We start from the raw sequence: 70,914 nt of genomic DNA, 5'->3' as shown, positions 1-70,914 counted from the left end.
TTTTTCTAAAGTAAATAATTTCTGGTGGTCTTCTTTTTCCTATTGTTCTGAGTAATGGATTATTATTGGTGTATGGAGCAATCCTAGTTCTAGGGGATGCCCTTGGCCATAGTCCCTTGTTCCCATGGAACTTTCAGGATAATGTGTGGCTAATGGAGGTATATTTAAGGGTATTAGTCCAGATGGTCTGGATATCCTTGTTGATTCTGCTAGATTCATAAGATTTATTTATGGGAGTTGTTTTCTAGCAATTATATTTTGATCATCATCAAAATATAGCTCCTAATCTCATTCTAATCTATGCAATATTTTTTCATTATGTTCAAATTCTAATAGTTCTTCTGTATTTTAATAGGATGTTAATCTGGTTGGGGTATACATGTATTCGTGTAAAATATCGAAAAAATGGCGAATAATGATAATGGAATTTTTCGAAATTTTTAGAAATTTTTCGAAATTTTTTGAAATTTTTCTGGAATTTTTCGGAGATCGTATGGACGAGTTTACGGGGGTAAAATCGGGCCTCGGGAAAGCCTGTTTAGGCTACCCCATTTAAGCAAGGAAATGCTTGATTTTTCTTATTATTTCTTTTTCTTTTTCTTTCTTTTTTCTTCGCCGTTTCCTCCCGTGCCCTAACCTCCTCGCGCTCTTCCTTCTCTTCTCACACGGCGGTTTTTCCCCTTTGCCTCTTCCTCCTAGCCACTGCCCTAGCGCCGGCGCCGCCGTTTCTCTTCTCCTCTGTACGCCACTGTTGATCCATCGTCGTCGGCCCGAGCGCCACTCGGGAGTCGCCTTCCAGAACAACGCCGGTGTGGCGCTGTCTTCCCCGTGCGCTAGCACCGGCCGCCTCGTTGTGCCCTAAGCAATGTCTCCTCCTTTGTGTCGAATCCTAGCGCCGATCGCTGCCTCTTTCGGATGTGGCTAGCCTAGATCCCTCCGGCCGAGTGCCTCCTCTTCACCGGAATCTCAGACTAGGAGGTCCAGCATCATCTTTCTTCTCTCCATCGGAGCATTGGGTACCTTCTTGAAGTTGTGCCCTAATTCCGATTAGTCGTTGCCAATCACCCGATCTTCCCCACTGTCAGTTATTGCTTCGTCTCTAGTGTTTGCTGTTGACGGTAGAGAGGAGGTTGTGGGCACAAGATTAAGGTAAGTGATCTAAATCTGGTATTAAATTTGGGCAGTTGATTCATTCGTAGAGTTGATTCTGGATTGTTGATTGGAAGACAGTGAACTAGTTGGTTCCGACTGCCATGGCGCCAGTAGCTTGTTGCTGACTCTACTAGATCCATTGCACTTGCTAGCTGCGGAAGAGGAAGAGGTGAGGGTATTTAGCATTGAGAAATTTATAGATGGTTTGAATGCTTAGTTTTGTTGATGCACCTTTAGTAGTAGTTGAATGGATTATTAGAATTGGTATAGGTTAGCTTAATTTAATTTGATGCTTAATGGTAAGACTTGGACTGATCCGAGTATACTTTATGGATGTATAGGTGATTCTTGGTAGCTGTCGATGGAGGTTTATAAGGCTGTAAGCTTTCTATCTCGGCTATATTCTAAGGTAAGAAGTATGATATCAGATTTGTAGTGATGCGAGTTTAATTTATAGTTGGAAGTTATGGTTGTTGTCTGCCAGCCTTTGTAGCTTGGCCAACATTGTTCACTGGCGATCCACAGCACCGGTCATTCTGTTTTGGGCAGGGAAACCCTTTTGACCGTGAGCCATCAGCGACCATCTTGGATTTGGGACTCTGATTCGAGACGAGCATCTTGACGTTGGATTTGACTGGATTGGACCTTCCTATTGGAGGCGGGTACCTCTTGACTTATCTTTTATGATATTGTCATTTGGATATGCATAGTATTTTATAGTTACAAGCAATGATCATGTTTGCCTTTGGAATGTCACTATTTGTTACCCGTAACATGTTCTGTTGGGTGTTTGTTATGTATCCATGTTTACGTTTCGTGATTATTGTCATGAGTATCTTAGTTCCTAGAGTAAGTGATATACCATGCTTTACTGAGTTTAGGACTAGACTCTGGATTTTTATTATCAGACATGTGTATCTATATTTTTATATCATACCTGATCTGTGTACCTAGACCTTTTGTTTTGATCCATGTACATTATTGGTACATATTTTATGGAGGCGGATATGTTCAGGACCTAGGTGGTTATACCATAGAGGACTTGTATACCCTAGATCTGTAGATTTGACTTACTTGTACTAGGGTACACATTTATATATATATGTGGATTTGGTTCAGGATATTGTCATGCTTAGTTTCATGCACCATTCGCATGATTGCATGCTACGTGATAAGCTGCTCCATTATTGTAGAGCATATCGCCAGTTGCATCACTGTTCGGTGCTCCGTTGGTCCGCTCATGGGTAGCGTGACGCAGCGTGGTAGCACGTTAGTTTTGCTCTGTGCGATGCTCCGTTGGTCCGCTCATGGGTAGTGTGACGCAGCGTGGTAGCACATCAGGGATCCCTCCCTATCATGGTGTACCGGAAGATGAGGGCATTGCGCTCCCCCATTTATGATTTGGGGTAGGAGTATGTGTGTACTCCGACAGCATCCCGTCCATTCGGTCACTCATCAGGAGCAGTGACGTCAGAGTGCACGGTTGTCACAGCCCTACCCACTTAGTCTCACCATTGTGTGTGAGATGACTGACTGGCGTCAGGGGTTACATGTCATTGACATCATATGCATTTATTGCATTTATTTGCTTGTGTTTGCTGCACTTATATGCTGCATTTTGGTGGATGCATTTGTTTGACATGCATACAGGAGGCATATTGTGTATCTGGTTTGACGACCTTTTTGTTCTGGATAGGAGTTCCTGGTGAGTACAGCTTCCTCAGTTACCTTTCAGTTTTGCATATTTCCTTTATATGATTAGGAAGTTGTATTCCATGTTTATTGATGTTAGATATTTCTTACTAGGCATGTCTATTGGTATTCGCTGAGTTGTTGAACTCACCCCCGTGGACACTATCTTTTTCAGGTACGAGGTTGTTTGTGATGTCGCTTGGAGTATCTTGTCTGTTGGTCCCCACGTCACCTCAGAAGATCGATCAGTTTCATTTATGTTTTGTTTGTTTTATGTGTCAGTGTGTTTAGTTTGTGCTCCGATTTTGTTTATGGAGTTTTGAAGTTGTTATGTGATATTTTGTATTATTGTTGGTTGTGTAAGCCTAGCCGGCTAGCAGTTTTATGTTTGGTTTGTATTTGGTTTCTGTTATTTCCCGCTGTGTTGGTTTTGATTTCAGCCGAGTGAGCTGATAAAAATATATATAACTGCGTGGTTGTTTATTATATTTGTCCAACCGTGTAGGCTGAGATTATTAACTGCGTGGTTGTGTATATATTCCAGCCGCATGTGGCTGATGTATATTATGTCTGTAGAAATGCTTCAGATTGTCAGCCGTACAAGGGAGGTGCTGCCGAAATTTCTTCGGACAGGGACTCCCCCGGGGCATGACAATTCGTCTAAGTCATCATAAAAACCTTGAAATTCTTGATTATAGATTTCTTCAGGTAGACTTTCAATGTTCATTAAATTAAAGTTTTCTCTTTCTTCTTCTTTTTTCCTCTTGAGAAGTAGAGGATTGATAGTCATTAAATCTCACTATTATTTTTCATACCTATTTTTGTACATAATAGATTCTTTTGGTCTTAGCGTTCTTTATTGTGTATTGAGATCTAGATTGGAGTCTAAATCTAGATTGAAGAGATCTAGATTGGAGTCTAAATCTAGATTGAAGAGATCTAGATTGGAGTCTAAATCTAGATTGAAGTCTAAATCTAGATCTCAATACACAACAAAGAACGCTAAGACCAAAAGAATCTATTATGTACAAAAATAGGTATAGAAAAACAATAGTCAGATTTAATGACTATCAATCCTCTACTTCTCAAGAGGAAAAAGAAGAAGAAGGAGAAAATTTTAATTTAATGAACATTGAATGTCTACCTGAAGAAATCTATAATCAAGAATTTCAATGTTTTTATGATGACTTAGACAAATACATATATACCCCAACCGGATTAACATCCTATAAAAATATAGAAAAACTGTTAGAATTTGAACACAACGAAAAAAATATTGCATAGATTAGAACGGGATTGGGAGCTATATTTTGATGATGATCAGAATATAATTGCTAGAAAACAACTCCCACAAATAATTCTTATGAATCCAGCATAATCAACAAGAATATCCAGACCATTTGGACCAATACCCTTAAATATACCTCCATTAACCACACATTATCCTGAAAGTTCCATGGGAACAAGGGACTATGGCCAAGGGCATCCCCCTAGAACTAGGATTGCTCCATACACCAACAATAATCCATTACTTAGAACAATAGGAAAAAAAAGATCACCAGAAATCACTTACTTTGGAAAAAACTCTGTACTATTAAATATAGCAGAATGTGATGATCCCCAAATGTATGACACATATCTAGAACAATGGATTGTCTCAGTCCAAAGGGGCTATTAAGCCAAACATGAACTTGACATTGAATCAAGCGAAGCTATGATGCGGATAGGAGAAAATTACTTAGGAGATGTAACAAGGGCAGCATGGAAAGCATATAAACAAAAATTTTCAGAATATATTGTTGGATCGAGAAGAGCTAGAGGGGGGGGGTGAATAGTGCTCGTGGCTTTCACTTGACGTAATCGAAAAACTCGACGAGTAACGCAGCGGAATAAAACAAAATACACACACATAGAAGGACCCAAGTGTTTTACTTGGTTTGGAGCTTTGGATGACTCCTACTCTAAGGCCCACGCTCGATGAGCGTTTACTTTGGGCAATCATTATAATATCACGAAAGAATACAATTATGAAATAAGTACAACTGTAAAATAAACAATACCGACAACTGAATTAAGAAATTAAAGCTCCGGGTCATTGGGGACTTGTAACAGCACTTCTGGGTCACCTTGTTAGCAGCACATAGGAGTCAGAACACTTGAAATTGATGATGCAAGCTTGCTGGTCGAGACCCCTTATAAAGGCTATTGGAGGCACCTCAAAGCCCCTTGAGGGTGCCTCCATTCGCCGAGTCAACCGTGCGTGGATAAGCTGCGAAGAAGTCTTTGTCTATCCTGTTGAGGGCGCCTCCATAAGCCTTGAAGGCACCTCAAGCTACTATGAGGGTGCCTCTAGCTCTGCTGCGCGCAAACTTTGCTCCTTTGCATCCGAGGCGCCTCAAACTCTATAAGGGTGCCTCGGGTACTGTTCATCCGAGGCTAATCTTACTCCTTTGTCCCTGCAAAACATGGTAGTCCATAAACCAACCAAATATCCTGCAAAACAAAGTTAGCACACACAATAAACATAATAATATGAAAGTATGACAGTCACGGACTATCCGGTTCTGACTTCAGATTTTCGACCGGAAACCCTAGGTCGAATCGACGCTTACTGTTCCCTCTTCCGAAGAGCGCGTCCTCACCTACTCCACTCAGGAGAGCATACCTTCTGCTAATCCGATCCTCTAGACTGACTAGACTTTCTACCTAGGGTTACCACCCCTTTGGACTTAGGGTTACTATCCCCTAGGATTTTTTGCCACCTAGGGTTACCTTCCCCTAGGACCTAAGGTTACCCCCTCCCCTCCCCCCTTAGGATTTTCCTCCACCTAGGGTTACCACCTCCTAGGACCTAAGGTTATCACCCCTTAGGGGTTTCCTCCACCTAGGGTTACCACTCCCTAGGACCTAAGGTTACCGCCTCTTAGGATTTTCCACCACCTAGGGTTACCACCCCCTAGGACCTAGGGTTACCACCCCTAGGATTTTTCACCTGCCTAATCGCAGCTAGGAGTTTTGCCTAAGAACACTTAGGACTTTCCTGCAAAACTCATTCAAGCATGTTAGATAACAATTAGCCTTAACTTTGAATCCTTTTGCCATTATCAAAACTTGGGTTCGATCGTCGAATACTTCCTGCACCAACAAATATTGCTAGAATAGCAGCTCAAGGAAATAATATCCTAAATTTTTGTACTTACACCGCCTGTTAACAGCTAAAGATGCTAATACAGGCCTAGACCTAAGACAAATAGAAGCAATGAGAGACTTAGAGCAATTACAACTTCTAAGTTGGAACTGGATCAAACCATTTTATAATGATTTTTTCGCCCTGACCGCAATCTCAGGAAATTATTGTAACCCTGAATTAAGAGAAAGATTATTTAGTAAATTACCATTGGATTTAGGCAAAGAAATCCATAAAGCATGGGCAGACATGAAAGTACCCCCACAATACGATAACATAGGAATAAGAACACAACACATTATAGCAGTATTGAAAGAAAAAAGTACATATATACAAATACAAAAACAACTTAAAAATCAACATTATGGTTTTTGTAGCCAAATTTATACTCCACAACAATATGGAGCCATTCCTCATAAACAAAATAAAAGAAAAGGAAAACGTCCCCCTAGACCTTTTATACAAACACGACATAGGGGAAAACCAAAGAAAATATATTTTGTTCAAAAAAGTAATGAAAAGAAACCTTACTTAAACAAAGACAAACATGTAAAAAAATATAAACCTAAGAAAACATATGCAAACACCATTACATGTTTCACCTGCCACGAACCAGACCATCTTTCTTCAGCCTGTCCTACAAAGAAAAACCTTTACACAAGAGAAGCCCAATTAATAAATAGTACAAACATGGATTTAGTAAAAATCCAACCAGATGTTTCAGACACATCTTCAATATACTCAATAGTATCCATTGAAGACATAGAAGAAGTCTCATCTTCCTCAGATTATACATTAATAAATTCCTTCTTACAGCCACCAAGACAAATTGATAAATATAATTTCCCGATACATATATTACAAGAAGATTTAAATGACTTAGAAGAACAATGGAAAGATATATATCAACCATTTGATATGATGCTCTGACAGGTATTATCACCTACTTTAGATACATACCCCGACTGTCTACATCAGTGGACTTTAAAATCAGGAACCACTAATGTACCTTATTTTCTCTGTGGTTATTATCCTTCTATAGACAAAATAGGAAGGTGTACCTTGTGTAAACAACAATGTTGTACACTTTACCTAGAGCAAAATTTAGGTATTTCTATACCAACATCTATAAGCTTAGTACCCCCAAAAAACCTACTTCTTGAGACAAGAATCGTAGTCTTAGAAACTAGACTTAACAACTTAAAAGATGAAGTCAAATTAATTAGGCCAAAAGTAGATAAAGGTAAAGAAATAGTCGTCACTGAACCTCAACAAAACTTAGACATGGTATTTATTAAAACACCCAGTGTTTGCAATACCGGCCACACATGGACATCCGCGTCTGTTGTTTGGCTATAAACTCTTCATCAAGACGAAAAAACTCTTCTAGCAGTCATGCCTCCTACATTCATCAAGAGTGCTACTCATCCAATGGTGAGTACTCAGTTTGATGACCAAACCCTAACTAGTATAAAGTTTGTTACAAATATACACCTCCGCTTTTATAATAACTGTGACACTTTTAGTCCACCTCTATCACTATCCAAACTCTGGATAAAACATTTACTACACTCAGATATCCACTTAATACTTGGACTCAATTTTCTTGTCCAACTTGGTCGTGCCCTCCTATTGACTAAAGATTATGCTCTTTTTCTCTCCACTCCTATTTTATCTCCTATTGTCTCTGATTATTCAGCATCAGTACAAAAATATGGAGGTACCCCCCCAAAATATTCTTGCCTTATCAGCATTACCTCCACCTAAAGTAGTATCTCCAAAAATACATAGTCAAATAAATTGTCATTGTAAAAATCAAAATACTTGTAAAGGATCCTGCCTAATATACCAACAACCCGTTTATAACTTAGCTTTCCAAGAATTTAAGGAGATAGCCTTTTTGATAACTTATTAGATGAGGATCTTTTCAATTCTCTAGAAATACCAAAAGACTTTTTAGCACCAAAAATATTACTCTAGTTTATCTCAAAATAAGAAAATATAGATGATATAATTTCTAGGCTAGACAAGCTAGAAATTATAGGAGACAACCCCACTAGGTATTGGGATAGAGATAAGACATACTGTCACTTATCAATAATAAACTCAGACTTAACCATAAAAGCACAAAAATTGCAATATACAAACTGGGAAGCTGAAGAATGTAAACCCCACATTCAACAACTATTAGAAATTGGAGCTATCCAACGTTCTACCTCTAGACATAGGAGCCCTGCTTTCATAGTAAACAAAGGAGCTGAACAAAAAAGAGGGCAATCCCGAATGGTCTTCAACTACAAACGACTTAATGATAACTGTCAAGAAGATGGTTATAAAATCTCAGGCAAAGATCAACTATTAAATAAAATACAAGACTCAAAGTGGTATTCTAAGTTTGATATGAAATCTGGATTCTGGCAAGTAAAAATGCATCCAGACTTGGTAGAATGGGCAACCTTCTCCTGTCCTGAAGGACATTTTGAATGGCTAGTAATGTCTTTTGGTTTAAAAGTAGCACCACAAATATTCCAAAGAAAAATGGATAATATATTTAGAAATTTATCCAACTGTACATGTGTATATATAGATGATGTCGTAGTATTCTCTAAAACAAAAGAAGAACAGTATGCATATTTACATCTTCTTTTTAACTTATTTAAAACTCACGAATTAATTATTTCTAGAAGTAAAATGAAACTAGCAGGAAACCATATTGAATTCTTAAGAGCCGAAATTGGACAAGGGAAGATATCTCTACAACCACATATTACTACCAAAATCCAAAATTTTCCTGATAAGATGGAAGATATAAAAACTCTTAGATCCTTTTTAGGTCTTTTAAACTATGTCAGGCAATATCTAAAAGATATAGGAAAAATCAGTGGACCTTTGTACAATAAAACATCACAAAGAGGATAAAAATATTTTAACCAACAAGATTTTGAACTGGTTAGACAGACAAAAAATATGGTAAAAAATATGCCTGAATTAACATTACCTCTTGACACAGACTATCTAATTATGACTAGGAAGAAGTTACAGTAGCTATTCAAGACTGTGCAACTCCCTCACTTCGGGTTTTCTACTCACTAGAAGATGCTTTTGATTCAGCCAGATCAGTCATTAGACCTAATTTCTTTATTAGTACCCTACTAAAGACAGGGGCAAAACACCCATGGAAACAGATCAACTAGAAAAAGCCCAAGAAAGATCCGAAAAGACATATGCATAGGTATTACAACTTCTTCTCCAAATAATGCACAACCTAAGGTTCATAGGCCCAATTATTTAACATCGGGACAATTAAGAACCACTGCAGCTGCCACATCCAGACAAAGAAATTCAGAAGCAGTTTTGTTGGGCTTGCCCACCAGTATTCCAGATGAAATTTCCATATACATAAGGCGCCTTGCAGAAGACTCTACGTTTCAAACTTTTGCTGATCTATGTGAAGCTTTAAAAATATTACACCAAAAATAGGTCCCAAAGGGGATGACAATCATTTCTGAAGGAGAAAGCAGCCCCAAATTGAAATGCCACAAAAGAACCAAAGCCTGTGAGACTTTAGAAAAATATGGATGTCAAGGCCACCTCCTATATGCTTTTCTAAAAGTACATATAAACATGGACACATATAAACCGCCAACAATTAAGGGAAGAGTCATTACTCCATTCTTTTTAATGGACTATGTGTTGGAGCAATCCCAATGGTCCGTTGGACCATGTGTTTTGGTGTTTGGGCAAAGGGTTTAAGTTAGGTTTACCCTTGTTATTTGATATGTGTACTTGAGTTGTGCAGGACTGCAGGTGACACATATGACTCAGGTTGACGGCTTCGGGTCCGGTGAAGGATGGAGCATCCGAGGGACCGTGGACAAGGCAGCGAGGACAAGGGCCGAGGGAAGCGACTTCGAGGCATACGCGAAGGATGGCATTGGGGACGAGCCGCGGGCTTGGATGCATCCGAGGGACGAGAGCCAAAGGAAGTAGGCTTGAAGGCAAGAGGTCAAGGCTGCAAAGAAGAGTCAAATGAGTCGTGAGGGTACGAGTGCATGAGAGATTGTACTCGGAGTAAAATCCTAGTTTCAGGGGTTTTACTGTAGCGGCACTGTAGCAGTTACTGTAGCGTACTGTAGCAGTCGACTGGTGTATGGACCAGTCGACTGATGCACTGTAGCAGATAGCCGTTGGGCTGGCATCAGTCGACTGGTGCAAGGACCAGTCGACTGGTAACGGGCAAATCAGGTTCTGATTTGTTCCAAGCTCTATAAGAAGGAGCTTGGTATGGCCGGCCAAGGCGACGAAATTAGACTTGGTTAAAGCCTAATTAGTAGTCACAAGAGTGCTCAAGTGTTTGTGGAATCCAAGAGGTCTTGGTGTGTTGTGGTGAGGTTTCTCCACCCACAAGGAGCGACTTGAGATAGCCGGAGTTTCCGGGGGCTAATCCACCGAAGGATCGGGATCGTCCACCTTACGGACAGCCGTGGAGTAGGAGCATCATCTCCGAACCACGTAAATTGACGTGTATTGGTTTGCTAGTTCTTTTCCTTGTCTTTAGCTTTCGTATTCATTGCTTTAGTATTTGTATTTCCGCTTGCGCACTAACGAATACGTAGGAAGCGAGTATTTGGGGGCGCCGTCTATCCAACCCCCCTTCAAGCCGGCCACTGATCCTCCAACAAGTGGTATCAGAGCGAGGCCGCTCTCCATTGGACTAACCGCCAAGGAAGCAAAGATGACCGGCTTGATTGAACCGCCAAAGCTTGAAGGTAGAAGCTTATGGGACATCACATATTGGATGATGAAGATGGAGGTCTTCTTCAACACGGATTGGAACACCATGATGGTGGTCAAAGAGCCGTTTGAAGTCCCGAAGGACAAGAAAGGGAAGAAGCTCCAACCACGACATTGGACGGAGGAGCAAACCTCTCGGTCAAAGGCAAACGAAAAGGTAATATCTATATTAATTGATATTTTGCCTTATGACGTAATGAGCCTTGTAGGTAAATACGAGAATGCTCATGATTTGTGGAGCAAGATAAAGAAGGCTCAATGGGAAGAACCTATGCATACACAAGAAGAAGAAAAATCCGAAGAAACGGATGAAGAAGCTCAAGTAGAGGAGGAGCAACCGGAAGGTGACGAGCACTCAACTTCCGAGGAGAAGGAGGAGAAGGATGAAGAAATGTCATCCGTTAGTATGGATGAGGAGACATCCTCAAAGGTTGAGGAAGAATCCAAGACAAGTGAAGAGGAAGTCTTGGAAGTCAACCTTGCAAGCATCTCCACCGAAGTGAAGTCAAAAGATCATATAATATGCTTCGGGTGCAATGAGAAGGGACACTACAAGAATAGGTGTCCTATGGGTAAGAAGAAGGTAAATCCTAAACCCAATCAAGTTATTTTAAATTCTAATGTGGGTTGTAGGAATGAAGAAGTCCAAAAGAAGAAGATGCGCATCATATGCTTCACGTGTGGAGAGAAGGGTCGCTACCACACCAAATGCCCCAAAAAGGGGGAAATCAAGAAGCTTGCGCAATTAAAGAAATGGGAGAAAGAGAAGAAAAAGAAGAGGAGCTCAAGTCAAGGGGGAGCTTCAAGGGTAAGGGAGGTATACCCTAATTTGAAATGCAATGCAAATTCTTATGTTCCCATGCATGCTAGGAAAAATAATGATTATCATTATGTAGCAATGAAAAATTTTGGATTTAGATATCATGATAGGAGTAGGGTAAATGTCGATCATAACCCTAGGAAATCTATGCATGATAAATTTAGAAATGATAGACCTAAGGAGACCCAAGGCATTAATCCCAAGAAGGGGAGACATATGCCTAGAAAGGGTAGGTCTAGGAATGTCCAAGGTGGACATGTTGACTCTAGGGTTAGGAACCTAGAAAGGGAGAATCAAGCTTTGAAGGCAAAGCTTGATGGTTTAGAGAAATTCCTTAAGAGATTCACTATTGGATCTAAGGGATTAAGTATGGTGTTGGGTAGCCAAAAACCCAACAATGATAGATCGGGCTTGGGATACCGATCTAGTCCCTCCAAGGTCAAAAGGAGACCATGTGCTAGGGTGGCACATGATAAGGGCAAGGGAGAGTCATCCAAGGCCAATAAAAAGAAATATGCTAGGGTTGCATATGATTATGGCAAGGATGATATGTCCAAGGTCAAGAAGATAAGGAGATCTTCTAAGGGACATCATTGTGGTGTAGCCACAATAGATGAGTCACCTAGGGAGGTGACTAAGGTAAAGAGCTCTAGGGGGAGCTCCAAGTGTCAATTTGAGACTCATGGCCAATGGATCTCAGGTGGGTACTACTTGGGAGTCTAGAGGAGCTATGGAGTGTGCCAAATGGTTTGGAGACGAACTTGAGTCTCAAACCTAGGGATTTGGCACACATGGATTGTGTTTCATGCAAGAAATATGACATTTGGGGTCATATAGCATGATAATTGATTTTGGATGTATAGATGCCATATAAACCAATGCTAGGGATGCATTGTGGGTTGGTATGGGCAAATACATCAAAAGGAAGCCAAAACTAGGACTTTAGGTCAAGGTTAAATTGAACCATTTAGCTAGTTTTGGATTTTGTATCAATCTTGGGATTGGTAATAGATATATTTTTTAATATATTTTTCCCAAGTAGACAAGGGTACAGTAGACCTCTCCACAAAATTTGGGAATTTTTGGAGGTCTAGGGAATTTCTGGTGCATTTCTGAAGGTGGCCTGAAAAGGCTGAATTTTTCAGAAATAGGGTATCAGTCGACTGGTACAGATACCAGTCGACTGGTAACAGTGTTTTTGAGCACAGAATGTCTCTGTAAGCTCATTTTGTCGATACCAGTCGACTGGTGATGATACCAGTCGACTGGTAACAGTAGATTTCGACCACAGAATGTTTCTGTAAGGTTCTGTCGAAAGGGGCAGTCGACTGGCACTTAGGGCAGTCGACTGATACCAATCTGAAACTGTTTTCAGCATTGGTTTGTGACCATGTCAACTCGCTTAGATGTATGGGATCCAAGGGGGATTAATACATGAGTTTAGGGTCAGTTTGGATGATAAGTTTTCAACAATTGGGATATTGTTGGAGAACTTTTTGGATGTTAGGCAAAGGGGGAGAAGTAAGGTTTAATTGGGAAAACCTTAAGTTCCTTTGCGTAGGGGGAGCCTTGGGATAGGTTCTTAAAAAGCCCTGTGATAAAATCCGAGCTCATTGGTGAGCGTAGGTGTTGGGGGAGCCTTGGGATAGGTTCTAATGCATGTTTGCATTTTGATTTGGCGGTTGCTAAGTGTGTAGCCTTGGCAATGTAAGTCCATTCGGCGTTGTAAGTCCAAGTGTGTAGCCTTGGCATCGTAAGTCCATTCGGCGGTTGCCAAGTGTGTAGCCTTGGCAACGTAAGTCCATTCGGCGGAGTAAGTCCAAGTGTGTAGCCTTGGCATCGTAAGTCCATTGTATTAGCATGTTTATTTGCTATTTGTTTTCCCTAACTTAAACGTATTGCCAAACACCAAAAAGGGGGAGATTGTTGGAGCAATCCCAATGGTCCGTTGGACCATGTGTTTTGGTGTTTGGGCAAAGGGTTTAAGTTAGGTTTACCCTTGTTATTTGATATGTGTACTTGAGTTGTGCAGGACTGCAGGTGACACATATGACTCAGGTTGACGGCTTCGGGTCCGGTGAAGGATGGAGCATCCGAGGGACCGTGGACAAGGCAGCGAGGACAAGGGCCGAGGGAAGCGACTTCGAGGCATACGCGAAGGATGGCATTGGGGACGAGCCGCGGGCTTGGATGCATCCGAGGGACGAGAGCCAAAGGAAGTAGGCTTGAAGGCAAGAGGTCAAGGCTGCAAAGAAGAGTCAAATGAGTCGTGAGGGTACGAGTGCATGAGAGATTGTACTCGGAGTAAAATCCTAGTTTTAGGGTTTTACTGTAGCAGTACTGTAGCGTACTGTAGCAGTCGACTGGTGTATGGACCAGTCGACTGATGCACTGTAGCAGAGCCGTTGAGATAGCCGTTGGGCTGGCACCAGTCGACTGGTGCAAGGACCAGTCGACTGGTAACGGGCAAATCAGGTTCTGATTTGTTCCAAGCTCTATAAGAAGGAGCTTGGTATGGCCGGCCAAGGCGACGAAATTAGACTTGGTTAAAGCCTAATTAGTAGTCACAAGAGTGCTCAAGTGTTTGTGGAATCCAAGAGGTCTTGGTGTGTTGTGGTGAGGTTTCTCCACCCACAAGGAGTGACTTGAGATAGCCGGAGTTTCCGGGGGCTAATCCACCGAAGGATCGGGATCGTCCACCTTACGGACAGTCGTGGAGTAGGAGCATCATCTCCGAACCACGTAAATTGACGTGTATTGGTTTGCTAGTTCTTTTCCTTGTCTATAGCTTTCGTATTCATTGCTTTAGTATTTGTATTTCCGCTTGCGCACTAACGAATACGTAGGAAGCGAGTATTTGGGGGCGCCGTCTATCCAACCCCCCTTAAAGCCGGTCGACCGATCCTCCAACACTATGGTTTATTCTACAAACTATGGGTACATGACCTTGACTCTCTCCAAGACTTTCCAGAGAAACTTGGACAAATCATAGTCGTTGCTCTAGAAAAAGAAGAAACATTTTTTGTCTGTACTTTTGAAAGTTCACTTCCAGAATGGATAGGTTTAAAGATTGAGCCTGCTCGACACCTTGTCAAAATAGATTTTGACGACCTCAATGGTTGATGACTATACTTTTGATTTTGACATCGACTGGGAAGCCTTCTTACCCTTACCAGACTAATTGAAACATTGGCGAGCTTCTGTCCAAGGAGCCAAGTGGTCCTAGGATAAATTAGAAGACCCAAATGAGTATCTTCTAGCAGGAGAAACATACACAGAGAAAATCTACTGACCTAGAGATATGGGTACCAGATTTCTTCCATTTTCTTTTACAACACAACATTCAACTATACTTCAGCATTACCAAAAGAAGGTTGACCGATGGGCTACTAAAAGATTGGCGAGTTCTGCTCTATCCTCTAAAGCTTACAGAGCATCTTTAGCCAGATCAGAACAATATACAGCCCAAGAACAATATGCAAATGCTTCTATAACAGGACATGCGGCCCAAAATACTGCTTCCAGATCTCCAGCCCATCTCCAAGAAGCCCAAGGAACAAATTCTACACCCTCATTGGATTCTATTAGCGAGCACAATCTCGCCAACATAATGAAACCATAGGGACCTGTTCTATTGTCCTTTTCCACTGACCAACTACTCTTTTCAGGCCACTACAATCCACTTTACAGCTACTTTTAGTCCTTCTCCACTGACCAACCACTCTTTTCAGTCCACTACTCTCCACTTTACAACCCCTCTTAGTCCTTCTCCACTACTTTTAGCAGCCACCACTCTGGATGGAATTGTCCTACCCTCACTTTACAGCTACTCCCTCTTATCTTAAAATGCCCTCTCGACCTTTCTCTATGTGCTTATGAAGGGTTCCTTCTTTTCGAAGGAACTAACCCCCTCTTCTCTCCCTCTCCTATAAAAAGCCCTCACCGATCTTGGCTCTGCAGACTGCCAACCTCCCTTCTTGGAAGCAAGTTTCAAGTGTCAAGTGTCAAACTGCAACCTCTAGTTTTTCAGTCTGTAAGTATGTGTGTTTTTCCTACCAAGTATGTAAGCAATCTCAATCTGTAAAAATTTATACTAATAGATATTGTGAGTCCTGTATGAACTGTATGTTTTTCTATACCCGTTGGTAATGAGAATCCAGTGGTTTATTTTCTCTATTTCTGTTCTTTTTCTTTCCTCAATCCTTATCTAAGTACCCATGGACGAACAATAACTGTATGAGAATTCTTACGTAAAATTTGTGCTGACTATTTATGGTAAAAGGGCCAATCCCAAACATACTAAAGGTCGGGGTTGCAAGTATATTGTTCTCTACCGGTGAAGCTCACTGGAAGGAAGACAAACTGAAGAACATAAAAATCATTATTTTTTTTCAAATTAGTGTTCACGCTTATTTTTTTTTTTCAAAATTAATGTTGATTCACAATTATTTTTATTCACTAATTTCGTTATTGTTCATATTTACTATTCAAAATCATTGTTTACATAATTACTATTCATAATTATTGTTCATTTACATTGCTAAAGAAGACATAAAATTATTGTTTTCATAATTAGTATTTATTAGTGTTCATAATTATTATTTATACTTACTGTTGATTACTGTTTATTTACAATTATTTTTATTCGTAAATTTTGGTATCCAGACAGGACTCGGTAGTAAGGGATGGGATGGAAGAAGTTGGTCATTGGTGGCTTCTAATGACCGGTCAACGACTAATGATCTTTGGAGGAAATAAAAAACGCGTTCTTTTTTCTACCGATGTCAGAGTGGTCAAAAAGTCATCTTCCTCGGCCCTCACCAGTAGCACTCGTCCGGTCCAAGCCAAAGAAACCCTTCTTCTCCTCTCCTCTTCCTCTATCGCATCGCCCCGCCTCGCTTCAACTCATCTCGCTTCGTCGCCCCCAACTGGATCTCCATCTCCAAACCAATCTCGATCCCTTACCGTTGGTGGGAAAAAGCTCGCCAGATTTGAGCTAGGATTGGTTGCAAAGGAGGCGCGACGGGGAGGACGTGGGGGAGGAAAAGATGAGATGAGATTGAACCCTTGTCTGATGCGTTTGAGTCCTGACACTGCTTCTGGGTGGGGTTTCGCGCATGGATAGGGCGAGAGCGGCGGCCGCTGCGGGCGGCTCGGAAGCTCTGATCGCGACTCTGACGAACGCGGTGCAGGCGCTCGGACGTGGGTTCGACGTCACCTCGGACGCGCGGCTGCTATACTGTAAGGGCGCGCCCGGGTCCCGCCTCGTCGTCCTTGACGACTCCAGTAGGAGGAGCTTGGTCATCGCGGACGGCGGCAGCGCAGGGGGCGAGATCGTTCTCCCCGATGTGCCCTTGGACATCAAGATCACCAGGGAGAGGGACCAGCGAGATCCCTCCGGCGTCTGTAGTTTTCAACAAGTAAGGGGGTTCTGGCCTATGAGTCGTTGAATTATTCAATTTGTTGTATCGTCTGTGTTGATCTTGAGCTTAGATATTTAGAAATATCTTATGGTTTGTGTAGATCACATGCAAACATATCTATTCAAGTTATTCTGTTTTTCATGATGTCTAACGTCGGGATATTTGAAGCATTTTCCTCCCTTAATCTAAGAAAACAATTGCCTGATTTTATTTGTTTTATTTTGTATTATAACTTTACGAATGGATATGGAACCTTATCATCACAGTTAGAGGAAAATGCTCTCTTCTATGTAATATAGTTCTTACGATGCATGTCCACCTCATGGAGCAACGAGTTGGATGTAAAATAAGATCTCTTAGATTGTAATGTAACTGGAAGCATAGTATTATGTGTGTGTTCTTGTCACTCTAGATTTGAAAATATTGCAATTGACTTATGTTGGCATGCTTGGGAAATTCTTTGAAAGGTTAATGGCTGCATATGTTTGCCAGATACAAAATTAAGCTGTAGCATTATTTTTATGTGCAAAACATCCACTATTATCATTTCAATGTCAGTTCTGGAGCAGTGTACCCTTTTTCTATTCTAATACTGGCTCTACAGATGGCTGAGCTTTTCAATAAGAAGTTAGGTTTGTCTGGAACAGTTCCTCTTGGAAGCTTTAACTCAATGTTCAGTGTCACTGGATCTAGCAAAGTTGATGCTGCAACAACCAAAGCTCTTGCTATGGATGGCTTTTACATCCCTTTGTATCAAGCTAAACTTATAAGTGACGAATTGGTTATCCGTGATGATATCAAGCATGCTGTTCCTCGCAATTGGAATCCACCAATGTTGGCTAGGTTAGTAGGTAATAGTTTGCATCACGTCGAGGTATTATAATCATGTTTCTCTCTTTGGAATTTTCAATGTATAAATTGCATAGTTCCTTATCATTATGGAAAATCATATGCTATCTAACTAGGACTTCTATGATTGTTATTATTATTGGTTATTTTCTGATCATCAGATTTTTCATTTATATTTTGTTCAGCTTTATTGAAAACTTTGGCACCCATATAATCATATCGGTTACAATTGGTGGAAAAGATGAGGTGTATATTAAGCAGCACCATTCATCTCAGTTATCAGAGTTAGAAATTGAAAACTATGTTAAAGAAATTGGGGACCAGCGGTTCTTGAACTTGCAACATCAGTCATTCAATGCTCCTTTGAACTACAAAGACAAGGTTAGTAGTCTTCCAGCCTTAGAAAAAGTACATGTCACATACCGCTGTCATATATTATTGACTGCATCCCTTGCAACTCCATCTTTTGTTAACAGTGGTCACATATCATGTTATCTAGAATTGCATTTCTCAACAAGGATGTTTACAAGTATGTGCGTTTATGATGACCCTTGGGTATGGATTGCATAATGAGACCATTTACCGACTGATCGGCGGAATCAATCTTTGCCTTGGTTTTACGACCTTGACGGTCTATGGTGGTAGGGAGAATTTGAGGCTCTTTAGGATTAGAGAACCTTTCGATCTAGGGGTTTGTTTTTTCTTTTTTGTGAACCCAATCATAATCTTTATTGCATTATTCCAATCATTTAAATACAACTACTGATGTTCCTTCCTGACGAGGGAAGAAAACAAACACCGAATAAGAAAGGTTTAATCTTACTAAAAACAAAGATGCTCGACTCAATTGAAATAAAAGATACTCAACTCAAATAAAATCAGCTACTATAGCTGAATCAATTCTCTTGATATGCACCATTCTTTCTAAATCTGCCGTGTGTGTATCTCTTGTATTTGATGGGCTCTAAATTCTCTTTTGCTGCATGGGATTGTCCACGGTCAAAACCATTACTCCCATAAAAATGGGTTTGTCCACAAACGCGAATGATGGGTGACATTCCATGATAGCTATTGCATCTTCCAATGAAGCCTCGGCAGGGGATAAGCCCTCCAAATCAACTAGAATTTGGGAGCGCCCACGGTGGGAGTGGAGGTCAAGAACAACTTGAGGAAAGGGAATGTAATCTTCCTGATGTATGGGTGGAAGAGTGGGAAAGCCAGGGATGCTGCTATGATATTTCTTCAAAATTGGAGCTTTGTGTGGTCTGGCAATTGGAGCTTGTAAGTGACATAGGCCATGTGATCAATGATTTTAAAAAGGCCCATAAAAACAAGGAGAAAGTTTCGAATAATTCTTGGACGTCAAACTTACTTGGCAATAAGGCTGAAGCTTTAACAACACCATATCTCCTATCTCAAATTGTAGCTCCTGATGGGATGAATCATATTGAAGTTTCATGCAATTTTGGGCAGCAAGAAGGTGTTCCCGTAGATTCTTTAAAAGTTGTTCCCGAGTCCTCTTGATCTACTGATTCAATATGGGCAGTACCAGCCAAATATGGTGGCAGCACTTCATGAGCTAGCCGCTAAACCGTCCCGAAGTACCAACCAAATATGATAATAGGTGGGGAGTTGATCACCCATATACGACCTCGAAGGGGGTGGCCTTAAGGGACGTGTGATAGCTAATATTGTAACAAAATTTTACCCAAGAGATCCAATATACCAATTTTTTTTTAATTCTCCTGTAAAACAATGCAAATACATCTCAATTACTCGGTTCATAGCTTCGGTTTGGTCATCTGATTATGGATGGTAAGCGGACGAGAAACAAGATTGTGTTTTACTATGGCGAAATAGCTCCTTCCAGAAGGAACTAGTGAAGGTTGCATCATGGTCGCACAATTGTTTTTTGGAGACCGTGAAGATTAAAAATATTATTAAAGAAAACTCAAGTCACCTTCACAGCCATGTATGGGTGTGATAAAGGGATGAAATGGGCATACTTAGAGAAGCGATCCATGACCACAAACAATATAGTTTTACCTTGAGATAGAGGCAACTTGTCAATAAAATCCATGTAAATGCCATACCACATTTGGTGAGGAACAGGCAAGGGTTGTAATAATCCCGCATGTTTTAAATGCTCCACTTTATTGCATTGGCAAACTGGGCATTCTTGTACAAACATGTGAACCTGCCATTTCATCTCAGGCCAATAGAAATCTAGTGTAATTCGGTATAATGCCTTCTGATATTCTTCGTGAAACTCATTACGTATCATGGTTAGTATTCTAGAAGACACAAAATGGTGATTCAGGAGACAGGAGAGGAGGAGGTGGCCGGGGAGATGCTTTGAAGTAGGTTCATCTCGCATCTTGTTAAAAAACTCAATATTGTTATTTCATCTAATTTATCATTAACATAATATTTTAGAAACATAATCATTTAATTTAATGACTATCTTTTTTCAACAATTCAAAAACAAATAGCAAAAGATATTTTCTAAAAGTCCAAACTTTACATTTTACTTCACAACTACACGCAATAATTTTCAAAAATCATATTCACAATTATAATGCGTCAACATTTCTAAAATTGAATTATCCAATTCTAAAACTCAAAAATACTTTAAAAATATAAGCAGAAATTTTTGAAAATTCCAAACATTAGTATTAGTAGATTTTCACAATTCAAAAGTCTAAAATTTGAATTTAAGGAGCTGAAAACGAACTTAAATTCAAAAATTTCGGCCTTAAACATTAGTATAAGTCAATTTTCATAATCCAAAAGCCTAAATTTCGAATTTAAGTAGTTAAAAACGAACTTAAATTAAAAAATTTTGACTTTAGCCCTTGATTCTAATTGAAACAACGATTTGTCGAATCATTATAAATAAAAATATAAAAGAGAAAATTAATAAAACTACATTTAATTAAAAAGTAAAGAATATAAAATAAATCTGAAAAGAACTCACAGAAAACATTCAAGAAATTTAAGAGCACCCCAACACTTAAAACAAATCTAAACATCTTATAGAACAAGTTGTTAAATATACTATTTATGGAATAAATATAAGATCTTATTTTAGAAATCAAGTTAATTTCTTTTCTTTCATGTCACAAATAGAACCAAAAGACATAAATGAAATATTACTTAATCTAAATTAATTATAGTAATGCAGAAAGAATTAATCAATTTGAAAGAAATCAAATATGAAAATTAATCCATATAACTTAAAATATTTTAACAATCTATACAAACAAATATTTCAAAATAAAATAATGAAGGCATGATAATAAAAAAACAAAGTAAAATTAGTAACTAAAGACTTTAGCCCAAGAAAAAGACTTGATTATGTTGAAACACATATACAGTAAACATGTTTATAATCAATACATATGTTTTTAGCATTTTCTACAAATAAATCTACCAAATAGATATAAAATTTATATTTTTAAATGATTATATTAAAATTAAAATATATGTCAGGCAAATTCTCCAGATTGTAATATATAGAATACCCTAAAAATGTATAAACTCAAGAAAGCCTAATATAACTTAAAATAAGTATCTGTGCTTTATCAATTACTTAGTATCTAAGAAATTTAAGAGCGTCTAATAAACGAAAAGAGAGTAGTAATAATAATAAGGACAACACTAATGACAAAATTGTCTTTTTTTTCCCTTTCCTAAACAAAATAACTCTAGCACATCCACTACACCAGTTGGCTTGCCACTCTAACAAGCTTCAATAGGTTAAGCAATTTGGTCTTGGGGAAAAAAAAAATCAAAGTTCATCATGTTCAACAGCAGCAGCAACACCTGCTGCAGAAGAGAATTCAGAATATTAGAGGGGGGGGGGGGGTGTAAATTTTAAATTCCGGAAGAAAAAAAATCAATATATTTTTTAATATAATAATAATAATAATCTTGAACTGTCATGAACCGTTGCAAACCGTGAACCGACAGTTCTGAACCAACTATCTTGGACGGTTAAGGTTAAGGGTCGATGTTTTAGGAACCGTCTAACAGGCGGTTTTGAATTGTGGTCGGTCTAGATGGTGGTCAACTGTCCAATATTGCTATCACGGCGTGTAAGTGCACCTGGTCGATATTCGATGAGCAAGTCAAAACCTAGAAGCTTACTAATTAGTATTGTTGAGGCGAGGTGGTAATCCAATAAAAATTTAAGACTGTAATGGTAAGTTTGGACCAAGAACTTGTGTTCCCATAGATAAGCATGCCAATGACGTATAGCTTTGGCCAATCTGATGAGCTCTTTCTCATAGGCAGGGAGATTCTTGTGCCATTGGGCCAAAGGACAGTTGAATAAGGTGATGGGGCTTTCTTCTTGCTGCAGAATTGCACCGATACCCATAACAGAGGCATCACAATCCACCACACATGACTTCTAGAAATCGGGCAAGGCAAGTACCGGTGTGGAAGTGAGGGTGATTTTTGGCTCTTGGAAATCCAACTCCGCTACTTCATTCCATTCAAAAGAATTCCTTCTCAAGAACCTAGTTAGAGGGGACGTTGACATTCCATAACCTTGGACGAATTTACGGTCTTCGTGAGCCCATGAAGGGCACGAAGTGTAGTGGGTTGCGACCAATGGAGGACTGCTTCAATTTTGCCATTACCTACGGAACGAGAAATGATGTGACCAAGATAAGTGATTTTCATCCGAACAAATAAACATTTAGAATTTTTTAAGAAGCGGTGTTGCTGCAGTAATATTTCAAAATCCAATTGCAAATGGTGGAGATGCAAGAAGGCTTGCAAATAAGTATATTATCTAAGAAGACGAGCATAAATTTCTTCATGAAAGCATCAAAGATATTATTCGTGAGAGCTTGAAAAGTCGAGGGGGCGTTTGTGAGCCCGAAAGGCATTACTATGAACTCAAAATAGTCGTGATGAGTGCGTAAAACTATCATAAAAATGCTGGCCTGTTCCATTTGGATTTGGTGATATCAGGATTTGAGGTCTAGCTTAGTAAAATAAAGAGATCCATGTAAATCGCCAAGGTTTGGAATACCGTCTCGTGCCGGGCGGCACGGACGGTTTTTACCATTCCGTCGCCCGGCCGAAACCGGCACTCGACACGCAGAAGTTTCGGCGCGTGATACGCGCAGGCGTGGCGCTGTGCTTTCGGCGCTCGTTGATGGGCGCCAGCATGCGCGAGAGTGTCGCGATCGAAAAAATCGCGCGACAGAAGGAATCGATTCGATTCCTTCTGTCGCTCGCAAAAAACCTATAAAAACGTACCAGCGATCGATTAGCAGCAGCGAGCAGCGGAGAGGCGAGGCGGCGAGGCGAGGCGAGGCGAGGCGAAGCGAGGCGAGGCGAAGCTAGGCGCGGCGAGCAGCGGCGACGCGCGACGAGCAGCGAGGTACGATTTCGTTATGCATCGAAGGCGGCGCCGAAGGAGTCGCCGGACCCCTGCGATCCACCGCTGCCGAGCGGCGTGATCCGCCGGCGCCGTGCACGCCGCGTGCCCGCGTGCCCTACCAGAAGGAAATTAAATATAATTTAAATTTATAACAATTCCTTTAAATTTTCTCAAAAAAATTAAAATATATAAAAAAATATATTTAAAAATTAAAATTTTAATTAATATTCTGAAATTTTAATTTTCAATGTTTTAAATTGTATTTAAATTTTTTTTAAAAATTATAAAAAATCTGTTTAAAATTTTTATAAAAAATTATAAGAAATCTGATATATATTATAATATTTTTTATTATTTAAAATTTAATTTAAAATTTTTTAATAATAATAATAATTCAGATTTATATTCTAATACTCTAAAAAAATAAAAATTATAAAAAAAACTAATAAATTAAATTTATATTTTGATATTTTTATTATGTTATATTTTTACAAATAATAATTAATTAATTAATTAATTTGTATAATTATTATTTATAAAGTAACATCTTAAAAATAATTTATATATTTATTATAGATAATATTTAATATTGGAATTAATTTAAAATTTGGATCCATGAATATTAATTTTTTACTTTTGTAATATGTTTAAAAATATTACAAGTCTTTTATTTTAAAAATTTGGACATGTTTATGATTCATAATAAAACACTTATAATCTTGTGCAATTCTGATCAATCTAAATTGAGAAAGATAAATTAATATTTTTAAGAGATTGTTTCAAATTTCATAAGTTGTTGTTTAGAGTTTATATACTTAATTTGTAAATTTACAATGATAAATACATTTTTGACATTATAAAATGATGATCATTACCTAGAAATGAATATTATCCTTACTTTTTTTATAATGCATAGGTAATGGCACCAAAACAACAATCTCATGATCCAGCTTGGAGACACGCACGTCGATTAGAAAATCGATTCCATTGGCAATGTTTGCATTGCGATATGATTGGACGCGGCGGCGGGGTCACACGCCTAAAACAACATCTTGCTGGTGGATATCCGGATGTTTCTAATTGTCCAAAAGTTTCTCAAGAAGTGCGTCGTGCAATGAAAGAGGAACTTGATGGCAAAAAAGCATTAAAGTATAAACAACAACGAGAACGGGAACTTGTTGATAGTTGAAGCTCTAAAGAACCAATCTATGATGAAATGGAAGGTCGTGGTGAAGTTCCAAATGACGAAGACTTTTTAGCAGCTCTCAGTGCCTCTCGAACTCAATATGACTATGAGCAAAATATGCAACATAGAAGTGGCTCTGGTGCTAGTGGAAGTGGCTCAACTGCTGCATCAACATTAGGAAGGAGTGCAAGTGTTCGTATTACTTCAACACAAGGTGGTATTGATCGTTTTTTTTCTTCTATGGGACGAAGACATGCAGTTGATATTGCTGATATTGATCCACTAACATTTCCAGACCAAGCTAGCAAACAGACTAGGATTGATGATGCATATTCAAAAGAGAAGAAGAAATCAATCGGTAAAAGTATTGCTAAATTTTTCCATTTTAATCATATTCCCCCTAATGCAGCAAACAACACATACTACCGTAGCATGGTGTCCAACATCCAAAAATCTGGTCCTGGTATTCAACCTCCGACTGCATATGAAATTGCCGGTCCATATTTAGATGAACAAGTGGAGGAGATCAAGACTTGGATCCTATCATGCAAGAAACAATGGAGCTTATATGGGGTTACGTTGATGTGTGATGGCTGGACAGGACCTACACGGATGAGCATCATCAACTTTCTACTATACTGCAATAGAAAGGTGATATTTCATAAATCTATTGATGCAACTACAGACTATCATGATGCACCCTACATATTTCGTTTGATGGATAGTGTAGTTCACAAGATAGGTGCCGAACATATAGTACAGGTGATTACAGATAATGGTGCCAACTTTAAAAGGGCTGGAGAGATATTGGAGCAAAGGTATCAAACATTATTTTGGACACCATGTGCAGCACAGTGTATCGATTTGATGATGGCAGATATCGGTAAGCTCGATATAGTGAAGAAGGTAGTGAAAAAAGGTCAATTTTTAACAAAATTCATCTATAATCATCATTGGGTTCATGGATTAATGAGGAAATTTATTAATGGGGAGATTCTGCGACCAGGAGCGACTAGATTTGCCACTCACTTTCTACTGTTACAATCGTTGAATCAGAAAAAAGTCGGATTAAAGGCCATGTTCTCTTCTAAGGATTGGGAAGCCTCTCGATATTCTAACACGACTGAAGGTAAGGAGGTACAAAAAATTATTATGTCGGTCAGATTTTGGGACTATATCGCAGATATTCTTATAGCAATAGAACCATTGTACGTTGTTCTACGTAAAGTTGATATGGACAAGAAGCCACAAATGGGCAACGTTTACCACCTAATTCATGAAGCAAAAGAGGAAATTAAGAAGCGTCTACAATCACCGACCAAGTATCAACATTACATTGATATAATCACTACAAGATGGGATGATCAAATGGGAAAACCTATTCATTTGGCTAGTACGTATTTTTTAATGATAACGAATTTAATATTGTTATTAATAATTATATATGTTTAATTATTATAGGCTATTATCTCAATCCGGCATATCAATATCGTTATAATCTTGGCACAAATGATGATTTATTAGTGACCCTCAGACATGTAATATTAAGACTGCATACAAACACAGAATCAATTGCTGAGACTATTAATGAAAGTCGATTATTTCGAGAGACATATGGTTCTTTTAGCGATCCTATTGCATTGTCATATGCAGATATAAAATGGATGCGAGTAAATATAGTAAAAATTATTACTAATTATTGTCAACAAATATAAATAATTATTTTAATTTTGTTCTTATTTTTCTTACAGCTGAGTGGTGGTTACAATATGGAGGATCAGTTCCAAATTTGAAAAAGATTGCAGTACGAATTCTCTCACAGACAACGTCTTCAAGCGGTTGTGAAAGAAATTGGTCAACTTTCTCCCTCATTCATACAAAAGTACGAAATCGTCTTTCTTATCGTCGCTTGGAGAAGATGGTCTACGTTCATTATAATATGCGTCTTCAACTAAGAGCAATAACAGAAGAGAATGAAGAACAGGAGTCTGGTGATGTAGACCCATTTGATATTGGATTTGTCCAGGCTGAGAATGATCCAATGATGGATTGGTGGAGCGCTGTTGAGGCTAAGAATCCATTACTTGATGAAGCAGGAGACCCACCACGACCATCTCAATTTCTTACTCAACAGATTGAAAAAATACAAGATAGAGGAGATATCTGCGAGGAAGAAGATGATGAAGCTTTTGATCAAGAATTTCGATTTTCTGGATCTCGGTCTAGGCGTTCTCAAACATCACAAACTCAACCAAAGTCCATAGATAAAGGCAAAGGCAAAGCTCTTGCAATTTTTATTAAAAAGAAAGAAAAAGGCAAACCTCCTACTTTTATGGGAAGTGGTCCATTTAGAATTAAAGACAATCCACTCGATGCAATTGATGAGCAAGAACATGATGACAGTGATGAAACATCATCACCTTCTGACACTGTAGTCCGACGAGAAGTTCGAAATGAGGATAGTGATGTTGATAGCAGTGCAAGTACTCATGGAAGTGATGACAGTGGTGATGCATCTAGTGGTAAAAATTATGTCCCCCCTACTCTAGCACCAGAGCCATGGACATGTGAGAAAGATTACACACATGCAACTCAAGATGATGATCATGGAGCTAGAGGTAGTACTATTCAATATCAACGTCGATATAAGGGTGACAAACAAAAGAAAGCTCATAATTATCAAGATATGCGGGAGAGTTTAGCTGAGATTGATTCTAGTCGAAGTTCATCATACTCGCAACCTTCTTATTATAACTCTGATGCATCATATGGTGATCCGTCATACCAGAGCTCGGGGACGTATGCTTATCCTTATCCTTATCCTGTGCCTGTACCCGTTCCGATTTCAGTGGTGCCAGTTCAAATCCAACATCCAGTGATGAATCGAGACACGCTGATGAACATGTGGAGAAATCAATATCAATATTGCATGTCATGGGATGCTTATTTAATCTAGTCATTGGAGAACTATGGAGTTGACCTAAGCAGAATGTCGCAAGAGCCAATGCTTCCATCTGATTCACGCCACTCCTTTTGGTATTAATAAGGTAACATATTATGATGTATCAATTTTAATTCAAGTTATTCCTAGATCAACTTTTTTTTAAAGAAAACTATATTTAATTATTTTTTCTAACCATATTAAGTTGTTCAATAATTAAGAATTTATATAAAATTAATATACAACTTATTTTTAAATTATACACAATAAACATATTTATCTAATAATTACTATATATAAATAAAAAAATACCGAAACAGTATCGGCACGGCACGATACGATACCAAAACCGTATCGTTCCGGTCCGGGACCGAAACCTCGGCACGGGTCGAGATTTTAAACCTTGTAAATCGCTAAGCAATTCATCGATCACAGGCATAGGAAATTTATCCTTGATCGTCTTCTCATTCAGAGCCCTATAATCCACACAAAAGCGCCATATGTCATTTGTCGTTTTCACCAATAAAACTAGCAAAGAAAAAGGTGATGTGTTTTGTCTAATCAAGCCCTTGGCAATTATGTCGTTGCATTGACACTCGATTTCATTTTTTTGCAAATGGGGGTATCTACAAGTGCACACCATGATGGGTTTGGTGTCTTGTTTAAGTAAAATTTTGTGGCAGGATTTGTGGAAGGGTGGGAGGCAGGTTCCTCAAAAATTAAAGCATACTTTTCCAAAATATGTCAGTGCTTTTTCATGAACTTTTGGTAGGGTAGCTGTTGCGAGGGAGGCTACTTCTGCTATTAGAGTAACACCCGATCCTTGTAAATCAATGGCGTTGCGGTTTGTTGAAAGCTCATTCGCATCTAGAAATCCCAAAGGATGGGACTAAGGGTGCGAAGCCAATTTACTCCCAACGCTCCAATGTCTCCCAATGGTAGAATGAAGAATTCAACATTAAATTTGTGTAGGGTAGCTGTTTGCGAGGGAGGCGACTTCTGCTATTAAGTAGCACCCGATCCTTGTAAATCAATGGTGTTACCGGTTTGTTGAATGCTCATGCGCATTTGGAGAAATCCCAAAGGATGGGACTAAGGGTGCGAAGCCAATTTACTCCCAACACTGCTCCAATGTCTCCCAATGGTAGAATGAAGAATTCAACATTAAATTTGTGATCACCCAAATGAATTAAGATGTTGTGGCAGACCCAAGGCAGTGTAGTCGTCGCCCATTAACTACTGCTACCCAGAGAGCAGGGCGTTTGTGGTAAGCCCAAGATGGATGCAAGTGCTGAATTTAGAAAGCAATGAGTGCTTCCCGAGTCGTTAGGACCAACAAAGGGGTGTGTGTTAATTTGTCCCTTAATTCGCATGGTTTGAGGAGCGTGAGTGTCTGCGATTACATTGAGAGAAATTTCAACATCCTCGACGTGGTTCTATTCATCATAATCTTCTAATCCCTCAAGCCAGAAAAGATGTTTGCAACGGTGACCGGGAGTGTAAAGTTCATTGCAATTAAAACAAAGGCCTTGGCACGTCGTTCTTCTATTTCTTAATTGTTTGATAAATCGTTGCTTCGGCGGTTGGATGGGGGTGCGCTGCGGTGTGATGGTAGATTCAGATTGTTTAGAGCGGCGTTCATAAAGACGGGCTGATGTGAGATCTTTTGGGCGGTGAAGTTCGACTTCCACAGGGATGTGATCTTGGAGTCCACTAATGAATATTTAAACTTCTTGTTTTAATATTAATGAATTCGCTCATGCCACCAATTGTTTGAACTTTCGCTGGTAGTCTTCCATGGATGCTAATTGTTGAAGTTTGACAAGCTCGTCCAATTTGTTGTTGCAAATAGGTGGCCTAAACCTTAGATTACATAGATCCTTAAATTCCTCCTATTGATATGAGGTTGATCATGTTCTAGTTTGATGATTCACAATTGACCATCTCCCTCAAGATGTAATGAAGCTAGGTCAACTTTTTCTTCCTTCGGAGTGCGTTGATGGCGAAAAAATGGTCACATCGATTAAGCCATCCCAAACGATCAGATTGACCATCATAATGTGGGAAATCCAGCTTCGAATACCGTAGTATATATGAGGATCTCTCTTCACGGCCACGGTACCCTTTCGAGTGATGCCATTCGGGTCAGGATGACTGTTGCTTTCTTCACCTAGATGGTTGTTGTGCGAGTGTAGTTTAGAGAAGCCTTTGGACAATTCTTTCGGTTAAGCGTGGATGAGCTGCTATTTTTCATTGCCAGCTTTGTCCTCTTTGAAAATTTTGAAAAAACCTCAAAGCGTTATTGAAGTGCTTATGAGTCACCCATTACGACAAGCTCTGATACCAATATGTTATGACCCTTGGATATGGATCGTGTAATGGGACGGTTTACTGCTAATCGGCGGAATCAATCTTTGTTTTCTTGGTTTTACGATCTTGATGGCCTATGGTGGTAGGGAGAATTTGAGGCTGGTTGGGATTAGAGAACCTCTCGATCTAGAGGTTTGATTTCTTTTTATAAACTCAATCATAATCATTATTGCATTATTCTATCCATTTAAATACAACTACTGATGTTCCTTCCTAACGAAAGAAGAAAATAAACACAGAATAAGAAAGGTTTATCCTTACTAAAAATAAAAGATACTCGACTCAAATAAAATCAATTACTATAGCTGAATCAATTCTCTTGATATGCACACTCCTTTTTAAATATGCTCAGCGTGTATCTCTTGTATTTGATAAGGGCTCCAGATTCTCTTTTGCTGCATGGGCTTACCCACGGTCCATAACATGCATCATGTAATCTATTCCCACAAATTGATGAGCCAATATGTCATAGCCTAAGAACTAATGAGAATTATCTGAAGATATCCAAATACTTTACTCATCTGCTACTATTTGATGACCATATGAGATATTTCCAAATCCTTCTGTTTGCATGTCTGAAGTAATTGAGATCGTAGAGTTTTTTAAAAAAAAATTTATCAAGAGAACCATTGCACTTATATTGGAAAACCTATATACTAAACATGCCATCTGCTACTAAATCCATCTGTACTAAAATTCAAACGTAAGTATGAAGTTTTATACTCCACTGTCCTGAACTGAGCTACAAAAGTGTCCCTATTATACTAGTAAATGAATAATAATATGGTTTTATTAAGTTGATACTTGATACGATCTCTTGTTGTTGTTGTTGTATAATTTCCTTCCTTACTTGCCCCTCAAATTATGGCTACAGAATGTGGCCCAAATCGATCTGCTACACCAAAAAATCTAGGAACCAGGGACATGGCCAGTTTGAGCATGTTCATAAACAAAAAATGCTGCAAACCTGGATTGAATAGCCGTATGACATGTGAAACCAGGGTAATTTCTAGAGACTAGTAACTTGATGGGTTGTGAGGGTACATCTGTCTTTTATCAATACCTTTAATTTGCAATGCCTAGTTCACAGGTATCTGCCTTCCTTGTTCGAAGCACCGTTTGTCTCCATTCCATGCCTGCCACTTTGTTTTGTTGTCAATCTTCATCCGTTGCCAAAATTGTTGCTTATCATTCAGCCTTTGCCAAGGTTATTCTTGCTCGTTTCTTCAAACCCATCTTCAAAATGTCCTAGTGCCAGCTTTATTTCTTGTTCATCTATTGAGTGTCCCCTTGCTGGAGTTGTTAGTAGTAGCCCTCAGTTTACCACTATTCTTCATCCCTTGCCAGATTTGGCAGTATAATTTATGCTCATTAATAAGATATTTGGTGTTGTCTTGGTGTTAAAATATAAAAATTACATAAACAAAGGTTTGTGCAGTAACAAGTCAACTTGATCCCATATTTTGGGATTGAACTAATAAATTAGATTGGTACGAGTAAACCAATGAAAGATTAATGAAAAATGTGACTGCAGTCTACTTAGGATACAATTGTAAGACATACACTTATTTTCTGGTGTAATGCTTGAATTTCTCTGGGAAGACTTACTATATTCTTGAGAATTTTCCCACTTCATGTGAAATAACCTCAATAGTTTGTAATTACTTTGTTCCGATTTAAGTGAAAAAAATTCTTTTGTTAGCTGTATTCGGAGGTCATGTATTTGGTGGAATTGCAACTATTCAAGATTATTACATACACGAATACTGATATGTAGCAATTTGAGAATTCTATAGAACATAGCATTTTTTTGTGGTATTTTGCCAGTAGCCAATAATTCATTCTGTATATTGTCCAAATGATGCTTTCTTTTATGCAGGATATTACTATTATCTTTCGGAGGAGGGGTGGTGATGATCTTGTTCAAAATCATGCAGAGTGGGTGAGCACCGTTTCTTCAGCTCCAGATGTTATCAATATGACCTTTCTCCCCATCGTTTCTCTTCTGACTGGAGTACCTGGAACTCAGAACCTACTTCGTGCCGTTGACCTATATTTAGAGTGTATGTTCTGGTTAAGCCCTTGTTATTTTTTATTTTACTAACTTGTCTTTTTAGTTTGATTCTAAGGAATTAGAAATTTTATATTGCAATATTTTTCTATGAACATTGCTATATGGAAATATATGTTGTAGATGGGTCATGGGAGGCTTCATTTAATTTCTATTTGATGGTATGAGAGCATTGGCTTCTAGAGAAGGGAATGATTTTAGCTTTTTGATGTTATTGGACATCCCAATTTTAATTAATTTCTGCCACAAGAGATTATATTCATCAGTGCGAGGCGCTAGCAGGCATGCTGCACTCTTCTGGGGACCCCTTGTTTTATTGATAAATGCAAAACTTTCTTATTTTTCATTGTAATATTTGGATCTTGTCTATGCATTATTGCATGAGTCAGTATTGTTGCATAATTCCAAACTGTAAGATTTCCCACTTGATTTGTCTCACCTTTTGGAACTAATCTTCACAATCCTTAACTGGAAACTTTTATTAGAATATTGTAACCTCTTTATCAAAAAGATAATATCAAATGCACATTGTATGACAAGCGTATCATTAAAATTTTTCTGTTTTCTGTCATTCTTTCAGTAACCATATAATCATGGATTTCTATTTTCTAGCAATGTCGATTTAGTTTGCTTATGCCAAAAGGCTGACTTGTGTCAATTTTGCCTTGTGACCTTTAAATTGTAGAGATTGTATTCTTACATTTATATTTATAATTTTGCCTGCAGATAAGCCACCTATAGAAGAATTACAGTATTTCTTGGAGTTTCAAGTACAAAGAGTTTGGGCTCCTGCACCAGTTAATATTCCTGGACACCAAAGAAAGGAACCCATGTGCCCTTCTCTTCAGTTTAGTTTAATGGGCCCGAAGCTTTATATTAGCACAGAGCAGGTAAATAGGAATCTAGTTGGTAATTTTTAAGATAGACATAATCATTATATTATGATTATGTGTCCTACCTTTTTTTTTCATGGAATTCACAGTAGATAATTGCAAAACCATTTTGATAATTATTATGTATCCTTTTTATGGAATTTCAGTAGATAATTGCAAAACCATTTTGATAATTATTATGTATCCTTTTTATGGAATTTCAGTAGATAATTGCAAAAGCATTTTGATCTGATGGCAGTGTATGAAATCATCTTTAGTTGTTTAAGGAATTTTGAACAAATTAAACTACTTGCTTTTCACTAGCAAAGAGGACCAAATTGGTAGTCAATGTTCCCATTTCTTCTGTACAATATTCTTGTAGGTGTTCAACAAAACCTAGGTTTATATAAAAATGCTATCCCTTATTCATTGGACTTAACTTTCTGATCATGTTGACAGACAATCACCACCTATCACTCTTTTAAATTGCTGGAGAATGTTTATTCCTCCAATCACATAGGTTGCTCAATGCTGAAGAAGCAATATATTACTTAAACATACTGAAAAGAAGAGCTATGTTTTATGCTACTTTTTGCTATGTCACATCTGAAGATTGATGATGAATGAGTTATCATTTTTTTTTAGCTAAAGAAAATGTGGCTATTTTCAAGTTTTTTACTGTGATGTATCGGTACAAAATTGTAGCACTGTAGTGATGGAAAAAACACATTGGAAAATTGGTTTAGCATGTCTTGCTATATTATTAAATGCTGCAGATTTATAGACCTTTTCATTCCACTTATATTACTGATTCGGAAGCTACAAAAGGTTTTTGTTCTGCTGATATACTCTCTAGCTAAGAACTACAAAACTTAGTGCAGGTATCTGTCAGTCGTAAACCAGTCACGGGCCTTAGGCTAAGCCTTGAAGGGAGCAAACAAAACCGGTTAGCCATCCACTTGCAACATTTTGCAACGTTACCGAAGATCTTCTTACCTCACTGGGACTCGCACATTGCAATTGGCCCACCCAAATGGCAAGGCCCTGAGGAGCAAGACAGTCGCTGGTTCGAACCCATTAAGTGGAAAAATTTTGCCCATGTCAGCACCGCACCCATTGAGAGTACTGAAACAAGCATTGGTGACCTCTCTGGCGTTTACATAGTGACAGGAGCTCAGCTTGGGGTATGGGATTTCGGTGCCAAAAGTGTCCTACATCTCAAACTGTTGTTCTCTAGGGTCCCTGGCTGCACCATAAGGAGATCCGTTTGGGATCACAGTCCCACTAGCCAGCTGCCGAAACTAGAGGATACATCCTCTTCCACTTCAGGAGACAGCTCCAAGCTTGCAAAGATTGTTGACATGACAGAGATGCTGAAGGGGCCACAAGATACTCCAGGCCACTGGTTGGTAACTGGAGCCAAATTAGGGGTCGAGAAAGGGAAGATTGTCGTGCGTGTAAAGTATTCCTTGTTGAACTACTGAATCCCATCTCATTATCCTTTTGTTATCCAGTTCATTTTCAGTCCTTTGAGGCATTCTTTATATGGATAACAGCGTTATTTTGTTCCTCCATTACATTATTAGACAAAATGTTAGTTAGCACAACCCTGTTGCCGCTGTTTGTGTTCTTGAGAAGCTACATTCTTATTTGTAACATGAAAACAGTCCATTTTGAAATTTGCTTGTGTTCTAATACCTATTGCTAGACAGAATCCAGGACTCGTTTTTGACCGATGATTTGGATTAAAAGGCAGAATTTTCACCTTCTTCACTCAGATTTATCAATTGCGAGCAAGGGGCAGTTTGAGGCAGGTAATGGGGTCGTGTCGTATATCTATACCAAGTGAAGGGGACAAAATAAATGCCAAAGCTGAAGCTTCTTCTCTGAAGAAATTTGGTTGTTGTTCAATGTAGGTAATGCTGATCCCAAGATGTTGCCCACTGTATGCCTCTCTACCACTGACGAGTGATGAACTACTTAAAGATTAACAACTATACAACTGAACTTGTGCAGACTGAGGTCATCTTAAGGTAAGTTGTTCTAATCCATATAACTTTTCATTTGTCCTTTTCTTTTTATAATCTAGATGTCCAGGTTTCCTATGACTAATCCCGGATGTAAACAGTCATTCATTCTGGTTCGCCTACCCTACCTGGTTATAATTAAGCAATCCAATGATATCAAGTTTTGGGTTTCATTTTTGAAATTTCCTTGCAAAGCAACAAAATTTGAAAACATTTTATTTGATGAACTGACTCTTACCTAATACCAAATTTGTTTGCCTCACAGAAAAGTCCAAATAGTAAGTTTTCTCCAATACTTTGTTAAATTATTTAACAATATTAAAATAAAATTTAAGAAGTATTTTTTTTAAGAAGAAAAAAAAACAAGTTTCTAATAAGATAAATTTAGCATACCGGATGTTAACTAAAAAAACTTTAAGCTAATCAAGCAATTAAACCTTTCTTATATAATAACACCAGATATCATATCACATAACTATTTCTTTATTTGCTCACCATGTGCTCATTTATCTCTGTATGAATACAAACAAAAAACAAAAAAATACAGTCAAAACGAAATAAAAAAAAATCGTGTATGCGTCAGAAAGAAGAAATCAAGATCCAAATCAACGGCCACAAATCCATCACTCGGTTGTCCCGACCCACGGAGCCGCCGCCATGCCCCGGCGAAGCACCACTGAGTACTCCGGCAGCTCCCCCAGCCCGGCGAACGTTGCGTCCTCCTCCCCCGCCCCCACCGTCTCCCTCTCCTCCGGCACCAACCCTGCCTCCCCGCTGCCTCCGAAGAGGACGGATCCGTACAGCAGCTCGTCGGATCCCGCCGAGGTGGAGGAAGGGGAAGCCACGTCGGTGAACCACCGGAACTCCCCGCCGTTCTCAAGCGCCATCATCATAGACACCAGCGGATCCTCCTCCTCCGCCGACGTCAGGCACTTCTCCTCTTCCCTCCCCGCCTCTGGCGGCGGAGGCTGTGGCGGAGCGTGGTGGCGGCGGGCGATCTTAGGCGGCGGCCCAGGGTGGTTGTGGTCGAAGGAGTAGGTGACGACGAGCGTGGTGGGATCGTGGTGGCTCCGCTCCACCTGCTTCCTCGCCGGGCAGCCCTTGCAGCTGCTGCACCGGTAATAACCTCTGCGACGTCCCTTTCGATTAAGAAAACTTTTTCGCTAAAATTTTATCGTAAATTTAGTTCGAGAATTCGTGGCCTCGACCTCGGGTAAGGAGATCCCTTGATGGGCTTCTGGCCGTACTTCCTCCACGCCCAGGCGTCCATCGGCGGAAACACCTCCCCGCCGACTCCATTCTTCCCCAGGAGCCCATCCGCGAAGCCGACCGGCACCGACACCACCCGCTTCTGCACCGACCGCCGGCTGTTCGATAGGTTGCACCAATGAGTAGATCGACACTTACATATATCCGGTGAACTCTCGAACCAGAGTCGATAGCTCTCACCTTTTCTTGGCCGGAGGCTGAGTCGCCCTAAAGTTGCCGCCTTCGCCGGCGGCGAGCTTCTCCGGTGAAAAGGCGACGCCGTCCTCGTTAGCGTCCCAAGAATCCAACGACATCTTCTCCGTCATGAACAATTGAGAGAGAAGGGACAAGCATGCCACCATATATAAACAAAGCGGTATTCCCTCTCAGACGGTACACTGAGTGAGACGGTACAGTGATTGGGACAGAGTATTATTACATGAGGAATTGAGTAGCACATTCGAGTATATCCTCCTTTATATCTTAGTCATTTGTATTAATTTAGTAGACATCTGTATTTTATTTTCTTCGGGTTAATTTAGGAATAGATTGATGAGAGTTCTGAAGGTGAGCTTTTTGCCATACATATAAACAAAACGGTGCCATCGTCTAGCAGTTTATTTCATCGTGATGTTAAAAAAAATATGGAACCGTCACATCAGCGGCCTCCTAGAATCGGTTCCATAAATATGGAGGGAGGTAAATATAAGTACATAGGTGAAAAGTGCATGACGGAGACGTTAACCCCAGACAATGACACCCCGGGGATCGACCCTTTAAAGATGATACTGTTAATAGCTATAGGATACAGAATATTTTACTAGTTGTTTTAATCTCTTTTTGTATGTGCTCTTTGTATGTAGATCCGACCCCGGGCCGAGTCTGGTTCGGACCCAGTCCGTCAGAATAACAGGATTTATTGATGCCGATCATGAAACCTTTTTTAACTTGACATGAACCAAATATATATATATATATATATATATATATATATATATATATATATATATATATATATATATATATATATATATATATATATATATATATATCATTTCATTTTAAATGATCATTTCTTAAATCATATATTCAATACTTTTCGTTTCTCAATTTTATTACAATGAAGATCGTGGAAGTGCATCATCTTGAGCTCAGAAGGGAAAGGATATAATGAATCCGCGAGAGGAGGACCCCAATATTCAATTCACCGATGATGAGACCAAGCACCTTCCGAATCCGACACACGAAACACAAGGACGTACCGATGCAATTACTTCTAAGGTTCGAGAACTTCCTCCTCTAAAGTCTTATATTTTTTCTAAACATTTTGAGAATGTCACTTTTCCGTCGGGAGAAATGCGTGCTAAATGTAAGCACTGCAATGTTTCATACAAATTTCAAACCAACGACAACTATGGGTCATTGAAATGACATATAGAAACAAAGCACCTGACGGAATATGGACTCGACCGTTCTCAAACACAATTATCAAGATTTTCTTCAACTAGCGGTAGTACTTATTCCAGTTTATTTTTATATTCGGATAATAAATTAAAAGAATCATTAGTTGAATTTATTTCTGTAGAACATCTTTCTTTTAGTTTTGGATCTAAATGCACATTTGAAAATTTTTATAAAGAATCTCTCAATCCATGTGCTAAAGAATCTCTTAATCCATATGCTAAACGTGTTTCTAGAACTACACTTATTCTTGTAATTAAAAAATTAGTAAAATAAGGAAAAAGAATTTAATTGATGAATTTAGTAAATTAGATAATAAAGTTTCTTTATTTTTCGATATTTGGAGTGATCATTGGTAAATACATTCGTATATGAATGAGTGTGACTTGCCATTAGATCGACCTCCAAAAAAGATTGTTAGCTTATAGAGTTTTTGATGAATCACATAATGCTCATAACATCACAAAATTATCATATTTAATTTTAGAATAATATAGCTTAACTCATAAAATATTTTCAATATCATTAGATAATGCTAGTTCCAATACCACTTATATAGATGATCTAAAATTTGTTTGCCAACCTATTATTGGCGGTTTATTTTTTCATATTCGTTATGTATGCCGTGTTTTAAATTTATGTATTCAAGATGGATTAAAAATTTTAAAAAGTTATATTAAACCAATTAGAATTGCAATTTCTTATTTATGACCTCATCCATCTATAATGAAACAATGCAGTATGTTTTGTAAAACTAATGAAATGAGACCTAAAAAATTTCACGTGATGTACCAACACGTTGGAATTCAACATACCAATTATTATAAGATTCATTTCAATATAAAGAATTATTATGTTCATTTTTTTGCACAAAATACTAATACTAATATATATTTATTTTCACAACAATGGAATATTTGTAGTAATATTTGTGAAATTTTAAAACTATTTAATGATGCAACCGAATAACTTCCGGTGTTTATTATCCCACTGCTCAATTAGTTTTAGAAATTTTTTCTAATATAGTATTAGTTTTAAATGAATATATTAATAATAAATCTTTATCTCCTTGCATATTAGCTATGAAAACTAAATGGTAAAAATATTTTTATTTTATCCTTAAAATTTATTTAATTGCATTTGCTTTAGATCATATATTTAAATTAGAAGTTTTTTACAAGAAATGTTAAATTTATATTATGACGCTTTAATTCCAATTAAAGATTTTTCTTCTCTTGATCCAGTTAATATTATATATAATATTAGAATTTATTATATGATATTTATAATTAATATTATGCAACATATGTAATACAAATTAATGTTTCTAAAATACAACAAATTATTAGTAGTAATTTAAAAGTTACAAAAGTACAACTTTTATTAAAAGAACGGACAAAACATTCATGAGGATTCTTAAGTTCCACATAGGAACTTGAGAATTATTTTACGACTTCTTTTGATTTTAATGAAACAGACAGCAAAAATTTTGATATCTTAAAGTGGTGGTTATAGGCTCAAAGCTTTCTCGTCCTCTCTGTGATCGTCAAAGAATTTTTTTTTGTCGAATGTTAACTGTTGTTGTGGAGTAGACATTCAGTGTCGACGGTAACATATTAGATGAATGACGATCAACTTTGTCTTCCGACTCATTAGAAGCCCAAGTATTACTGGACGATTGGACTAGAACGGAGAAAAGAATCCAAGGAATGCAACTTTAGATGACGAAGTTGAAAATTTTAATATTGAAGGAACGAATACGACAAAAACGGGAAATAGAAGTAAGTGATAATGTAAAGGATAAAAACGTAAAAAAATTACGTGGGCTTTGATTCCCCTATATCCTAAGGGGATACGTAGACAACTTAAATAAGTGCAAGCTCTTTTTTTTTTACAATGAATTTTAATTTATAGTTTTTTAACATAATAATCTTGAACCCTGGTGAACTATGGCAAACCATGAATCGAACTGTGAACTGACGGTTCTGAACCGTGAACCGTAACCATCTTGGGCGGTTAAGATTACAGGTCGACCTATCTGGAATCGTCGAACCAACACTTCCGAACTGTCGAACAGTCAGTTTCGAACCGTAGTCAGGTCTATTTGTATGTGCTGCTGATAGAGCTGTCAGACGGGCCAACCCGTGGCGGGGCGGGTCGGCCCGTGATGGGCTAACCATTTGGCGGGGCGGGGCGGGCCAACCCGCCAACTTGGCGAGTTGAGAAATTTCCAACCCAACCCATTCTAGGGCGGGTTGCGGGTTTGGCGGGCCAACCCACGGGCCCATAAAAAATTTTTAAAAAAACAAAAAAATATTTTATATCTTCAACATTTTACTTCGAAAAAGTTTTCTACAATTAAATGTATACATAAACATGTATTTTAAATATAAATGAACACAAACGAGTACTTATGTTGAATGAAAAGTACTATTTTTATTTCAAAATTATAACAAAGAAAGATAATAAATTGGCCTAAAACTTCGCTTGCATGTGTTTTTCAACCCGCGGGCCAACCCAAGCCCGAGCGGGCCGACCCGCGCGGGTCGCGGGCCTAGGCGGGTCGACCCACGGCGGACTTGGGTTGATAAAATTCCAATCCAACCCGCTTAAATTGTTTGGCGGGGCGGGCCAACCCGACGGGCCCAACCCAAATTGACGGCTCTAGCTGCTGAGTGACATCTCGTGATTTATGTTTATATTAGATAGCGGAGCTATCTTAGAAGGGCTGCCATTGTCGAGATAAAAGATTTGACTTTTTACATCAAATGGCAAAAGAAGATTATTCTCGCCCAGCTCCCCTATTAATTTGTCACTATGTCAATACGAAGGAGGTAAATTATAAGTAACTACTAGCTATTAGTGCAGGTGACGAAGACATGGGGGAGACATGCTCGGACGTGTCGAGTTTTGACCCCAAGATTTTATATAATAACACCTCATGTCTTAATTACTGCACCACTCTGAGAGGACTACTTTTTACTATCAAGCACCATGTCAATAACCACCATATTAAATTTAATTGATGGAAGAATTCAATTCATGAGCCTGAATCTAAGACATTTTTTTTAAAATTATTTTAGTATATTATATATATTTAAGGTTTAAAATTTTAAGATTTAAGTTGGATTATAATGAATTTGAGTTAATAAGATTTCTCCTTAGGGTTTATGCTTCCTTCTTGGATTATAGTGTTCAAAATTTAAAATTTTAGATGCCCATAGGGTATATTATATATGTATTTAGGATTTAAAATTTTAAAATTTAGAAATTGGATTATAATGAATTTGAGTGAATAAGATTTTTAAGTTTAATGTTTGAAATGCTTATAGTTTAGTATTTGTTTAAGAAAATGTTATATTTTTTTCAAAAATTTAAATACAGGCACTTGGATATGGAGGATGTCCGCAGCGCACTGTCCGGAATAGAAAATCAATATATATATTACACAAAATTACATAAATATTAAACAAAAATATTTTAATATTAATAAAATTTGTTCGATATTAACTACTTAAATATTAGTTAAGTCATAAATATTTTAATATTAATTAAAATTATTCATGAGCAAGTGGTTTCTTTAATGGGTAATTAACTTTCCTAAGTCAACTTCTTAAATAATTTTTTAAACTAAAGTCAACTACAAATTTGGAGTGAGGGAGGCCATAAACATGTGATAGTGGTAATAATTAAAAGGATAATTATTAATTAAGTCGAGGATTAAGGCACTATGTGCTCCCAATGAGGCAAGCAAATTAATAATCAAGGGAAGGAAGCCTAAAAAGAGATCAATTTTATTTTAGTATTTTTTTAAAATATACTTTTTTGAATCTTTCTTATTTTTTAAATACTCTAAATTTTTATTATTTTATATATATATATAAAATACGTTTTCATAATATTTACAAATTTATGAATTAAAATTAGTCTATAAATTTAAAAATTTTCAGGAATATTAATTTGAATTCGATATATGGCGAATAATATTGATTTTAAAGTAAAGAAATTGAAGAGTTTTAAGTACAAGCAATGGAGATTGTTTCTCAGACTATTCCTTCCTAGACATCGTCTCAGGAAGCTTGAAGGTTGAAGGTCTATCGGTTCTATTTCTCGAGTACTCTCGCCACCTTCTAGCGGCTGCCGCAGATCTCTTCGCTTTCTCCTTCACTTCCTCCTCTGTCGACAAGAACAGAAGCATCGTGATTAAGTTTGTGACGACGATACAAATTTGTTCTTCTTACCTTTTTCTGAAAGTTATGAACAATACCTGTGCTTTCGTAATTCTGTGGTGAACCCCAAACATTGCTCCAAGGTCCGGCCTTGTTGGAGTCTTTCTGCTTCATCATGCGCATTTTAGCCTTTTCCTGATAAGTTCGATACACGCATGATGAGATTTGGAATGAGGTTTGGAGTAAGCAATTGATTTAATACCTCGCGTATGACGTGATATAGAAGCCGTAAATGAATGAATAGACTAATCGAAAGTTAAGACGATGTCTAACTATAAGATTTCTTTTACTCGAGAACTCGAAAGAAATCACTGAGGAACAGAGAACAAATGTTAAGGAATAAGATAGTAACAACATTCTACAGCTTCTAGGGTTCACAAAGTATCATCCAAGTCGAAATTGGAACCTTCAAACTCGAAAGTTTTTTACGGTATTTAACAAACTAGAACGGACCATGCTAAAGTTCCTTATGGATGTCGCCCGAGGGAAAGCATATTTGTGAAATGCTTGCCAACAAAAACAGGAAGGAGAAATTCAACAAACTAGAATGGACCATGAGAATTGAGAAAACAATGTAATAAATTGGAAATATTGATGTAACTTGATCGCATTTGAATCAATCCCTTACGAAAGAACTTACCAAGACTTTCGCTTGGCGCTTTTCCCATCTTGAACTTGCCTGCCACATCAAAAATCATATTCACTTTCAGAAAACTATAGCACAAGGGATAACGATGGTATAACTCAAGAAAAGTCAATATAGTAGAAAGTAAAGTGACAACTTTGTAGTTCTAATATACCAGAATTTATAAAAAAAGATGATTAGAGATTTATAGAAAAAACAATCTTTATGTACCATCCTAAAAACATTTATGGATGCTCTCCCCATTCCAGCAAGCATTAGTCCAACCTGCTCAAATTGAAACAACTTTGTCATCAGTTTGAGTAAATAATTAATATCGGCGTGTTTTCTGACAATCTCATTGAAGTTAAATGTTCACTGCCAAACAAACACCAAAAACAACTATTGAATGTGGCAATGGCTGAGGTGGTTCTAAGTGGAAATTAGCAAAGACTAAGAATAGTTTAACATATTGCAGCGACATTCTTGGTCACCATAATCTACCAAATCCTCTTTACACGAGAAATCACAAATCGATTAACTTTTCCAGCAATGATGGATAAGAATTTATAAAACAGGTTATGAGAAAATTATGAATGTATCAAACCAAGAATCATTAGTTGTAAGATGAAAAATCGTCTTATCTTACATTTATTCTCTCAACCCTACGCATTTCATCTTCAAGGAGAGAAAGCTGTGCGGCAGATGTCCAGTGAATGCAATTGACCGGGCTGAAATATAAATCAACAACATAAGCAACTGAGATGGTGGTTAAATTAGGCTAGCAAATAACAAAATGGAAACACACATATACATAATCTATATATACGATTCATGAACTCAATGAGGGGTGACAACATGTCCATCAGTGTCGTAGCATGGAGCAAAAGGGTTTGATGCTCAAACTACATGAGTTAGCATAGCTGTTAAAACATACAAGGCGAGCTGTACTCTTAGATATCAAACACTATAAATATCTACATTCCCAGTTTGCATTTACAATAAGTGAAATCAAGTCGATCAAATAGTTGATGAATTTCCAGTATGATAACTCACCAGGAATCTATTGCTTCTTGAACCAAGTTAGGATTCCCTGATTGGCTGCAAACTCTAGCACGGCCAAAGTCTTCCTCTATTTGGAATACATCCGGGGCCACATTAGCACAATTTTTGCACCCTGATCATACAAGGAAAGCAAACATCAAAGACAAGTGCTACTTCAAATCAGAATTTCGCAAGTGCATGACAGTTAAGGTATACATAACTGGCGAATCAAGTTCTTATTGTAAGTAAATTCAGATTCTATGAGCTCAAAGAGCTGTAAATAAGTATACAATATATGCACTATGAAGTCATGATGAGACGAAAACTCGAGATACCTATGCAACAAAACTCATCGACAAATGCATGATCTTTTGGTGCACTATCATCCAAGAAAGGATTCATAGCCGTTGGGGCATATCCATGAATTTCATCGTATACCATACGCTGCACAGGATCACTAAGCACCTGTTCTTTCCGGTCACATTAATTCACTGAATAATCAGTTTTCCAATATATGTGAGGTTGTAAAACCAGACTTAAAAAATCCATTTTGAAAAAAACTTACCGAATAAACCTCATTAATGAATATGCAGAAGCTAGTAATATCTGGATTGTTCCCACTCAAGTCCGGATGGCATGATTTCATACAATCATAATAAGCTTTCTTAATCTGCTGAGAGGTGGCATCTGGAAGCTGGTAGTGGTATAATACATCAGAACCAGGACATTTAATCATCATCATCATCAAACCTAAGGTACAAGCTATCTTTAAATTTAGATTGATGGTAATAAGCATACAAATCTAACTTCTCCACAAGAAGCAACTTTAAGCCATATAACTAATTTCTGCATCTTGCTATTACTTTCTTCAATCTGTTGCACACTAATCTTAAAATTGGTAGCCTCTAGTCTAACTTTGATATGTAGAAGGAACATCAAAGTGCATTTTTAGCCTTCATAGAGGTTGTAGGATGGCTCAGGATCAATCTATGGGTGATGGCTGGATGAAGAAGACAAGTTGAAGAACAAAGTTGTCATGATCAATCTATGGTTCGGAATTAGGATCGAAGTGCAGGATGCAAGATCTTTATCATACATATTAACTTTTAATCTATACCAATAGCAATACTGAACATTTTTACCAACCATAATTCATGGATGGGTTCATGAACCAGGATGATCCATAGGAAAAAGGGACTTACCAGCCCGAGAACAGTGTAGTAGTCATCGGCAACGTCATCGCGCCATGAGAAACCCCCAACCGTCGTCGCAGCAATCCTGAAGTCCCTCTTCTCCTTCTGACAGCTCCGGCGACTAGGTGTGGAATTCTGCGCGACCGCGACTGCTACTCTCGGCCACAGGTTTCCATAACACGGCGGCAACTTAGGGAATTCGAGGACCAAGACAGAGCGCACCGGCGCAAGCAACTGGGCCATCCGGCTACAAACGAAGTGAAGCCGGTTCTGTTTCCTGTGACGTGCAAAGTTCTTTTTTTACTTCTCCAATTTTCTTTTCTTCTCGGCCTCTAAAAAAAAGAGTTTTTTTTATTCTTCCGCTTTTCCCCAATATTCGATCTTTAGGCTTTCATGAGGCCCTGAAATTTCCATCCTGTTGACCTCAATTTATAAACGAGCAAAACTCGGAAGAAAAAAGGGAAGAAATACAAAAAAAAAATCGAGGTGGAGACAAATCGAGGCGGAGACAAATCGAGGCGGGACCTGGTGAATCCGTAACTTTCACGAGAAGTGGAAGGCATCAAGCAGAACGGAGGAGCGTGGGGCAGGGCTGATGGTTGAAGGTCGGACCCGCGCTTGCCTGGCGCAGGCTCCGCCACAACTCCGCCTTGCTGCGGGGCGGCACGCATCTGGCGAACGAGGGCGAGCTCGTAAGTCCGCCAAGGAGTCTCCCGGCGTCCGTCGCCGGAGGCGTAGAGACAAAACACGTTGCGTGGACGCAAGGAGTTCGGCTCGTGGCGGACTCCATGGTGCCCTTGCCGTACACGGGAGTCACTGTGTAACAATTTTCTAATTTATAATTTAAATAATAAATAAATGGGCTGGTCCATTAATCGATTCAATAGGCAAAGTAATGGGTTCGGGTCAGCCCAAAATAGAAACAATTCGGCCCAACCTCACTGCACCAAACTTAACAGACCCCGCTCCGGCCTAGCGAGTGACACCGCCACTACCCGTCGCTTCGCTCGTCGCTTGCTCCCGCCGCAACCCCATGAAATGCTGAGCTCCACCAGCCACCTCGACAGCAATCTTTGCTTCCATTCTCTCCTTCCACCTGCCGATGCCGACAGCCGACGCTCCAACTCCTCTGCTTCTCTACAAATCCCTCATCCTCGCAAAGGATCGCCCACCACATCGGCGGCGGTCGAGGAGACAGAAGATTGGAATCCGATTAGGGAGAGATCATGGAGAATGAGGTGCCGTTATGCAGCACCTGCGGCGAGTCCGTGGGTTTCTCCACTTCCGCCAGGGAGGAGGTTTTCGTCGCTTGCCATGGATGCAACTACCCTCTCTGCAGCGCCTGCCTTGAGGACGAGATCAGGGAGGGCCGCGACTGCTGCCTTCGCTGCGGGGAACCTTACGCTCGCAATGCCCCAGGTTAGATAGTCCATCGTTTTGACAAAGTTTTGTTTTTGGCCGTCATAGAGAAATAAATCTGACTTCGTTGTTCTTTGGTGTACTGAAATATTGGATTTTGCAGAGAAGGTGAGTGATGAGACTGACAATCACGAGGATTCAGGTGTGAGATTGAGAGCCACAAGCCGTCTCCATGATTATGAGGTAGATTTTTTTTATCCATCTTTATGTTTGGAAGAAACTTAACACATTGAGTCGATAGTTTTTCCACTTTGATCTCTTTAGATAGTTTAGGATATGCTCTTATCTCGAGTAATTGTCACAGGAAAATGGAAGCCATATTAGAAGCTCGAGTAATCTCTCCTTCGTTGAAGGTGGTGCTTAGATTTCAGTTTGTTATTTTTCCGCTGAAATATCTTCTTGATACTTCAATTTCTCTTATTATCTCACTTGTATGATGTTGCTTCCTTCTCTGTATAGAGCCGAATGGTGAATCTGGGAATCCATTATGGAAAAACAGAGTGGATAGTTGGATGGAAAAAAAGAATAAGAAAAAGGCCGCGAAGAAGGTTGAAAAAGCTGAAATTCCTATAGAACAGCAAATGGAAAGTCCAGAGTAAGGACGTAATTTCATTGAATTAAGTTAACCTCAGAAATAGTAACTTGTTTACTATTACTGGATATAGTAGAGTTTCTTTTTGTTTGTTAAATTTTTTTATAAATGGTTACATTTGCAAACAAATGAGGCTGTGTTTATTATAATAAGAATAAGAGTGGAAATTCTGACTTGAACACAAAGTTCACTATTTTATTTTTTTTCATGGTTAGTCATGTCAGATTCCTCTATATTGGCTCATAGTTGTAAGGCGTTCCTGGCCCAGGAATATGATTGTATCCTCTTTAAGCATACTAATATTCCTGGTTCAGTATTACAATTGTTCACTCTCATTTGGCCTTGTGCAGGTATCTAGAGGCTTTTGAATCTTTTTCAAGAGTAGTTCCACTTTCACCCAATAAGCTGACTCCATATAGAGCTGTGATCATAATGAGATTGTTAGTTCTTGGGCTCTTTTTCAATTATAGAGTAACCCACCCTGTCGATAGTGCCTATGCTTTGTGGCTCACATCGGTCATATGCGAGATCTGGTTTGCCTTCTCTTGGGTATTGGATCAATTTCCCAAATGGTCACCTATAAACAGAGAAACTTATATCGACAGACTAAGTGCAAGGTATGTTTCTGTAGATGTTCTTTGTAGATGCTGATGTTTATGTCGCATCACAATTCACATATAACTATGCTATGCTTGTGTATCTTCCTAATCAATCTGCAGGAGATATAGTATTCACTAACAATAGCCAAAACTCATCCTTAATATTTGACATTTGTTTTGAAGTCAGTTTCATAAATAATTCTTTGGTTAAATGACAAGTAATCAGAATAAAACTGATAAGTATTAAATGGCGATTAGGAGGAGGAATAGAAAACCTTGTATATATGCATGTTCCTTAATAACTGTATCTGCAGGTTGTGTTTACTCTATATGTCCAATATACTAAGCTTTTCATGAGAACATATTACTTGTATGTCAAATACCAGATACAAATTATTAACTAGGAATACAGGTGTAACGCTAGAATTGTTGATTATGTTTCTTTATTCATTAACTTTTGAGCTTCTCACTGAAGCTTAAGTGAATCAGTTTGGCTAATTTATGGTGCGTGGTACTCTATTTGGTATGCTGGATAACCTTTATAACATCTTATGCTAACTGAGAACTAAAATCTTGAATATATAGATGCAGGAATAGCCAAAATTAGTAGCTGACCCCAACTGGTTGGGTCTCATGGCTTATTCTTGTAACAAGAATATAGGATGATTTGGATACAGACTTGCTAATATTTGAAAAGAAAAAAAATACACAAACAGACAATTTTTTTTGTCAGCACTGCATAAAATCAGTAAAAAATTATGTTTTGATGCATATGTTAGATAATGTTTTTTTTCGACCAGTTGAATCTGATAGAATTTGTCCAAATGTTCTGAAAATTTTGCACGTATACTTGCTAGTTTGATTACATACGTTATGTTGTATTTTTCATGTATTAGAATTTGGAAAAGCTAATTGTTTATCCTTCATTTCCAAACACGTCTTCACACAAATTGCTGCAGATATGAACGGGAAGGAGAAGAATCACAACTTGCTGCAGTAGATTTTTTTGTCAGTACTGTTGATCCACTCAAAGAGCCACCATTGATTACTGCTAACACTGTGCTTTCAATTCTTGCTGTGGACTATCCTGTTGATAAAGTTTCTTGCTATGTATCTGATGATGGTTCCGCTATGCTTACTTTTGAATCTCTTGTTGAAACTGCGGAGTTTGCTAGAAAATGGGTTCCTTTCTGTAAGAAGTATGCAATTGAACCAAGGGCACCTGAGTTCTATTTTTCACAGAAGATTGATTATTTGAAAGATAAAATACAGCCATCTTTTGTCAAGGAGCGCAGAGCAATGAAAGTAAGTATTTTCTTTTAGGCCTGAAACTTATTGGAAGTTCTGGATTCTTTTTCACCAACCTGCCATTGTGGACTGATTTTCTTGTTGACGTGTTAACCTATATCTGTAATAATAATATATGAGAATTAGAGGGATGCTGAAATGAACTAATGTGTTGATTCTTTGCAGAGAGACTATGAAGAGTACAAAGTGAGGGTAAATGCTTTAGTTGCCAAGGCTCAAAAAACGCCAGAGGAAGGTTGGGTTATGCAAGATGGAACATCATGGCCGGGAAATAATCCACGTGACCACCCTGGCATGATTCAGGTTCATCACTTTCTTATCATAAAATTATTTCTTCCTGGACTCTTGTAAGTGATTGAATTTAGTAACTCATTATTACCTATATGCACTTATAAATTTGACACAGTTTTTTAGCATAAGTTCTGATTACATCCAGATCATTCATTGTATTCCTTTTCTTTTTTTGCCACTTACTTTCTTGAGGCATTTAACATTTTGTACATTATTAAGGCTTGAGATCCACTTGTCAAGGTCTATTTAATAACACTTATTTTAGCAAACATATTTGTCAAAGTTGAATATCAAGCTGCCCTGCCAATAGACAGCTACATAATCGTGGATCGGTTATTACTTATTACATGCTCATTAGTAGAGATTCTTGAGATACTTAAAGATATATCTGTTTACATGTGTATGCTTTTCCTTCCTGAACGTTTTAGAAGATATTATTGGTTAGATATGGGATTAATCCTTCAGAATAATCTTAAACTACGATCTTGAGCATTGTGAATCATATGCAAACTTGCTCAATCATATGCAAACTTGAGCATTGTGAATTGAATCTTCATAAATTGGGTTTATCTTTATGAAATTCTTGTTTTTCATTCACTCAATTTCTTATGTTTCATCTTCTTTTTAGTAAGGTCTATATCCTCCTTTTCTTCACAATAAGGGAAGCGTGTATTTTGGTGGATCCCACTTGATGCTGGTTTTTGTTTAATCTCCTTTTGCTTGAAAGTTGTTTCTACATCGCTTTCTTTGTCACTCTTTCCTTTCTTCCATTTCATTTATTTTCGTAGTGATAGTAGGTGATGGCATTGTGCCTGCACAAGTGATAAATAAGAGAACAATAATGTTTCAATGCTTAGAATTTCTCAATGCTGTCATAAGATACTCATATTCTACGCATATAAGTTTGGATTGAATAGAAATATTTGGCATATTCCAAATAATGCCAATTCAATCCATTTAATGAAGAAAATGTAAAAAATTAAACAACCAATAAAGTTCTATTTACAATTTTGTTCAGGTTTTCCTTGGATATAGTGGTGCTCATGACATTGAAGGAAATGAACTTCCTCGGCTAGTTTATGTTTCAAGAGAGAAGAGACCTGGATATCAGCACCACAAAAAAGCTGGGGCCATGAATGCACTGGTAGACTATTTTATTAGTCTGTTCAATGAGAATTTATTTACATGGATGCCATCCTTTTGTAATCTACAAATATCTTAATCTTACAGGTTCGAGTCTCAGCAACTCTGACAAATGCTCCCTACATTCTCAACCTCGATTGTGATCACTATGTTAATAACAGCAAAGCAGTCCGTGAAGCAATGTGTTTCATGATGGACCCAGAGGTTGCAAGAGATGTGTGTTATGTTCAGTTTCCTCAGAGGTTTGATGGTATAGACCGCAGTGACCGATACGCAAATAGGAATATTGTGTTCTTTGATGTAAGTCTTAGAAACTTAAACTTTTAATCATCACATGTGCCTGTACTATTTGGTGAAGTTTTCTTTTTTTGTAGGTAAATATGAGGGGGCTTGATGGCATCCAAGGACCAGTTTATGTAGGAACTGGTTGCGTTTTCAATAGACAAGCACTGTATGGCTATGGGCCAGCCAATTTGCCAGTTTTACCGAAGTCTTCATTTTGTTCTTCATGCTGCTGCTGTTGCGGCCGTTCTAAGAAAGCCTCAGAGAATCAGATTGAAGTTTATCGAGATGCCAGGCGTGAAGATCTCAATTCTGCTATATTTAACTTGAGAGAAATTGACAGTAGGCATATTCTAGTGCAGTCTTACGCTCTTATGGATTGTTGGCTTCTATTATTTCTTACTTGTTCTGTCCTTCATGTGCAGATTACGATGAACATGAAAGGTCTTTGTTGATCTCCCAAATGAGCTTCGAAAAGACTTTTGGACAGTCTTCAGTGTTCATTGAGTCCACCCTAATGGAGAATGGCGGTGTGCCTGAATCTGCTAATTCTTCTACTTTAATCAAGGAAGCTATTCACGTCATTGGCTGTGGATACGAGGAGAAGACAGAATGGGGAAAAGAGGTAAACTTTATTCTTCGCTGAATTTCATGCTAAAGTTGTTTTTGTTTACGTTCCACATCCAAGATTTCTCATTTTCTCATCTTAAAGGGACATGCCATCGTATTAGCATCGATATAATTCAATTTCTAACAAGCCAACAAGTGATCGAACATGTTAGACTTGTTCTATCCAGACATGTTTAAGAACTGTAGTTGCAAAACCTCGAACCAGTGGCTTGCAAGCAGCAAGCTTTGAATGATCACTTTCCATATCCAAACTGTCCTTGTGATCTTATCAGTTCAGCAACGCTTTTTTACATAATGCTCTTTACCAGTCAACCTCACTGTTTGCGAGTTTTGCATTTAACTTGTTGATCTTTAATTTTTCATTCTTGTAAAATTTTTGCCTGGTTCATCAACAACTTAATTTCCTTATGTTATAAACAGATTGGCTGGATATATGGATCTGTCACAGAAGATATTTTGACGGGATTCAAAATGCATTGCCGTGGATGGAGGTCTATCTATTGCATGCCTACAAGGCCTGCTTTCAAAGGATCTGCCCCGATCAACCTCTCTGATCGATTGCATCAGGTTCTTCGTTGGGCTCTTGGTTCTGTTGAGATCTTCCTCAGCCGGCATTGCCCCCTTTGGTATGGCTATGGTGGCGGCAGGCTGAGATGGCTTCAAAGATTGGCTTATATAAACACTATCGTCTATCCATTTACATCCCTTCCACTGATCGCCTACTGCTCTTTACCAGCCATTTGTCTGCTCACTGGAAAGTTCATCATTCCGACGGTACATTCTTTTACTGGCTATCGTCCCTAGTTTTGTTCAATGATTGTACTTCCATTCTTCCTCATAATTTATTACAAGCAAATAGAGGTAGTTATCCGATCGTCTCAACTGCTATTTTGTTGTTTCAGCTTTCCAACGTTGCAAGTGTTCTGTTTCTGGCTCTATTCATGTCCATCATCCTAACGAGTGTTCTTGAACTGCGGTGGAGCGGCATCGGCATCGAGGACTGGTGGCGAAACGAGCAATTCTGGGTGATCGGAGGTATCTCTGCACATCTATTTGCAGTTTTCCAAGGAATCCTAAAGATGCTGGCAGGCATTGACACCAACTTCACCGTCACCGCCAAAGCTACAGACGACACTGAGTTTGGCGAGCTCTACGTGTTCAAGTGGACCACCGTACTGATACCTCCGACGACCATCCTAATCGTCAACTTCGTCGGTGTAGTCGCCGGATTCTCCGACGCGCTGAACAGCGGATACGAAGCATGGGGGCCACTCTTCGGGAAAGTATTCTTCGCAATGTGGGTGATTCTGCATCTGTATCCATTCCTCAAAGGTCTCATGGGGAGGCAGAACCGGACGCCGACCATTGTCGTGCTATGGTCGGTGCTTTTGGCTTCAGTTTTCTCACTTTTGTGGGTAAAAATCGATCCTTTCATCAACATCTCCGACGACACCAAGTCCCGTGGATGCATCGATATCGATTGTAAGTTCAACTGAAAATAGCATGAACTCTTTCTTCTTGTATAGATATCAGGAAAGGAGTGATTGAGTTTATTGTGTGGGAGTGCAAAAGTTTTTTCCTCTATTCATAATCTGTATTTACTCTTGATTCATATTATTATATGGGATTTTTGATTTATTTCAATTTATTTTTATTATTAATTTTATAAGAAACGATAAAATATTTTTATTTTAAGAGAGAGAGAGAGAGAGAGAGAGAGAGAGAGAGAGAGAGAAGCCAAGCTTTTTGCCTATATAAAGTTATAAACGGCCAGCAACGGGGTTTACGATAGAAGGGTTTTAGGGTTTGGGTGATCGCGATGGCTTCTAGGGTTTCTCTCAAGGTGAAAGGAAAGCGGAAGAAGGCTGGCAAGGGATCGAAGCCCACGGCGCCGGAGGACCTATCGGCCGGAGGGCTCGCCAAGGAGTGGAGCACCTGGGCGATGAAGAAGGCCAAGCTGATCGCTCACTACGGCTTCATCCCCCTCGTCATCCTCGTCGGCATGAACTCGGATCCGAAGCCCCAGCTCTACCAGCTCCTCAGCCCCGTCTGATGGGTCGCCCGGTGACCGGCAAGTTTCTCTCCTCCCAATAATTAGGGATTTTGGTTTCTCAGGATAGTGATCTTCAACTTGCAGTTAAATTTTGTCAACCTACGATTTCTTGAATGATTGTTCATGATGCATTGCTGAATTTTGATATCAGTTTGAGTAATCAATCGAACTTCTAAACTACAAAGAACTTGATGATTGGTAATTGACCACTTGATGCTAATCTCTGATAGACTCTTATCTATATGACACTTGCACACATTGTGATTTTCAATTCAGGAATAGTTGTTTCTTATCTTTGCATCTTCCACATTGACCTGGCTATCCAACCTGTTGGTGTCTCTATGCACGTGCAAAAATATTATTTCGTAAAACACGGTGCGGAAGCATAATAATTTGCCAAATTATTACAACACTCGCATTCACAAGAACATGCACGTGTAGACATAATCGTAGAATAAAATTTCATTTAGAAATTATACCTATTGAATGACGTTTAATGGAAGCGACATCAACTAGGAAGCCTCATGAGACTTTCCTTTATTTGTATCCATGCCGGGATACCTTCAAGATGATTTCACAAAGCCACAAGTTGTGTCTCCACTTCGGTACTAGCCAAAGGAAGGAGATGACGCAATCCGAGAGAACTCATGGCTTGATTTGGTGCCCGATGGCAATTACAACCTGGCGGCACTAGAAGGAGTGGGCAGCAACCTATTGCCTGCACTTCAACGACTTTAGAGGCTGCTGTCGGCGGTTGTGGTGGCTCCCATTCGGCTGGCCGGCCGACGACGCGAAGGCGGATGGCGGCACCGTTCTGCGGCACAAGAGAGGGAGAGGAATAAAATCTGAAAAATTAATTTCTCAATTTTTCTCCTCATGGAAGGGTTTTATACATCTCCGTCAAGGTTTGATAAGAAAGATCAAACTCGTACCCAATAACTCAACCCAATACATTAGCAATAAACTTGGTTCAAAATAAAACCAACTTGATTTAAAATCAAACCAATTTTGATTCATAACTAAATCAAAGTGGATCTAACTCGCCTACAAGAGCTGTGACCCATTAAAGCTTTCGACCCTGCAAACTCAAAGTTTCCCAGTAAAAACTTTTCCCTTTACCGCTGGCTTAACTACTACTGCACATCCCTCACCAAATTCAAGGACTTACTCATCACTTCTTACTCTCCAAGTACACAACTACTAGTAGTACCCACTCCCTGCCATTACCAATGCTTCACTTACCACTAGTACTCCAAACCTAAAAGTTCGTCCTTGTGATCATCATCTTCTCCCCCCAGACAGGCTCGCGAAGGCAATGGTAAAGCATTCAGAGGAATTATTAAGAGGATTAGGGTGCAAATCTTAATTGGGTTGTACATTTTAGCGATAACTTTTATATATATACCAAGTATATTAATCCTAGGTAGATGGTTCGGCCTCACATTCCACCCATCGGGTGTATTCAAGAAGCACGGTGGCTCTCAATGTTGTATTCCAGCTTCACTAGTAGTTCAATCGGCATAGGTGTGTCTTGCGTGGGAATTGAATTGGTTGTTTGGGAATGTTTTTTGCATCTTGTCACCACACCAAGTCCGGGGGATTGGAGATTGACTTCTAAGTATGTATGTATGTATAAATTGTGTTTCAGATTTACTCGAGACCATCTACTTGTTAAAAAGAAAAAAAATCTCCAATGCTCTACTAACTCCCCATGCCTCCTCTCTTTCAATGGGCATCTTAATTGCACCACAAGAGCAAGTGGTAGTGGGTAAACTGGGCTATAAGTTGAGCCTTCTTCCCTCTGGTTTTCTTGGTGAAGTGGCCGAGAGCTTCTTCTTCCATGGAGAACGCAGCCAGTCATGGTTCAAGTAGAAGCAGAGGATTGAAGCATCGGATCACTCGAATGCTTCTCCGTACTCCTTGCTCTACCTGCATTGTTTCCGACAATGGGACCGAGCTTTCCAATGCGCGGCTGTCGGTTCACTTGGAGCGGAGAAAGCAGATCAGGTGGCCGATGGCTTCACTGAAACAGGAGGAGAAGAGAATGGAATGGTTTGGCAATGGTGAGGTGGACTACTTTGAGGGCAGCAAGCGGCAGAGGCAGAAGAGTAGAAGACGGAGTGGAAGAAGGAGACGCTTGTGCGTGGAAGGGGAGGACGAGGAGGCAAGCGGCGGATTTTTTGCGATGATGACACAGTCAAGCAATCCGTATGGGGATTTCCGGCAGTCGATGGCGGAGATGGTGGTGGCGGGGCAGCACATGGACAGCGCGAGCGAGATGGAGAAGCTCCTCCGCTCATACTTGTCGTTGAATTCGCCGGTGCACCATCCGGTGATCGTGGAGGCGTTTGTGGACGTGTGGGAAGAGTTCATGGCTTAGTAATTTGTTGGATTAGATTAAGATTAGATTAGATTTGGTATTTACTATAACGAAGCGCTCATCATAGCGTTAATTCGCATAGATTTTAATTAATTATCATGCGGTTTAGAAGAATATCCCCTCATACACACTTTTTTATTTTTTGTGTCCTTAAAAAGCGTTTAACGCTCAAAAAATATATAAAAAATGGTTTCATCCTAATTTTTTTAATCAAAACTAAAAGAATAATTTTTTTATAACAAAGTTGTTCTTTCTTATAATAATCTTAAGCTAAAAAGTAATTAAAACAGTGTTAAAATAGTTTTGACAAAGTTCAAATAATTTTACTTATTACTAGAGTAGTTTGATTATCTTTTAACCAAAATTAAATGTTTTTTTTTAAAATATGATTCATCTATAAACTAATCAACAATTATATCCTTGAATATTCACAAACTGTTTAAAGAATGATTTAATTATTACATTTACCTTAAAGTTTTATCCAACAAATAACACTTTTTATTACTATTTTCAACCCACAATTTTTGCCAAAATCTTCTACTTAAATACTTTTTAAATAAAACTTAAATTACTTAATTAAGGAGATTATAATAGTGTTGTTAGTTGTACATTTCTAAACTTACAAGACAATATTATGTGTTTATTATGTTAATTAGTCACATCGATGAGTTGGGAATGACCGAGAGTGGTAGAGCATCAAACGCAATGTAGAGGACCGATAACGACCCTTAGGCAATACCTTTCGAGGTCAAGACTATGGCCAACAATTGTGGACGGGGCAATGTGAGTTCGAAGTATAGCCCTTCTTCGTGCTCAAGGAAAGCCTCGAGCCATAAATCTAGTTGTCGTGACTCGTAAAAGACCTCGACTCACAACTTGTCTCGCCCCCTTTGCCATCATTCGTCCTTAATGTAAAAAAAAGGAGATCGATGGAGACCTTACTAGTGGCACAAAATTGATAGACAAGGAATACGATATGAGGTGGGGTGCAAGCTACTTGCCATCCCTACATACTATAATCTTTCTCTCTATAGATAATCTAATAAAAAGCAAGCTTGCATTCCACTGTTGAATGATGGGATAACATTCACTTAACTACAATTAATAAAAGAATAATAAAAAAATATTTATCAAAAGATATTTTCTAGATATTTTTGGTACTACGAGATTCCTACATTAGGACCATGTGGGATCATGATTAGGACGATATTTATCCAAAAATGAACAAGACAATCAAGTTAAATATTCTTCCCAAATATCATATTTATAGAAATACTATTGTTGTTGCAAATTTGCTCGAATTATTTTTTTTAATCACATGTTTTGCATGTATATAACATATTATTTATGTAAATATTCTTAAAAAATAATATTAATTTTATAAATATTTATTTATTTATTTTTGATAAGTTTGAATCTTAAAAAAGATGAGGCAAAAGTGGACGAAGCTTTCGTCAGTGTGCTTAGGACCATCTCCTCTCACTTATTTTGTCAATTTTATTGTTGTAAAATCGATTCAACATTTAACATCGACTTATTACTAGATTAAAGAAGAAATTTAAGAGATATAGTTTTAAAATAATACACAAATAAAGATCTTATTTGTTGTTTAATTAGCAAGGAAAGATGGGTTTAATTGTTAATTAGTTAAAAGATTAAAGTAATCAGTTCCCAGCTATAAATATATACATTTTGTTGTATATATTTGAAATTTATAAATATAATTATAAAATTGGTGGTCTCCACGTTAATGGCATATTGGGATCCAACTATATAAGGTATCCATAATATATGCAAAATTAATTGAAATATATTTAAAGGAAAAAATAATAATTTTTTATACGAGATTATTAGTTATTTTAGATGTTATCAAATTCTCAATTTAAGATTATTTGATTGTTTGAATTTTTGATATTTTAAACTTGTTTAGATGGTTTTTAAATTTGATAATATAAATTTGTTTGTTAGTTTAAAATTTTCTTTATTTATTTTGCATTTTGAGAAAATTTTTATTGATAAATATAGTTCATAGACATTATTGACCAATGCATTTACGAACATTAATATATATTTAAGGTTATTTAGTTATTCAAATTTATTTATTTAATTAAATTTATTTTGATTGAATGAACATAAATAAATTTTCATACACCTAAGTGCCTAATAAGCAATGGGTTGACAAGAGAAAGAAAAAGAAAAATTCATTTCTTTCACAATTTTAAATAGACAAAAAATAATATAAAAAATAATTCTATGAATTTTTTTATCCGTTTTATTATTATTTAAAGTTTTTTTATTCGTTTATTATTATCATTTTTTAAAAAGTTTTTTTTGATATCTATGCAATTCGTCCATTCCCGCGAAGTAAGCAGACGTAAATGAGTGTTTCTTCTCGTGTTAAACTTCAGAGCGGATGTTTCTTCTCCGGTTAAACTTTTGACTGCGTCCGCAGCAATGGAGCTGCGTTATTGGCTTTGCCGTACGGTCTCACGGCAGCAACCCGGCGCTGCGCCTGCGCGTGGATGATGACGATGACGATGACGGCGACGGCGACGGCGACGGCGACGATGATGATGGCCACCAACACACAACTGATCCGGATCGAAACGACGACTTTATTGTTGTTGTTGTTGTTCTTCTTTTTTAATTTATTTTTTCTCTTTCTTTGTATAAAAAACCATTTTGATGAGAGAAATAGACGGTTAAAAGGATCGGAACATCTTGTCTCTCCTTCAGTCCTTTGACCTTTTCCAAAAGTCAAGTTGCGGAACAGAGCTCCTCTAAATGGCGATGATGAGGTGACCGGCCGATATGGGACGGGATTTGAGTGATCCACTTCCACTTTTGGCTCTTTTCAGCCCCACCACCACCACCTCCACCTCCACCTCCACCACCACCACCACGGTTGCCATCGCCGTGACCACTCTATATAAGTTTCTCTGAAGCTTAGTAGCTCGAATCACATCCCTCCCCTGTTCTCTCGATGGACGACAACGACTGGGATTTGTTCGCCGTGGTGAGAGGCTGCCTCCCGGAGCCGCCGCCGCCGCCTCCAACGCCGGTGTTCTGGTTGGAGGAGGAAGTCGCCGCCGCAGCGGGGAAACGTGGGTTCATTCTCGATGTGCCTGCGTGTGGCGTCGAGGTTGATGAGCTCTGCAATCTGCCGTTCCGGGACAGCTGCAACCCGCGGCAGTTCAGCAACCAGACGCCGGCGCTGGTTCCTAAGCCCGCCTACGTCGGCACTTCCATTCTCACGCCGTTGGTCGCCGTTCCGTATCAATTCCAGTTCCAGGAGCAACCTCGTCTGGCGGCGACTCGAAGGCCGGCGCCGCCCTCGCAAACTCCTCGCTCTAAGAGAAAGTATGTTTCTTTTTCCTTTTTTTTTTGGATTTATCAAAGATTTATAAAATATATATCGATCGGGAATAATTTGGGAAAATTGATAGGAAGAACCAGCAGAAGAAGGTGGTTTGCCATGTTCCGGCTGACGGAGTCTCCTCTGATCTGTGGGCATGGAGAAAGTACGGCCAGAAGCCGATCAAAGGCTCGCCTTATCCAAGGTAATTAAAGGCGCATGAACTCAATCGATAAGATTTTAATTTGTTGTAAATTATTAGTAAAATTATTTATTTTGTCGTCGGTGAATCTATGAACAGGAGTTATTATCGGTGCAGTAGCTCTAAGGGCTGCCAAGCAAGGAAGCAGGTGGAGCGGAGCCGGGCGGAGCCGGCGATGCTGCTCATCACCTACACGGCGGAGCACAACCACCCGGTGCCCACCCACCGCAACTCCCTCTCCGGTAGCACTCGCCAGAAGGCCTCGCAACCGACCAGTACCGCCACCCCTGCCTCGACTCCTTCGTCGGTAGCCCTGTCGCGCCCTGCCAAAGGCGGGGACGGCGAGGAAGAGGAGCCGGTGGTGGAGGAGGAGGACGACGACGAGGAAGAGATGCTCAAGGTGGCTGACGTGGAGATGATGCGCGAGGAGGACGACATGCTGTTCCTCGGAATAAAGGTGGCCGACGCAGGGTCGTCGACGGCGACGACCGCCGGAGTCAACAAATTGCCGGCGAGCCTCGCCTTCCTCGAGGAGGACGAGGAGTTCTTCAGTGCACACAATTGGCTGACTGATAATGCCGCTTCTCTTTTTTAATTAATACTAAACAAATTATAAAAATATTTTTAAAATGGGATAAATTATAGGAGATGAAATGTAAACTTTCTAATTAACAACAGGGTGCTTAATTTTGTTTTTTTTAAAAAAAAATATTTTCGGTCCAATTTTAATTTTATTTCAATATAAGGAAAATACATACTGCATGACTTTCTGCACATGCTCCACGTCGCTACTCTGTGTCTCTGTTAGTTATTATAGTTAATTACATAAAGGAATTAGTAATTAGTTGGATGGATTTATATATATATATATAATATTTTTTTTAAATTTTTCTTAAATTAAAATAAAATCTAGTTTTTATTTCTCTTTTAATTACATGCAACAATAATGATGATTTAGATTTTTAAAAACCAACACCACAATTTAAATACATCAGCAGCTATAGAATAGAGCTGGATTTTAACTTGTTGATTTTTAAAGATCAACACTACTTTAGTACTGGTCTTTAATACTTTGATGTAAGTCTTTAAAGATCAATACCAGCATAAAGTGATGTTGGTTTTTAACCTTTTATATATATATATATATATATATATATATATATATATATATATATATAAAATGTTAATTCTAATATATTTTCATTGAATCATCATAATTAGATGAAAAGAAGAAAAACTCTTAGTATATAAGATATTTGGTCCATTAATAGATATAAGGATAGATATTCGATATTTGATGGATATGAAATTTGAACCAAATTTGACCCATTACCATTCGGGCTCTTTCGAGATGTTCAACGACCCCTCCCTAAGTGCAGTTCAGATCTTCTGTCCCCATTTCTCTCTGTCTCCGTGTCCTATTGTCAATTCGACGGATCAGATTAAATCTTAAGGCATCATTGCACATCACGAGGATACTGCACATATTTTAAAGATGCCATGATGTCTTGAAATTTAATCTGATCCGTCCGATCGACAGTGAGACACGGGGACAGAGAGAAATGGGGACAGAAGATCTGAACTGCCCTAAGTGGTGATGGTCTTTAACATCTTAGTGATGATCTTTAAAGACCATCACTAAGGTTGTGCTGGTCTTTAAAAACCAGTACCACATTAAAAACTAGCACTATGTTAAAAACTAACACCACTTAGTGCTAGACCAACACCAAAGTGGTAGTTGGTGTATTTAAGATGTGATGTTAGTTTTTAAAAATCAATTCTACAGTTATTGTCAAAAGAGATATAACAAAATTATCCAAATTAACCGGATCAAATTACCAAATCAAATCATATTAGTATTTGGATTATTCTAATAATTCTGTTATAATTATTCTCAGAATTATTCTTAGAATAATTCTGTTATTTATTAATTAGTTATTTGACCAAGTACTTTTGAACATTATATATTGTATTGTCCTTAGGACAAATATCAATGAACAATAGATTTTATTATTCTCATCTTATTCCTTCCTCTCTCCCTATTCTTCCTCTTACATGGTATCAGAGCCATCTCTCTCTCTCTCTCTTTTTTTATCTTCCCTCAATTTCTTGAGGCGGAGATCGTATAAACGGCGAATTTTAATTTTTCCCTCAAGCCTCTTATTTTCTCCTACGTGTTTTAATTTTCTTATTCTTCTCTATTTTTCAGAACAAACGAAAAATACTTATTTTCTTCCGCTGCCAACCCCTTTGCTTCTCTTTCCTCTTCCTTAATCTCTATTTTTTTTTCCACTACCACCGGACAAGTTATTTTTTACTTTAGATGTCAAATACTCGACGACATCAAAGAGGACAAAAGCAAAGTCCAAACCGATGTCAAATTTGTCACATCGTTGGTCATACTGGAAATATATGCCCTAAAAGACTTGATTGGTCTAGGGTAAAATGTCAAATTTGTCTTGGAATTGGACATTTTGGTATTCAATGTCCTAGTCCATTTGATTCAAATTTCATTGGTGGTCCTACAACCTCAAGACAACCATCTATTTCACAAGTATATCCTAAAGTTCTTTCGTCTGTGCCTACTTGTGGTAAAAACCCAGAGTTCTCATCTACTGATTGGTATATTGACATTGGAGCAACTCATCATGTCACATCAGATTGTAATATCCTTACAGACGTAATGCCATATTATGGCTCAGATACGGTGCAAGTAGGCGATGGTTCAGGTTTGCAAATTGCTAATCTTGGAAACACATATGTTCATTTATCTAATCGAACTTTTCACATGCGCAATGTCTTTCATGTTCCATCTATCACTAAAAATTTACTTTCTACACGCCAGTTTTGTCTTGATAACAATGTCATTTTTGAATTTCATCATAATCATTATCTTATAAAGGATAGAGGAACAAATGCTATTGTGTTTTATGGGAGAATCAAAAATGGCCTCTATTGTCTTCAGAGTTCTTCAATCAAAGCTTTTGTTGGTGAACGCACAAATAAACCAGCTTGGCATGCTCGACTTGGTCATCCTTCCCTTCGTATTGTTCAGTCAATCATCAATAGGTATGGTTTACCTACTTCTATTACCTCCTCTCCATCTTATTCATGTAGGGCCTGCATGGAATCTAAAAGTCATAAGCTACCTTTCTCTTTATCTGATCATGTTTCTAATTTTCCACTTGAAATAATTCATTCTGATGTTTGGGGCCCTGCACCTATTTTGTCTAATCAAGGTTTCCAATATTATGTTACATTCATTGATCATTTTAGTAAATATACTTGGCTTTATCCTATGAGAAGGAAATCTGATTTATTTGATATATTTTGTAATTTTCAAATTCAAGTTGAACGATCTTTTAATCGTAAAATACTCTCTTTTCATTCTGATTGGGGAGGCGAATATCAAGCTCTCCATCATCATTTTGTCTCTTGTGGAATTGTTCATTGAGTTTCTTGTCCTCACACTCCAGAACAAAATGGCTCTGCTGAGAGAAAACATAGACATATAATTGAAACTGCCTTAGCTCTTCTTCATCATGCATCAGTTCCGCGCAAATTTTGGGATGAAGCTGTTAGCACTGCAGTATATCTCATAAATCGACTTCCTACACCATTGCTCAATCATAAATGTCCTTTTGAAACACTTTATAATCAAACCCCTGATTACACTTTCCTTCAAATTTTTGGTTGCGCATGTTATATCCATGGTTACACCCCTATTCTAAACACAAACTTGACTCTCGTTCACTACAATGTATTTTTCTTGGTTATAGCAATTTGCACCATGGTTATCGTTGCTTGCATATACCAACAGGACGAATTTATATTTCACGACATGTTACTTTTGATGAGTCTTTATTCCCTTTTTCGGTAGCTTCTTCAATCTCTCCTCCAGATACAAGTGGCACCTTCTTAATGCCACATAATATTATCAGAAGTGATGGAATTCTAGGTCCTTCTCCGGAGCTCTCTAATAACTCTCCTATACCATCAGAATCACCTCCGGTTGCTGCTCCAATCTTAGAAATCTCGCCGATCAAAGATAATATGCTCTCTGGTTCCTCGGATAATGCAAGTCCGTCATCTACATCACCATGTCAGCCTACTTTCTCATCGTCATCATCAAGTGATTCAGATGATAATGCTCCTCGTTGCATGCTTCCCATTAGTGATATTTATGAGCGTTGCCCACCAAATGCAACTCGATATCCCCTTCCACGAGCTTTAGTGGTTTCTTCTAAATCTATTGAACCAACCTGTTTTACACAAGCAAACAAGGATCCAAACTGGCGTAGTGCAATGGCTACAGAATTTGATGCACTTCTTCGCAATGGAACATGGACTCTAGTTCCGCGCACTCCCTCAATGAATGTTGTGGGCTCTAAATGAGTATTACGTCATATTCTTCCTCTTACAATTGTTGCATGTAATTAAAGGAGAGAGAAAAGAGTTTTATTTTAATTTAAGAATAAAGAAAAAAAATTATTACATGCAGATGAGAGAAAGATTAAAAAAATTGGGTTTTGACCACGTCAGGTGCCCATGTCGAATGTCAGTTATGCTTGCTTACATAAGAGTGTCAGTCATTTCTCTCTCTCTCTCTCTCTATACACACATACACAATAGATAACTAATATGCTTCCCGACTCCTGCCGTACGACTGTGCCCAATTTTCACTTTAGCAATGCTCGATGATCAAATTTAATTATTTTTCTATTATAGCAGTGTCATAATTAAAAAGACCTTAAATCCCTTTCGCTCTTAAAACCCAAATATTTCGACCCCCCTTCTAACTCTCTCGTTTCCTTCGGTGTCGCGATTGTGTAGAGCCGCTGATCACCATCTTGGTCGATCAACTCCCTGAGTGTTGCATTACCTCACTGAGTTTGCCTGTCACTGTTCATCTGCCATGTGCTCCCCTATCTACGTGCCCTAAACATCTTGCTAAATTAGTTGGGTGGATTTAAATTATATATACACACACACACACAAAATCCGCCATAGGCGAACTAACACGGTTTCCTCTCTCATTTGCATACAATAACTTTTTTTCTATTTTTTCTTAAATTAAAATAATTTTTTTTATCTCTCTTTTAATTACATGCAATAATCATGATGGTGCTGATTTTAAAAAACTAGCACCGCAGTTTAAATATACCAGCTACTGTTGTAGAGTGGTGCTGGTTTTTAACTTGTTGATATTTAAAGATCAGCACTACTTTGGGGCTAGTCTTTAATACCTTGGTGCTAGTTTTTAAAAGATCAGCACCAGTATAAGGTGGTGTTGGTTTTTAGCCTGATGCTGATTTTTAAAGACTAGCACCATTTTGATATTAGAGATGATAATTTCCTCTGAAATCGATAGAGAATCCGATATTCGGCCCGAATGGAGGAGAGTATGGAGAGACTACCAATATCTAAAATCCGACCCAAATACCCGATTAAATGTTCACTTTATATATAAATATATATATATATATATATTCTACTCTTAACATCAACAAAAATAGTTAATAGATTTTGAGAAAAGAAAATTTATATATATAATATTTTCATTGAATGATTATAATTAGATGAAAAGAAGAAAAACTATTAATATATAAGATATTTGATCCATTAATGGGTATAGGGATAGGTATTCGATATCTAATGGATATGGGGACAGATGATATGAAATTTGACCCGTTACCATCTCTAATTGGTGATGGTTTTTAAAACCTTAGTGTTTGTTGGGACCGAAAAGTAGCTAGAGGGGGGGGGGGGGGGGGAATAGCTCGTCGTTGGCTCGTTGCTCGGCGTTGCTTGTTTCTTCAAAGATGCGCAGCGGAAAATACAGAAACAAACCACACAACGCTAACAAGGTTGGTTTACTTGGTATCCACCTCACAAGAGGTGACTAGTCCAATGATCCACACCTATACACACACTCTCTACTAATAAAACTCTCCTTTATGGTAACTACCAAAGGCGGAGAAGCCCTACAAGACTCAATACAAGAAGAAAGAGAAATGTAATGAAATACAAGCTTACAAGCTTACAATGAGAGCAAAAACCCTAACCCTAGTTTCTTCTTCTTGCTTTGATCCGCCTCTTGACTTGGAAGAACCTCCAAGAGCCTTCAAGAACTGGCGATCTCGAGCTTGAGAAGAGCTGTGTAGAAGCTGGTGAAGATCTCAAATGAATCGTTGAAGAGCTTGTGCAGCCAACGCACGCCTGCAGCTCAAATACGACACAACGGTCGGATCCACGGATCGGGGAGGCTTTGGATTGATCCACGGATCGATCCAGAGTGCCTTTGTGCTCTGGAGAAAACGCCTGAATCGATCCAGCGCTTATCGCGTGAACCAGCAGCGTCCCAATCGATTGGCTGATCGATTGGGACCTCTGTTCGCTGGGAAAGGCCTGGATCGATCCACTGATCGATCCAGCTCTTGGTTTTTGCTCAAAAACAAGTCACAAGCCTCTCAAACCAACATTCGGTCAACCTTGACCTGTTGGTATATCATGCCTAGCATCTGGTCACTCCCTTGACCTGCCAAGACTCCCACCAAGTATCCGGTCAATCCCTTTGACCCACTTGGACTTTTCTCCTCTTGCCAAGTATCCTGTCAAATCCTTTGACCTACTTGGACTTTCCTTCATCATGCCAAGTATCCGATCACTCCCTTGACCTACTTGGACTTTCACCAGATGTCTGGTCAATCTTGACCCATCTGGATTTCTCCGTGCCTGGCTTCACTCACCAGGACTTCCAATCTTCCTAGCTTCACTCACTAGGACTTCTCTTCTGCCTGGCTTCACTCACCAGGTCTTTCACCTAGCTTCACTCACTAGGATTTTCACCTGGCTTCACTCACCAGGATTTTCTTCTGCCTGGCTTCACTCACCAGGACTTTCACCTAGCTTCACTCACTAGGATTTTCACCTGGCTTTACTCACCAGGACTTTCACCTAGCTTCACTTACTAGGACTTCCCAATTGCCTAGCTTCCCTCACTAGGTCTTTCACCTGGCTTCACTCACCAGGATTTTCCTCCTGCCTAACATCCCAGTTAGGACTTCCCAGTCAAGTATCCGGTCATCCTTGACCTACTTGACTCTTCTTCAATCAACCTTGCATTGTCAAACATCGAAACCCAAACCAAGACTCAAGCTTGGTCAACCAGGTCAACCTTGACCTGAGGGATGTTGCACCAACAATCTCCCCCTTTTTGATGTTTGACAATACCAACACTATCACTTACAATAACACATGTAAGTTAGGCTAATCCCATAGCCTAAACCTTCTTCATGCCGCTAGGTAATGAATACATAAGTTAAGCCCTTCATTCTCCCCCTCTAGGTAATAAAAGCCTAACTTACTCCCTTTCATTCTCCCCCTATTGGCACACATCAAACCATGCACCATTTTTGAGCACACATCAACAAATTCACTTGTTGAAAACTCTCCCCCTGAAGAGTTGCTCATCGTTGTTCACAACTTCACTCGTTGTGATCAACACGATAATGAAGGTCCCATACCCTTCATTATCCTTAACCCTACATTCTTCCCCAATGTAGGCACATGCCCATCCTTGAGCATTATCCACTTGAAACCACTTGAACAATGAGGATATCCACTCCCCATTAAAGTTCAAACGCTCAACCTTGAGCATGTTCTTAACGGAAGGTTAACCACCTTCCAAGGTTCATGAAAAATAATTTTCATGTCTTTAAAGAGTCCCTCCCCCTAAAGACATGGTGGTAACTTCTGTCATTGCACCAACAATGACTTGGAATCCCTAAAACTTTAGGAAACCCAATTTTAGAAGTTTTGAGGTTCAAATATTCAAAATTTGAAACAAACCTCAACCTAAACTTCAACTTAGCATTCCTTAACCAATTCATCCTTGTTTTCCACACGAGAATACCCGTTTTATGTATACAAATATATTTTCAGGGGTTTGGAATTGTTACCTAGACTAACGTAGGTTCAAAATGCTGAAAATAAGCTTTCCCAGCTAAAATCAGCATCTTCAATCGATTGGAGTTGGGTTCCAATCGATTGAACCCTGCTGAATCGATCCACTGATCAATTCAGTCTTCTTGGATCGATCGGCTGATCGATCCAGCGAGCTTCTGCTCACGAGAAATGCCTTCTCAATCGATCGACTGATAGATTGAGGCACTCCAATCGATCCACTGATCGATTGAAGGTCTGAAATTGCTGAAATTCAATTTCAGCCAATTTCAGAAACCCCTAGAAAATTCTACAAAATTCCAAAAATCGTAAAAATTTGTGTAGACATTATTTAGGGTATAATTTATCATGGAAAAATAGTTTTCTATGAAAATACATCATATTTTCAAAGATTGACACAAACTTGAGAACTTGCAAAAACTTTAGTGTTTTCTTTAAGTTTGTGTCTAACTATTCAATGGTGATTACTATCAAAAGATAGCCTTCACCAAGGTTTTCCAAAATCATTTTAAAAACAACATTTTCAAAACCAATATCCCACCATGTTCCTTGGGCTTAATGCACATGACTTGTACATTAGCTTTCCCAATGATGGGAAAACACATAATTATATGTTTTGATGAACTTAAAACTCAAAGAAATGCACTAAATCAACATGTTGAATTTTGTTCATCATCCTAATATCTCACTTGTATCTATTGTGAATAAAACACATACAAGTCATCTTATAGGTCTTTGTGAGATGTAAAATTTGGTTTTGCCCTATTCTAGGGATCATGCATATCTATCTAGGCATTTTAGAGATATTAGACATCCACCTAGGATGTCACTTGTTAATAAGTGTTGTTAAATGTCATTTGTCCTTAATTACAAGGAATTAAACTTAATGCATGACTATGTTATGACATACATCAAAAGGAAATAATTTTCAAAAGAAAATATCCTATAACTACATGATGTATGAATGCCATGACATGGTATTTTTGAATTTTTCATAATAAAGCATGAATGCAAAAATAGACATGATGTCATGGCATATGATGGGCAAATAATCATGCAAGATTTAGCATAAATAAAATATACCTAGATTACCTATCTAAGTATCCTTAACCACTTAGCTAACTCAAAATATACAACTTGTTTTAACTTAAAACGTTAAACCTAAATTGCCCTAAATGCTTCAAAGAAATGTCAAAACCTAAATTGACATTTATATTTCTCTTGATTTTGGTTATGCCACTTAACAATTAAGCATATCCTCAAATGTTGGCATATACCATTTTTCCTCAAGAGTAATCACATAAACAAGGCTCGGATTGCCTTAAATTTTTAAGAGAATACCAAAATCCCAACTTGGTATTTCTCTAGGTTCTCCCAATTTATGCCATTTTAAGATAAAATCAATTTTCCACCATTAGGCACATTTTACTCTTTCAAGGAGTAAATAATAATTCCATTTCATTTTCAAAGGTTAACAAAAACCTTGAAAATACTCCTTGAGTGTCAATTTCCTCAAAGTTGGGTTAACTACCCTTCTAATCGGAGTTGACACTCTCTAACCCATCTATGGGATAGAGAAGATGCTCCTAGGAACCCAACACCTATTGGTGCTCCTTGGATGCTCTAGGTACTCACTAGGGATAACTTCCCTAGATACCTTCCTAGTGACCTTGTTGGGCTTCTTAGAAGCCTTGGTCACATTTTCTAGGTCAACTCTAGGGATAACCTCCCTTGTGACCTTGTTAGCGACTTTCTTAGACTTCTTAGAAGTCTTAGTCACTTTGGTTGCAAAGATACTTCTAGGGATATCTTCCCTTGTATCCTTGACTTGACCTCTAGACCTAGGGTTGGTTCCATAACTATATGGAACCCTATGGTAAGAGATTACATCCTTCTTAGCCTTTGGTTTGTATCCCAAACCCCTATGGCCATTAGATAACCTTTGTGCTCCTAGACCTAGGCTATGCTCATTTTGCCCTTTTAGGATATTTTCCATCCTTTTTAGGGTCTTTTCCATTTTATCAAGCTTTGACCTCAAGACTTGATTTTCTATCACTAAGTCCTTAGTTTTTGGTTTTCCATTAAATTTATGAGCATTTTTATTTCTAGGCTTGTAGCTAAGGTCCTTAGTGTGATTGCCTAGATTTTTATCTACCTTCCTAATCCTAGGTGTGGTAGTTTTAGCATGGTAAGCTATATTATTTTCCTTAATTTTACCATGCTCTCTATTCTTATGGTAAATAGCATTAAAATGATATAAGTTAGAACTAGCATGTTTTTTTACCATAATGTAAAGGGGTAGGCTCAATAAAAGTTACCTTCCTTTTTACCTTAGAGGCTCCCCCTTGACTTGAGCTTCCTCCTTGAGCCTTGACCATCTTCTTCCCCTTAGGGCATTGACTCCGGTAATGCCCCTTTTGATTGCAAGAGAAGCACACAATGTGCTCCTTGCTCTTCTTTGTTCCGGGGATGGTCTCCATTGACTTCTCCTTGCCCTTAGGTGCCACTTGGTCCTTTTTCTTGGCCAATTTAGGGCACTTGCTTTTGTAGTGCCCATGTTCCCTACATTCAAAACATATAATATGATTCTTATTATTAATTGAACTATTTATACCTTCTTGTGTAGGGGTGGCACTTGCTCCTCCATTTGATATGAATGTAGAGGCTTCCTCTTGATCCGAAATCGATTTCCCTCCAATTGATTTATCTTGACTTGTGGAGGTGGAAGCTTCTTCATCCTCTTCTTCTCTTGACCCGGATGTGGAGGATTCTCCTTCTTCTTGATCCGGTGTCACCAAGAGTTGCTCCCCCTCAATCCTAGAGGTGGAGGCTTCACCTTCTTCTTCATCCTCTTGTACATGAAACAAGGAATATGCTCCTTCCTTGCTCTTTTGATTACACTCCCTTGAGAATGAAGCTTCTTGGATTTCCTCTTCTTCGGAAGTTGAGCATCTCTCAACTTCGGAGTCCTCCTCTTGATCTTGCTCCAATGAGTCACCCTCTTTGGATTCTTCTTGGTTAGGTACAGTGGAGGGGATCTCATGAGCCTTTTCCAATTTTCTCCATAGCTCTTTGGCATCTTCAACTTCTCCAATTTTCTCCAAGATGTTGCTCGGCAATAGATTGACCAAAAGCTTGGTCACTTTGTCATTGGCCTCACATCTTTGGATTTGTTCTTGGCTCCATTTGCTCTTTTTGAGAACTTTGCCCTTTGAATTCCTTGGAGCCTTAAAACCTTCCATTAGAGCAAACCATTGCTCTATCTCCATCATCAAGAAATTTTCAATTCTTGATCTCCAAGAATCGAAGCTTGTGGATGTGTATGGTGGAGCCACCCTTGTATCAAATCCAAGTCCATCTTGGAATTGTATCTTGAAGTTGAGCTTCTTGAATTCTTTAACTTTGATGAATTTGCTCCAACTTCTTCACCCTCTAGCTTTGCTTGTTATGTTTGCCCCTTTCGGCGGTGATTCCGGTGAAGAGCAACCTTGCTCTGATACCACTTGTTGGGACCGAAAAGTAGCTAGAGGGGGGGTGAATAGCTCGTCGTTGGCTCGTTGCTCGGCGTTGCTTGTTTCTTTAAAGATGTGCAGTGGAAAATACAGAAACAAACCATACAACGCTAACAAGGTTGGTTTACTTGGTATCCACCTTACAAGAGGTGACTAGTCCAAGGATCCACACCTACACACACACCCTCCACTAATAAAACTCTCCTTTATGGTAACTACCAAGGGCGGAGAAGCCCTACAAGACTCAATACAAGAAGAAAGGGAAAGGTAATGAAATACAAGCTTACAAGCTTACAATGAGAGCAAAAACCCTAACCCTAGTTTCTTCTTCTTGCTTTGATATGCCTCTTGACTTGGAAGAACCTCCAAGAGCCTTCAAGAACTGGCGATCTCGAGCTTGAGAAGAGCTGTGTAGAAGCTGGTGAAGATCTCAAATGAATCGTTGAAGAGCTTGTGCAGCCAACGCACGCCTGCAGCTGAAATACGACGCAACGATCGGATCCCGATCGATTCAAAAACTCCCAATCGATCGGGGAGGCTTTGGATCGATCCACAGATCAATCCAGAGCGCCTCTGTGCTCTGGAGAAAACGCCTGGATCGATC

The 70,914-nt window shown here is 38.6% G+C and overlaps 7 protein-coding genes across 8 annotated transcripts; 5 read left to right on the top strand and 2 right to left on the bottom strand.

The window, feature by feature from the left end:
- Positions 1-16,445: 16,445 nt before the first annotated feature.
- Positions 16,446-34,434, top strand: LOC122009802 (MACPF domain-containing protein CAD1-like). The gene is made up of 6 exons (XM_042566095.1): positions 16,446-17,065; positions 17,673-17,911; positions 18,103-18,298; positions 31,692-31,875; positions 32,610-32,773; positions 33,637-34,434. The coding sequence occupies exons 1-6, from the start codon at positions 16,763-16,765 to the stop codon at positions 34,237-34,239; spliced, it is 1,689 nt and encodes a 562-aa protein (XP_042422029.1). The 5' UTR covers positions 16,446-16,762; the 3' UTR covers positions 34,240-34,434.
- Positions 34,435-35,280: 846 nt separating this feature from the next.
- Positions 35,281-36,411, bottom strand: LOC122009803 (probable WRKY transcription factor 65). The gene is made up of 3 exons (XM_042566096.1): positions 36,232-36,411; positions 35,991-36,149; positions 35,281-35,910 (listed from the first exon to the last, which is right to left on the bottom strand). Exons 1-3 carry the CDS (start codon positions 36,390-36,392, stop codon positions 35,406-35,408), a joined length of 825 nt encoding a protein of 274 aa, XP_042422030.1. The 5' UTR covers positions 36,393-36,411; the 3' UTR covers positions 35,281-35,405.
- Positions 36,412-41,434: 5,023 nt separating this feature from the next.
- On the bottom strand, positions 41,435-45,370 carry LOC122009801 (chaperone protein dnaJ C76, chloroplastic-like). Of its 2 annotated transcripts, none has more exons than XM_042566092.1 (10): positions 45,105-45,370; positions 44,589-44,994; positions 43,952-44,080; positions 43,722-43,851; positions 43,399-43,519; positions 42,992-43,073; positions 42,577-42,630; positions 42,361-42,399; positions 41,759-41,855; positions 41,435-41,667 (listed from the first exon to the last, which is right to left on the bottom strand). In XM_042566092.1, exons 2-10 carry the CDS (start codon positions 44,820-44,822, stop codon positions 41,540-41,542), a joined length of 1,014 nt encoding a protein of 337 aa, XP_042422026.1. In that variant the 5' UTR covers positions 44,823-44,994; positions 45,105-45,370; the 3' UTR covers positions 41,435-41,539. The 2 variants fall into 2 exon arrangements, with proteins under 2 accessions (XP_042422026.1, XP_042422027.1); XM_042566093.1 differs by having other exon boundaries at positions 44,589-44,980.
- A 218-nt stretch (positions 45,371-45,588) lies between these two features.
- LOC122009798 (cellulose synthase A catalytic subunit 4 [UDP-forming]-like) lies at positions 45,589-52,481 on the top strand. Its single transcript, XM_042566090.1, has 13 exons — positions 45,589-45,998; positions 46,102-46,181; positions 46,303-46,351; positions 46,458-46,593; positions 46,941-47,207; positions 48,149-48,494; positions 48,663-48,800; positions 49,807-49,932; positions 50,019-50,231; positions 50,306-50,555; positions 50,639-50,838; positions 51,264-51,617; positions 51,746-52,481. The coding sequence occupies exons 1-13, from the start codon at positions 45,806-45,808 to the stop codon at positions 52,337-52,339; spliced, it is 2,946 nt and encodes a 981-aa protein (XP_042422024.1). The 5' UTR covers positions 45,589-45,805; the 3' UTR covers positions 52,340-52,481.
- A 119-nt stretch (positions 52,482-52,600) lies between these two features.
- Positions 52,601-53,080, top strand: LOC122009800 (mitochondrial import receptor subunit TOM7-1-like). Its single transcript, XM_042566091.1, has one exon. The coding sequence runs from the start codon at positions 52,663-52,665 to the stop codon at positions 52,894-52,896; it is 234 nt and encodes a 77-aa protein (XP_042422025.1). The 5' UTR covers positions 52,601-52,662; the 3' UTR covers positions 52,897-53,080.
- Positions 53,081-54,736: 1,656 nt separating this feature from the next.
- On the top strand, positions 54,737-55,276 carry LOC122011034 (transcription repressor OFP8-like). The gene has a single exon (XM_042567482.1). It carries the CDS (start codon positions 54,737-54,739, stop codon positions 55,274-55,276), a length of 540 nt encoding a protein of 179 aa, XP_042423416.1.
- A 2,751-nt stretch (positions 55,277-58,027) lies between these two features.
- Positions 58,028-59,510, top strand: LOC122011970 (WRKY transcription factor 22-like). The gene is made up of 3 exons (XM_042568414.1): positions 58,028-58,636; positions 58,723-58,836; positions 58,933-59,510. The coding sequence occupies exons 1-3, from the start codon at positions 58,260-58,262 to the stop codon at positions 59,426-59,428; spliced, it is 987 nt and encodes a 328-aa protein (XP_042424348.1). The 5' UTR covers positions 58,028-58,259; the 3' UTR covers positions 59,429-59,510.
- The last annotated feature ends 11,404 nt before the right edge of the window (positions 59,511-70,914 follow it).

The sequence above is a fragment of the Zingiber officinale genome, chromosome 8A (genome assembly GCF_018446385.1).
Source record: "Zingiber officinale cultivar Zhangliang chromosome 8A, Zo_v1.1, whole genome shotgun sequence".
NCBI classification, from domain to species: domain Eukaryota; kingdom Viridiplantae; phylum Streptophyta; class Magnoliopsida; order Zingiberales; family Zingiberaceae; genus Zingiber; species Zingiber officinale.
The sequence above is the reverse complement of the archived record's forward strand: the minus strand, read 5'-3'. Positions and strand labels throughout refer to the sequence as shown.

Excerpts from the sequence above, each read along its gene's own strand:
- LOC122011970 (XM_042568414.1), top strand. The coding sequence starts at position 58,260 with ATGGACGACAACGACTGGGATTTGTTCGCCGTGGTGAGAGGCTGCCTC. Across the intron at positions 58,637-58,722 it reads ACTCCTCGCTCTAAGAGAAA|GAAGAACCAGCAGAAGAAGG; the intron begins GTATGTTTCTTT and ends GAAAATTGATAG. Across the intron at positions 58,837-58,932 it reads AAAGGCTCGCCTTATCCAAG|GAGTTATTATCGGTGCAGTA; the intron begins GTAATTAAAGGC and ends ATCTATGAACAG.
- LOC122009800 (XM_042566091.1), top strand. The coding sequence starts at position 52,663 with ATGGCTTCTAGGGTTTCTCTCAAGGTGAAAGGAAAGCGGAAGAAGGCT.
- LOC122009803 (XM_042566096.1), bottom strand. The coding sequence starts at position 36,392 with ATGGTGGCATGCTTGTCCCTTCTCTCTCAATTGTTCATGACGGAGAAG. Across the intron at positions 36,150-36,231 it reads CAGCCTCCGGCCAAGAAAAG|CCGGCGGTCGGTGCAGAAGC; the intron begins GTGAGAGCTATC and ends CCTATCGAACAG. Across the intron at positions 35,911-35,990 it reads AAGGGATCTCCTTACCCGAG|AGGTTATTACCGGTGCAGCA; the intron begins GTCGAGGCCACG and ends GGGACGTCGCAG.
- LOC122011034 (XM_042567482.1), top strand. The coding sequence starts at position 54,737 with ATGGAGAACGCAGCCAGTCATGGTTCAAGTAGAAGCAGAGGATTGAAG.
- LOC122009801 (XM_042566092.1), bottom strand. The coding sequence starts at position 44,822 with ATGGCCCAGTTGCTTGCGCCGGTGCGCTCTGTCTTGGTCCTCGAATTC. Across the intron at positions 43,520-43,721 it reads CGATGAGTTTTGTTGCATAG|GGTGCAAAAATTGTGCTAAT; the intron begins GTATCTCGAGTT and ends TTGTATGATCAG. Across the intron at positions 42,631-42,991 it reads GTAGGGTTGAGAGAATAAAT|GTTGGACTAATGCTTGCTGG; the intron begins GTAAGATAAGAC and ends CAATTTGAGCAG.
- LOC122009802 (XM_042566095.1), top strand. The coding sequence starts at position 16,763 with ATGGATAGGGCGAGAGCGGCGGCCGCTGCGGGCGGCTCGGAAGCTCTG. Across the intron at positions 17,066-17,672 it reads GCGTCTGTAGTTTTCAACAA|ATGGCTGAGCTTTTCAATAA; the intron begins GTAAGGGGGTTC and ends CTGGCTCTACAG. Across the intron at positions 18,299-31,691 it reads CTTTGAACTACAAAGACAAG|GATATTACTATTATCTTTCG; the intron begins GTTAGTAGTCTT and ends TCTTTTATGCAG.
- LOC122009798 (XM_042566090.1), top strand. The coding sequence starts at position 45,806 with ATGGAGAATGAGGTGCCGTTATGCAGCACCTGCGGCGAGTCCGTGGGT. Across the intron at positions 46,352-46,457 it reads TAATCTCTCCTTCGTTGAAG|AGCCGAATGGTGAATCTGGG; the intron begins GTGGTGCTTAGA and ends TTCTCTGTATAG. Across the intron at positions 51,618-51,745 it reads GAAAGTTCATCATTCCGACG|CTTTCCAACGTTGCAAGTGT; the intron begins GTACATTCTTTT and ends TTGTTGTTTCAG.